The sequence below is a fragment of the Pseudorasbora parva genome, chromosome 4 (genome assembly GCF_024679245.1).
Source record: "Pseudorasbora parva isolate DD20220531a chromosome 4, ASM2467924v1, whole genome shotgun sequence".
Taxonomy (NCBI): Eukaryota; Metazoa; Chordata; class Actinopteri; order Cypriniformes; family Gobionidae; genus Pseudorasbora; species Pseudorasbora parva.
The window spans coordinates 55,858,521-55,930,609 of NC_090175.1; the positions used below are offsets into that span (position 1 = coordinate 55,858,521).

The 72,089-nt window shown below is 38.4% G+C and overlaps 2 protein-coding genes across 2 annotated transcripts; both read right to left on the reverse strand.

Moving 5' to 3' along the window:
- Positions 1 to 17,188: 17,188 nt before the first annotated feature.
- Positions 17,189 to 27,416, reverse strand: LOC137073604 (sodium/potassium-transporting ATPase subunit alpha-1-like). Its single transcript, XM_067442272.1, has 22 exons — positions 27,212 to 27,416; positions 23,510 to 23,629; positions 23,355 to 23,414; positions 23,061 to 23,264; positions 22,846 to 22,959; positions 22,629 to 22,763; positions 22,431 to 22,548; positions 22,085 to 22,353; positions 21,679 to 21,987; positions 21,164 to 21,298; positions 20,891 to 21,089; positions 20,628 to 20,803; positions 20,410 to 20,546; positions 20,180 to 20,330; positions 19,688 to 19,856; positions 19,451 to 19,605; positions 19,237 to 19,360; positions 19,004 to 19,149; positions 18,790 to 18,920; positions 18,606 to 18,707; positions 17,814 to 17,905; positions 17,189 to 17,434 (listed from the first exon to the last, which is right to left on the reverse strand). Exons 1-22 carry the CDS (start codon positions 27,221 to 27,223, stop codon positions 17,406 to 17,408), a joined length of 3,087 nt encoding a protein of 1,028 aa, XP_067298373.1. The 5' UTR covers positions 27,224 to 27,416; the 3' UTR covers positions 17,189 to 17,405.
- Positions 27,417 to 32,372: 4,956 nt separating this feature from the next.
- On the reverse strand, positions 32,373 to 41,577 carry LOC137073606 (sodium/potassium-transporting ATPase subunit alpha-1). Its single transcript, XM_067442273.1, has 22 exons — positions 41,452 to 41,577; positions 41,203 to 41,322; positions 41,037 to 41,096; positions 40,190 to 40,393; positions 39,988 to 40,101; positions 39,771 to 39,905; positions 39,069 to 39,186; positions 37,454 to 37,722; positions 37,071 to 37,379; positions 36,798 to 36,932; positions 36,525 to 36,717; positions 36,266 to 36,441; positions 35,836 to 35,972; positions 35,598 to 35,748; positions 35,336 to 35,504; positions 35,096 to 35,250; positions 34,151 to 34,274; positions 33,519 to 33,664; positions 33,071 to 33,201; positions 32,887 to 32,988; positions 32,699 to 32,790; positions 32,373 to 32,511 (listed from the first exon to the last, which is right to left on the reverse strand). Exons 1-22 carry the CDS (start codon positions 41,461 to 41,463, stop codon positions 32,483 to 32,485), a joined length of 3,081 nt encoding a protein of 1,026 aa, XP_067298374.1. The 5' UTR covers positions 41,464 to 41,577; the 3' UTR covers positions 32,373 to 32,482.
- Positions 41,578 to 72,089: the final 30,512 nt, after the last annotated feature.

A 72,089-nucleotide genomic window follows, 5' to 3' on the forward strand; every position in this document is an offset into this window, starting at 1 on the left:
TAACCTCTGGAGCCATATGGATTACTTTTTATGATGGACGGATGGATGGATGGATGGATGGATGCACTTTTTTTAGGCTTCAAATAACAAGGTACTATTCACTCCAATAATAAAGCTTGGAAGAGGCCAGGACATTTTTAATGTAACTCTGATTGTGTTCGGCTAAAAGAAGAATGTCATACACACCTACGATGTCTTGAGGGTGAGTAAAGCATGGGTCATTTTCATTTTTGCTATTAATTTGCTATTTTATGTGTTATTTTAGGTTGAACTACTTTAAGAAGTTCTTCTGTGCTCTGAAAATGTCAGGACTCGGGTTTGACCATTGCTTTTCCTGCTCTCTCATTTGTTTAGCTGTATTTTTCCATTGCACCACAGCTGTGCTGTATTCTTAATCAGCACTACTGCACACCACTCTCTCACCTGTCTCTCATTTACGGTTCCCGCTCTTGATTTCGGAGGCAGCTGTGCTGCATCATAATCAGGGCTCTTGCACACTTCTCACCTGTTTCTCCTGTCGTTTAATTTCTCACACTCTTTAGCTTCTTCTCTTATCTGCCTTCTCTGCCAGAGTGTTTTGACTGCTTTTCTGTCATGCTCTAGCCTCTTAGATGTTAAATCTATTTTTGCCCTTTCAAGTTTTGACAATTTTTTCTTTTCCAAAGCATTTCTAAATTCAGTTCATATCCCCAACAAATGAAATGTCTAGCTAAAATAACGAAAGTGGTAAAAATAAATAAAACATAAAAATAAAAATTTGAGTTACCATGCAAATTCAAACATTTCGCTCTTCTCCATATGCGTCAACCTGGCACGCGTAAAAGTCGATCATTCTTTACAGATGACGGTTTTGGTTTGTTTGGAGAGAAGACGAGACGGGGTTCTTTATTAAATTCATAAAAAACAATAGGATTACAGTAATACTGGATTCTAAACACAGAAATGCTACATTATCATGAAGACCTTGAAGCAGATCTGACACACACACAAACACACACACACACCTCATATCCGTGCCGCTTAAGTAACCTACGGGGCTTTTCTTGTCATTAATGCTTGGACATTGGACACGTCTCCTTCCAATAAAAATAATGGCTAGTGTGGTGGATGGGATATACAAACCTACCAAGTGCTATCATTTTGGAATGACCTATCGCGAGAGGAAAATAATATGTTTTAGTCGCATAACTGCAGCTATGGAAACAATGTCATTTCGCAATAGTTTTTTATCGACATTTAAGAAATATCGCAAAAGTTTTTCGCAAATCCTTAATGGAAACGCAGCTTGTGACAGTTCTTGGGCTGTTCCCTGCCCTGCACCTTGCTGTGTCATTTTGTTGGCCCTGAACCTACCTGTCCCTCGATCACTCTCCTGGCTTGCCCTCTTGCATTACTGCCTCACTGGACTGTCTACCTGTTGCTGACTTCTGCCTGTTCTTGGATTGTGTCTACAGCTTTTTCCCCTGACGTGGCAGCTCGGCTGCCCAGTTAAATATTGTTTCCTTTTACTTTGCTTTTTGTCCTAATAAATATTTTGAACTGATCTGCTCTTGGGTTCTGTTCTTCCATCCAGCCCTCACAGAAAAGACCTATTAAAACATCCCCATCCCTTAAACATTGTGTTCTGGTTGTATAATTCCCTCATTCTCACACAGACCTGTGTGCTGTCCTCATGGCCTGCTGTTCCTGTGGCGGCGCTGGATGGGAACATTGATCGCATTGACCACACAATCACCTTTCATTTCCGAGGGATTGAATGATTGGAGGTGCTGTTGCAGTGGAAACGGGGGAGCTCATCTCCCAGATTACAAAAATATGTTAATAACAATCCCATTAAATATTCTAAGAAAGTGTTTTTTCTTGGTTATTTGAATGGAACATTTCATTTTATCATTTTGCATGCATCATGGAAATGTTAAAAAAAAACGTGGCAACCTAAAACAAATGTTACACTAGAATGTTTCATGAACAATGTAAAAATAAAATTAAAATAAACACCAGATCACTTTGAACGAACATTCAACTAACATGTACGTGGTGAAGTGAATACTACAGAAAAAAAAAACAAATGTAATTTCTACATGAAAAAGTTAGTTCAGGCAAGACCAAAACAAAAGCAAAGGTAGTACTCAATTCAAGTTAGTAGAAATTAAAGCATAAATATATACGTTATAAAATCAAGTACAACCTACTCAACTTCTCAGATACTGGTGTTCCCATCATGCACTGGGGCATGGATAATTAATAAGGTTAATTTTAATTTTTTCACAGTATTCACACTGTTTCATCATTGCTTTTGTTGTTAGGTTTAGTAACTTGCCTTTTTATGCACTGTAAAAAATTATTTAAAAAATAAGTTATCTGGTTGTCTTAAAATGTTGAGTTCATTTATATTAAAAATGTGAGTTAATACAATGAACATTTTTGAGAATCAACAACTTTTATTAAAATTTAATGTTTGTGATTTTGTAAGCATATTTTTTTTATTTGGATGACGCAGCCAAATTGTGCTATTTTCATGATTTATTACTTTTTTTATGTGGTTCAGATTCAATAATATTTTGAGTTTCTATTTATTAAATTAATTTCCTTCATTGTATCAACTAACATTTTTCATTTCAATAAACTAAAAATTTTAAGGCAACCAGGTTACTTACTTTTTTAAGTTAAACCAACAATTTTTTTTTTTTTTTTTACAGTGTGGAGTTCATTTTCTACTCAAAATGACACATTCATACTCAATAATGATCCAAATGGGTTAATGTATAAAACCCATCAAGGTGGGTAAAAATAACACAGCATGTGTTCTGTCCAATATTTACCTAGCGCTGGGTTGCCAAATAACCCCCCCCCAAAAAAAAATTTAACCCAGTTTTTAGTGTAAACTTGTTCAAAGACTATCTTTGATCAATCTGATAAAATGTTGCAAAAAAATTAATAATCATATGCTAAACACATCCGATTAAAGGGAGAGAATAAAGCCATCGGATGCTTTATCCTGTTTGTGTGTTATTTCAAACATTTCTCCTTGGTTTCTTCCCAGACCAAATGGTGAAGAAACTTCTCAAGACAAAGTAGATACCTAAATAAAGCCTAACCGAGAACTTCAGCCTCTTGAGTAATGAAGCCGCGCAATAAAACCTTCCTCTGGGAGAATCCTGCCGTCATTAATCCGGCATCTGTATCACTCCACACTATATTGTAATGGCAGGGTGGCAGGCTTTCGGCTCGTCTGGGATCCGTCTGGTTTTGCCTTCAGGCAGAGATGAAAGACACATTCGGCAGCATAAGGGAAGATGTTTATTTGTTTAGTTGCGTATATGATATTCTATTATAGGCGGTGGTGGGATATGCACCATGTATTTCACAGAAAAACTGATTACGGTGGTACAGCAGCAGCTGCTCTTGCGTCTGGATTGCATCATGATCATTTCAAACTTCTCATTTTTATATTTGCAGCGACTGGTAATTTTCTAGGACGCACATCAGGTGCTTTGGTCGTGAAGGAAACGCATTTGCATGCAATATGGAAACACATACAAGAGGATAAGCAATATCTATTTTATAAATAAAACCATTTTAAGACATGGTTAGCTGTCATTAATAAAACATCATGTGAGATTGTGGGAGGAGAAAATGAGCTTGTGGATGGAGAGCAGCTGCCGTTGTATCATGGGAAACTGTACACCGCATGTTATTGACAATGACATCCATCAAGGATAATACTAATAATAATATGAACAGGAGAATGACCGCTCCCCAGCAACAAATGAAATTAAACAGAATTCAAGGGAGTGTAACACCAGCTTCACCATATATTTTCATGTAATGCCTCTTTTTTTGCCAGATGTAAAGTCTCTAATGTCCCCAGAGTGTGACGTTTTAGCTCAAAATACCCCACAGATCAGGTTTTATAGCATGTTAAAACTGTGTTTTAAAATGAAAAAATTTGTGTCCCTTTAAATGCAAATGAGCTGCTGCTCCCGCCCCATTCAGGAAGAGCTTGTGTTAGCAGCTCCGATTACCTAATGCAGACACTGAAAATGTCCGACCTATTCAGCCTTTTATGTTCAAACCGGCGTCGGATAATAATGGAGAGACTCAAGAAGAGACAACATGTAGAATGAGACAGGACATTTTTGAATGGTTAGTTTAGGAATTTATGAGTTAGCTATCTTCAAGTCATTGATTAGCATATTCTGTCATGATTAATCTCTGTTGTAAAATGCCCAGAGTCGGAGAACACCTGCTGATGAAGAGAGAAAGGGGAATGTGCATCTCAAAATGTTCCCGGGTGTGGGTTTTTGTAACTTTTAGGGTTAGTAATGTCACCTCTGAAGAAGTTTGTTGTAGTCCTTACCAGCCATTTTTTTGTAGTCCTTAAAAAGTGATTTCTGTAAAGGAAAATATCTCCCTTTGCTTTGAACTTTGAACGCCATAATTTTGCAGATGTTGTTTATGCTCAAACAGTGACACTACACTAAAGTAAAAAAAAGTCAAATCATAATCAACCACACCTTTAAGATGCGTTTTGATCGACCGGATCACAAGTAGACAAGGGAGACACATTCCGGTCTACACCTAGTGTTTTAATGTTTCCATCTCTTTTGTCCACTTTCAACCCCTTTTGTCCTGATTTTTTTGGGGGGAGGGTACATAAATGTATGTCTTTTTCAGATCTTTTGATCTAATGGGTAAAATAAGTTCACGCAATTTACATAGGAATGGAGATGGTGGAAAAACACATGGAGAGCATCAGTTTTCTTTATACTCTGACAGCCACAAGGCCATTAAAGGTGTGTGTTATAAATCAGGAATGGTGAGAGAACATTGTGCTTGGGACATTTTTTCATCTTAAAACCAAACTTGAGTCTTCGTCTGCTTCCCATAATGTTTTTTTTTACCATTAGGTCAGTCGGCGGAGAGTAGGGGGTCTTTTAGTAGCTGTTTAAACGCATTTGACCACATGAGTTTACACTATGAAAGCTATCCGGTTGAATTGCAAACCTCTGGAAGTGGACGGAAGTGGACAAGCTCAACACGCTTTAGACCTCATTTACACCTGTATTTAATGTTGTCCACTTGTAATCCGACTGACCAAAATGCATTTCATGCATAACTCTTTCCCCATCACTGACGTAATTTTCCCTGTTTTCACTGTTTTCTCAAAACACATGCGAAGAAGAAGCAGAAACAAGCAATATCATATGTGAGCAGATGCGCATAAAAAATAACGCAATCATCAACATTAAACAGCATATAAATCAAAACTGCCTAAAGTTACTGAATGAAATATATCGACCCAGGACAATGTTGCTTTTTTAATAAAACTTACACATTCAAGTGTTGATAAAAAAGGAATGAATAAAGCAGAATAAAACTGTTTTTTTTTTGTTTAAAAGCAGAGGCACTGCTCTTTCTTTTGATATGTTGCATGTTCAGATATTCATACAACAAAATATTCTGGGTGGCATGAACTTTTTGTGCAAATTATATATATATATATATAAACTATGGCAACTTATTTCTTCTTCTTTTTTACGAGAGGTAAGAGTTAATACCAGGTGTAAACAGGGCCTGAGATGCAAATGTGAATATTAATTTAAACAATCCGAATTAGATTTACAAAACAGATTGTGTTTTTTTTTTCTTTTTCTGTCCAGATTTTCAAAAACCCTCCTGGATAAATATGCAAAAAATCTAACTTTTGCTGGCAGTCTGACCATAACCTAAAACATCAATATAATGCATTTACATAAGAACAATTGAACAACAGCGCGGCGAACCCAATGCACTTTCAGTGTGAAGTGTCAGTTTTGCAAAACCTTTTGGCCAGTTCAATGAACAGAACTGACTCAAAAGAACAATTCATTAGTGAATAATTCAGTGGCATTGCTGTTTCTTAGTAGTGTGTGTATTTGTTTAATCACAGTTTTAATGACACTTCTGGCGAACACATTCACATCCAGGAACATCCATCTCAGTTACCCTCTAGTCATTGTATGTATGGGTGGGTGGGTGGTTAACTTTGAATTGCATAACTGCAAAAGACATCTGTTGTACAGAAGCGGGATGACAGTGTATAATACATGGGTTGGTATAATGATAGTACATTCTCATAATGTTGACACAACATTTGCATGACAGCAGCGGCGAAAGCCCATGAAATATGGTGTAGTGTTTAGGGAGGGGCGTTGATGAAACCGAAGAGCATTATCCCAGATTGTTCCATTTCCAGCCGGAACACGTGATGGTTCCTGGCACATGCACAACAGCAAAACCAAATGCAAAATTATGAGTAATGATCCATAACTTAATAAACCAACTGATGACAAACAACAACATTTAAAGAAAAGCATTAAAATTCACAGCTGGTGAAATACAGAATTACGTCTGTCTAATCGGACACAATAAACAGGATTTAATAGAACTTGACAAAATCCCTCCGGCAGGATGATCTTATTAACCAGAGCTATTCATTCACACTTCTTTGTCTTTCTTTTCTGTTCCCAAGGCAATGAGTATAATCACCTCCTTTTGAATAGCTACTGCTGAAAAGAACATTACATTTCAAATTTCACACTTTCCGATATATTATGGAAGGAAATTATATTTCTATTAATTCAAGGATCTTTGTGAATCCGTAACTCAAAGGGTTGGGCAGGCACACGTTCCAGGCACCTCGACCCAATATTGTTGGTGTGACATGATGGATTTGTGGGCGGGTTTTGACAGGAATGGTCCGGTGCGCGCTGGTACCGGCTCCTGCAGAGATGCCAGGCTTAATGCCAGGGACTTACACGCAGCCATAGGGCAGGGAACACAAAATCAGAGCGCATATGCTCTGGCATGGCAAATCTGGGGTTTAGAGGACTATTAGGATGCAGTAAAGCCGTGGCTTTTAGTGCTGCTGCACTTTTTAGTCTTGTTAGCTTGAATGGAATTTAAATGCATTGAGGTAAACATTCAGTGCTTAAACTATTTCTACTTTTAAATGATTACTTTTTTTTATTTGAGCAAGGATGCACTGATGAAAAGTGACAGTAAAAATGTATAATGTTAAAATACATGATGTTTTCAATATTGATAATGTGTCTTGAGCAAATAATGTGAAGGATCATGAGACCCTGAAGACTGATGATAAATTCAGCTCTGATCACAGGAATAAAATATATTCTAAAATATATTCACATATAAAAAAAAACGCTGCTTTAAATTGTAATGATATTTTACCTTTGTTTGTGTATTTTAACCAAATAAATGCAGCCTTGGTGAGCAGAAGAGACTTCTTTCAAAAGCACTGAAAAATCGTAATTATTCCAAACTGAATGAAAAATAAAAACTACTAGAAGCACATGTGTGTGTGTGTGGTCTCGTGTGGGCTGCTCATTTGCTCGATTCGAATCATACCCGACCTACAGAGCTGAAGCCCTACAAGCTTCCCCGGGGGGATGAACGGCCTAAAAATAGCCGCTCTGTGGAATGTGAAAATGTTTCTCCACTCCAGTCTCATGGTTTGGCCAAGATATTCCCAACACCTTGTCATATGTTGGGCAGCAGATGGTGTGTGGGATAATTACTGAATAGAAACCGAAGGGTTATTCTCAAAGGCACGATCAAAGGCGACGGATGTGTGTCGCACATCAGCTACAAGAAAAAAGATTCACTGAACAGTAATCAATATATGAGAGAGAAAAAAATATACAAAAAGATTTTGTCAAGGATTTTGTTTACATGATTCTCAGTGTTTGTTTGTTTTTTTGTGGCAAATTCATGGACACCAATGAGGTGTCAATTTAACCCTAACATAAAATAAAAGTATTTAACTAAACACCAACATAACATAGTTCCTAGCAACCACCTAGAAATGTTTACCCGCCTAGCAATACCACTTAGCAATGCCCATTCATCTACCCAAAACAGCGCATAGCAAACACATAGCAACACCCTAGAAACCACTCAAAACACAATGGAAACCCCTTAGCAATTTACAACCGCCTAGCAACATCATAGAAACCACCCAAAACATCATAACAAACCCCTACACTGTAAAAAAAAGGCAAGTTTTGAACTTTTGCAGTACAATCTTCTTGGATGTTTAAGTTATTTCAACTTAAATTATGTTAAACTGACTTTAAAAAATGAGTTATATCTTGTATAACTAATAAAAAAAGTTTAACATTTCTTAACTTATTTTAATGAGTTAAAACAATGAACATATCATTTTTTACAGTGTAGCAACACACTTGAAACCACTCAAAACAACATAAAAACCCCTTAGCAATGTACAACCACTTAGCAACATTCTAGAAACCACCCAAAACATCATAAAAAAAACCTAGCAACACCCTGGAAACCACTCAAAACACCATAGAAACCCCTTAGCAATGTACAACCGCCTAGCAACACCTTAGAAACCACTCAAAACACCATAGAAAACCCATAGCAATGTACAACCGCCTAGCAACATCATAGAAACCACTCAAAACATCACAACTAACACCTATCAACACCCGAGAAACCACTCAAAAGACCATAGAAACCCCTTAGCAATGTACAACCGCCTAACAACACCTTAGAAACCACTCAAAACACCATAAAAACCCCTCAGCAATGTACAACCGCTTAGCAACATTATAGAAACCACCCAAAACATCATAACAAAAACCTAACAACACCCTGGAAACCACTCAAAACACCATAGAAACCCCTTAGCAATGTACAACCGCCTAGCAATACCCTAGAAACCACTCAAAACACCATAGAAACCTCATAGCAATGTACAACTGCCTAGCAACATCATAGAAACCACTCAAAACATCACAACAAACACCTATCAACACCTGAGAAACCACTCAAAACAACATAGAAACCCCTTAGCAATGTACAATCGCCTAGCAACACCTTAGAAACCACTCAAAACACCATAGAAACCCCTTAGCAATGTACAATCGCCTAGCATTATCAACAACTCAAAACATCATAACAAGCATATCAATCACCTAGCAATGCCCAACCGCTACCAATCAATATCGCAGATACCACTCATGCTAACATAGTAACTGCATAGCAACCACAAAAAACATCCAATCCTCTTGTCTTCTCACAGAACCTCCCATAAAACCATACACAATACAATGGCCTCACGTGACTGTATTCTCCTCCATTCTAAACTAATATTCCTGAAGCTCCACGTGAACAACTCAGTTTGTCAGAGCTGAACATGGCATCTGTTTGGTATCTGGAGCTCTAAGCGTCTGCCTTCTGTTTGTCAGTGAGAAATGAACATCACAGCATATAGCCGCGGGGGACACGTATACCTGCCTACTGCATCGCTCCTCTGCCATTATCAGCCAATATTCACATGCAGCCATCTTTCACCGTCTCTCTTTATTTGTGTGTGTGTGTTTGAAGCGTTTGTGGTGTGTTTTTGTAAGAGCTCGGGCTGTTTGTGTCTTCTGACATGTATGCGGTTCATGGATCAGTAAGGCTAGGGATATTTTAATAAAATATCAGTGCCACACATTGCCTCATGTATTATTCATTTGCACTGATCCTCTGCACAGCAGAATCGTTCCCTATGCTCTGACAACACCAGAAACAGAGATGATTCATTTCTCTATTCAATCGTTTTCAGTGTGCATTTCCATGACCAATCATTCTCATGTCGGCTTGATCAATTAACAGATCCCACATGCCGTTTTACTTTTTGATTTGGTTTAGATTAATGAATCTGGGGACTGTGTGAAAACTGGTCACCAGGTGTTTCAGAACGGAGCAATAATCAAATACACAGACTGTTATCCCATAGCTTGTGTTTTACATTAAAGGTGCACTATGCAACTTTCCGTCCACTGGAGGGCGCCTATTCAAAACAAAGGTGTAGTTTGATGACGCCAAGTGTGAGCGCAGTATCTTGGGACATGTGGTCTTCACCTCACAGCCGGTGGAAAATAGGACTCGGGCAGAAATCATGTTCATGTATGCGGTTATTAACGTTACTGTAGTGAAGCAGAGCAGGACCGAGTGTTGTGGAGCTGAGCACGGCCGCTGGAGCGATTGTTACACAAACACACGGCTCACGAGCACCGGGACTTTTATTATGACGGGATGGGACACATTCGCCGGGCACTCGCACTTCCTCGTTTCCGGTCATGATTATGAGGTAATGCAGCTCTGTTTATCATATTAGATACATATAAGTGTGTTTAAAATTATGTTATGACGTTCCTCTCTGCGTTCGCTCGGCGCTGCTGTGACATGTTCCCACTGCTAAGAGAAAAGCGCTTCTGCAGAATAAAACTAAGGGTTTTAAAATAGCAATTTTTTCACAATTTACAAATAGTTGGAATCATTTGGGATATTGTAGGTACTCAACTGAACAAAATATATAACACAGGCCTAGTGGTTTTTGGATATTTTACTGCAAAAATACTACATAGTGCACCTTTAATCTCCAGAGACTTATTGGGAAGTTCTGTTTTTACATTTGTTTTGTGTAGTTTCCACTCCAAAAGAAACCCAGAGAAAAAAATGTAATGCTTTGAGGTTGATCTTTCATAACTCTGAAAGAGTTAGTTCAAACAAAAATGAAAATTCTGTCATTAATTATCTTACCCTCATGCTGTTTGACACCCATAGGCCTCCGTTCATCTTCGGAACACAAATGAAGATATTTTTGTTGAAATATTTAATGCTGTGGGGTTGAGCAGGCCTCCATTGGCCATAATTTCCTCTCTTAGGACCCATAAAGGCACTAAAGACGTCGTTACAAAGCCCATCTCACTACAGCGGCTCTATTTTATGAAGAGACGAGAAGAGTTTGTGTGTGCAAAAAAACTTAATAAGGACTTAGTGAAGGCAACTTCAAAACGCATCTTCCTGAAGTCTCGAACCGTTATGAATCAGTGAATCGATTCATGATTTGGATCAGGTGTTAAACTGCCAAACTGCTGAAGTCACGTGACTTTGGCAATCCGAATCGCTGAATCGATTCACTGATTCATAACTGTTCGAATCTTTATTTTGAAATCGGCCATCACTATATAAGTCTTTATTTAGTTGTTTTTTTGCACACAAAAACTCTTCTTGCCTCTTCATAAAATGATTGTAGAGCCGCTGTAGTGAGATGGGCATTGTAACGACGTCTTTAGTGCTTTTATGGGTCTTAAGAGAGGAAATGACATTGGTGTCAATGGAGGGGATTTCAAATGACATGACATTTTTGGGTGAACTAACCCTTTAATGATGATTGATATTCCTTTAAGTGTGAATTACACCTCAGATGTTTCCTCCAAAATACCGTAGGAGATAAAATAGACACAAATGGGGTATTTTTTTCATTCTTACAATGTAACATGGACCATTTTCATGCCGAATCTATTGATCTATTTCAGTACTGATTTGTGCTCTGGTTCTCTGGGTTTATTGCCCACCTTCATTTCAAAGGGTCATGAGTTTTAAACTATAGTCTGAAGCAAAGAGTGGAGACCATCAATCCTGGCTTAAACTAGCCCCTGAGCCTGACTTCTTTTATCACCCAGAATAAATAATTGTGATGATCCTGTTTAGGCCTTGCAATAGTCTAGATTTTCTGATGTGAAAATCTGGAAGCAGTATTTCATTCATGGAGCAGACCTGCAAACTCCAGACTGGACAACATTTCAAATAATCAGCAAAAATATAAATGTTTTAAAAGTTTTAAAGTTTAAAGAGAGTTTTTATCTTGCAATTAATTTTTTCTCAGCATTCCAAGTTACATTGTCCGAATTGTGTTATTTAATGTCAGAATTACATGTTGTGAAGTCAGAATTAAAGGTGCAGTGTGTAGTAAATATGAGGATCTCTTGACAGCAATGCCGTATGATATATCGTTATGTTTTTTATTATCTTTGAATGAGCCGTTTCTACACACACCACAGGTCCCTTACAGTTAAGTCGCCATTTTGCGTCGTCATGTTTCTACAGTGTCCCTAAAGGGACAAACTTCTCTACCGAGTGCTAGCTACTCCCTGTTATCTCAGACTACGATATTTTTGTCCTGTGTTGGCCACCGTAGCTTCTCTATGTACTTAGAAAGGGAGGGGTGAGCCTTAGATGGTTGTAATTCACAATCTCACCACTAGATGTCGTTAAAATTCACACACAGCACCTTTAAGAACTAAAGCCTGGCTTTTTTTCCTTAGACTTTTTTTATTCGACTTTATAACTCACAATTCTACGGAAAGTAGTCAGAATTGCGAGTTTATATCCCACTATTATGTCTTAATATCTTGCAGTTCGGACAATATAAAATGAGAAAAAAAGACTAAAAAGTTGCAACTATCCTGTAAATTATTTTTTTCCATGGTTCCATACCTTCAAAAAAACTCACATGAGTTTCCTATTTCAATGTCAGAAAAAAACGATTTCTGAATGATGAAAGCAACGAGTTTGCAGGAATGAGAGAAGCCAATCCCAGAATGCACTTTAACAAGCTCTGTTGAAAAAAAAGAAGATTCACGATGAAATAATTTATTGGATTTTTTTATAATAGGGGACCTATTATGCAAAATAACACTTTTATATGATGTTTGATTATAAGTGTGTGTCAGCATGTTTGCCATTTACCCTTAGTCAGAATATCCGAAGCACGAGCTGTAAGGCTCCGCCCTCTTCTAAAAGGGGGCGGGGATACGCAGCTCATTTGCATTTAAAGATACACAAACGAAAACAGCACGTTTTCCTTCCCCTCAAAAATGGGCTTTTACAACATGATCTGTGTTTGAGCTGAAACTTCACACACACATTCTGCGGACACCTGAGACATATTACATCTTGTAAAATATCCCCTTTAATATGTGTTTATATTTTATGCTTAATTGAATATTATTAATGTATGACAAATTCTGCTTTGTATGAAAAGTGCTATTTGTGAGTGTTTCATATCAATCATGTGAGGTCTCATTTACGGTAGGATGCTGTCTATAGAAACTAGTTTTTTTTAAATGCTTCTCTGCCCCCAGTAGCCACTGGAAACGGTCCTAAAATCACATTTCATTCTCAATTGCGGGATGAAACCCGACTCCAAGAGAGCCTTGAGAGGGTTCTCAGAAAATGCACTTGAACAAATTACAAAGACTGAGCCATCACGCTTTTGATTTGCCTCAGCGGGTCCTTTAGTGGGAGAAATTAGAAAAGTAAATGTGCTTGTGAATCAATTATTCAAATGTCTTAATAAAGAAAACTGGTTCCGGATTTGCAGCCTGAGTTTTTGTCTAGAAGTCCAGATCATATCTGGTTCTTGACCGTTTTTGTGAGATTTAGCCATTTTTATTGGCTACTTAATGATTTAATATGTGTGTATTTTGTGCAGTAATAAAGCAACGCTGATGTGAGCAGAGGAAGCACTCTTAAGTGCATGTGTGTGTTTGTTTGGAGTTAAATTGCCTCCTTCACATGAAAGAAAGAGCTCATTGGAAATTCAAATGGGATGTGTGGGCTTGGCAATTAGCACTGGAGCAAGACCGCGCTAATTAAATCAAGACTCTTTCCTCCTCAATGACAGGAAGAGCCTAAAGCTGCAGCTCTTTTTTTTGTAAGGTTTACCTTCAATATTGTGAACTTGCCTTATGATATTGTAAGCGTTTTTCACTCTCTGAATCCCATCATTGATGTCTCCTCTCCCCGAGCACAAGAGATGGTTTGTGGGGATGTTGATTAAACGCCTCTTTCCTAACACACGTGGCTCTTTTGGGACAGATGACTGATCGTTTCAATAGAGGCTTTGCCTAGGCCAGGCTCAGAAAGTATGATGAAGTGCTGCAGCTGCATGCTCGGGATGAGTTTGTCTGCTTCACTTGATCAGAGAGAAAGTTCCATTGATCTTGTTTTAAGTCCTGTTGCGACCGACACTCATTTCCTTGAGGATGCATGTTAAGTGTTAACATGCTTGACGAATAGAAAGTGATCTTGAAAACAACGCTGTGCTGATGTGTGTTTTTTATTGTCACGGCAACACTTTTATCGTTTTTTCCATATGCACTTGGTGGAAAAATCCCAGACGTACAATGAAGGAAACCAGAACCAAGACTCTCACTTGGACTGATTTTGTGACTTTTTCAATGTTTAGATGGGAAGATATTTATGAAGGTCTTTATGGCGTATTCATCCAGATAAATCTGTTTTGTGGTGTTGTTTACTGACAGTCCCAGGTTCGCAGACACGCTCCATTAACACTCCCGGCAGAAGTTAGTGGGGAATGCGCATTAGCAAAGTGACTGTGCACTAGTCTCCAGGGCCTTTATTTATTGTCTACACACACACACACACACACACACTCACAAATGTGCATGCACACACACACACAGCAATGGCTCCAAGACGCATGATAAAAAGTCTGCTTTATTGGTTTCATCATAACAGTCTTCATTCTCATACAGTCACATTTAGGTTCTGCATATACAACATGTTTCCATAGGATAAAACAAGCTCCATTTTTTGTGTATTTCATTAGATGTGTGTCCAGAACTGATATCATGTGCACATGCGTGTCCGAGGGGGCATCAAACACTAACGCTGGCGTCTCTGTTGCTTTGAGAAGAGTTTATTTGCAGGCTCTCCTAAACGGTTTGCACTCCCTAACACATCGGGGAACAACCTAGTTTTTAAATGCATAGTCATGTGACACTCATGCAAAAATCATGCAGCAACACAACATGAACAAACATAGTTTGTACAAACAAAATTCTCTCCTTGCCTTTATGCAATGGATTCGTTCTTGTTTCTTTTGTGGCGAGTCAAATCTGCATTGACCTCTCCCTGACCTTCTATATGCCATAGAATACTTCACTATACACCACCACTGATTGATTGGAAAAATAGGAATGTTTCAATAACAGAAAGCGTGAGGTTGAATAGGAAGGTAAATCAGGGAAAACATTAACGACATTTCATCATGTAGCCTACAAATGGCTGGTCCGTTGAGATATTACACTTAATGCAATGCACCGTTATGCGAATGCTGTATTTTTGCAATAATTGAGAATCATTGCACAAATATTGGTCCTAAAATTAGGACTTTCTTTATGCAAGCTATCATTTCTTTTGATGTTGAGCTTAAAGTCCAGATCATTTCATGCCATTCACTCTTTTAGCGACTCAACGGAGTGAACAGCATTATTAAAACCGCCCTTGTGCCTCAACTCAGACTTTGTACATTGCGCAATCCTTGGAAAAGTTGAATGAAAAGGTCAAACGGCTTGTTATAACCTGGCGTCTCAGGAAAAAGCACAAACTGAGCTCTCCTCAGAGGGTGGAGCGGATACTTCGAAACACACAGAACGCGTACTATTGAGTTTAATGGCACAGCTTGCATAATTTTGTGAAACGGCAGTGGAATGAACTGCGAGTTAATTGCGGGTAATTAAACTATTAACCGGCATCCTATGAACCCAAGTAAAACACGTGAAAGGGAAATGCAGTTTCAACAGCCTCGTTTGAGAGATAGAAAAGAGCTTTTACAAGCAGTGCATGATCACTCAACAGATAAAGACGGAAATAGATTCACGCTCATCCAGGCTTGAACTAAACAATCCTGTCTCATCTAGGCCTACACCCGAACGCATTTTCCTAGCCAAATATCCCTGGGATACAGAGATGCACCTCAGGGAGATCGAGCTGTTAAGCTGGAGCCATCGGCCACAGAGAATGAACACCCAAAAAAAAACAATAAAACAAAAAAAGAGAGAGAATAAGACTAAATTATTCAAGATAGAAGTGTTTAAAAATACGACTGGTTTGACCAGCATTTACTCATCTACTTGATCGGTTCTTTAGTATTGAGCTAATAAATCCAATCCAATCAATCCATGCATCTCTAAAAATAAATAAATAAATAAATAGAACTTAATGATGCGTTTAACTGATTTTCAACGTAAATTATTGAATGCATTACTTGCATAAACTACTTAAATGATGCAACATGCAGAATAGACTTTTACATGAGAGAATAATAGGGATAATTATGATATTCACAATGCATATATATTTTTTTATTGTAGTGCATGACCAGATCTATTTAGTATGGAAGCTTGTTTCCGTAAGGAGAATAACATTTTTAAAAAAGCTTTAATAAAATACTTTTTTATTAATCGCAATTGCATGTTATAAAGTCAGAACCACATTATATAAACTCGTAATTTGACTTTATTTCTCTTAATTGCTAAATTATCTAAATTCTGACTGATTTGAGTCAAAATTGTGTGATATTGTCGCAATTGTGAAAAATAGTCATAATTTCTGACTTTTTTCCGTCCAACTGCTAGTTTATAACTCGAAATTATGAGATATATATATATATATATCTCCATATAGGTATACCAATATAGGTATAAAAAAAAAAAGTTACAAATATCTTTCAAAAGGTTTTATCCTGTGGAAACAAGCTTCCAAAAACAGATTCTCAATATATCGTTTATCAGACTTTTAATTTTGTTGGTGTTATTATTCATTTATAATGAAGACAAAAAAACCCTGAATTGGGTCATTTCTCTCCCCTTTTTCTACCCTTCTCTATTGATCCTGACTCAGTCACAACACTTTGACTGAAACCTCGTTGGACGTGTTTTCGTGCCAGACCTCAGAAGAGTGGGCGGAGAGAAGTGGATCTCCGGTCAGCCCCAGGCACGAGACCTGAATTACTCCTTCCAAACCCGTTTAAAACCCACCCACTCCCATTGAGAAGGATATTGCACTGTAAAATGTTATTTCTCAGCAACTGAGGCTGTTGAAATGGACAGGAGGTTTGCAGAGACAAGGCAAGAGGGCTTTTTTTGTTTGTTTCCCTCCATTTTTAACACTCGTGCACATACTTATGCAAAAAAATAAAAATAAAAATAATTTACCATGGTAACCACACCATCATTTTTCACTAAAGCTACTATAATTTGGTTATTGGGTTTCTTTCATTGCTTAAATGACACTCCATACTTTTTTTTTTGCTTTCACAGCAGTAACAATAAATGAATCAATAATGATATTTTGGTTGTAACTATGGTTATCATGGTACATTTTTAAAAGAGTTACATATAAAAGGTAAAGCACCAAAAGTACCAGACAAACGGGGCATTCTGGGCATGCACTCAAGCTCTGAGCATCTTTCCAAATAAAAACACAACTTATAAATGAAAAACAAGGAAATGACACAAAATGTGGGACCTGACTGCAAGTTTATTTTTATATTACACTTTTAAAAACATGTATAAAATTGGTCCGGCTTTGGAAACAAGGCACGCAATGTCTTGGTTCACGATCTCAGTGTTTGTATCAAGCATTCCCTATATAAAAACATCCAAATTACGGAGGGATAAAATTCCGAGCAGCGAGACAACCATGCAAATAAACTTGTGTGATGCAGACTGGATGCTTTAATAATAGGTCTCCCTCTCCACCCAACCTACGACAAAAACATACAATTCAAATTAGTTTATACAGGATAACTGCATGCATGTGAACTCTAATCTCTTTATCCTGTTCATTGTAAATGCCAATCAACTTTAATTAACTGAACTGAAAAACATTAGTACTTTACTAAAACCTAGAGAGCTATTTATAAAGAAAGCATTTCAAGCCAGACACTGGCTTTCGCCACATATGTTCTTCACTGGGACAACAGTCCCAGAATGCATTGCAATATGAAAAAAATCCATCCGAGATGGCAGATGGAGTCAACAGAAATCTTTAAATGATTAAAAATACTCAGTAGGTTTTTGGAAAAAAAGATTGACCTCATTATTTAAATAAGAATGTGTTGGTGCGATGAAATATTCTCTTACCTCCTGGGCTGCGTCGGATGATAAGTTTTCGGATTTCATCATAAATAAAGATGAGGAGTGAGTAGGGGAAGGCGCAGAACCACCAGTTTGGTCTGGAGAAAAAAAGAAATGTACCAAAATTACAATCACACCGGGTTTATATGCATTACTTTAGCAAGGCATTCCCTCAATAAACTCTCTCAACAAAATACATTTTCCCCTTAAAATCTATTTAGCATTGAGTGTTAGTTTTGAGACTTACACAGAAAATATTTAAATATATTCTAAATATTAAGTAAATTAATGCAACAAAGTCACTATGGCATAAATAGAATGTGTGTTGCAACTATCGTGATGCAAAGAAAAAAAAAAACACAAAACTATTAATTAGGGATGCTTGATATATCGGCATCAGCCAATATATGTTAATTTTTAATGTTATTGGCCTGATAAGATAAACTGATGAATAATGTATTATTTTCTTCAGCTGAGACACTTCAGATGTGCACTGTTCACCATGATGAAAAAAGGAAAGTAAAATTAAAATTACATAAAATATAATGAGAATATTATAATTGTATGTTTAGGATATGAACTTCAATGTGGAGATGTTGATGTTCAATGTTTTTCTGATCTGGCTTTAAAAAAAATATATAAAATTTGTATTTAGATTATTGGCTTTCAAATCAGTTAGGGTTATCGGTAAAAATGTAATATCAGTGCATCCCTACTGTTACATAAAAACCAATAGCATTATGAACGATTTGCACCGAAATATGTTGAACTTGTTTCTTATAATGACTCAAGCCTTACTTCAATGGGTACATTCTGAGGGCAACGTCCATGCCTGGGCAATAGGACAGGAAAGCTGCAAGAGCTGTTTCTTCAAACAGTCCAAAGATGAGAATCTTATTCCTGCAAAGAACAGCATCCATTTAAGACTTTACATCCATTTTGAACAATTCAAACTAGGATGAGTTATTGGCCGTATTCTTACTTCATTCCTTGCTGGAAGACTGAGTTTCTTCTGGTCTTGCAGATGATCAAATCAGCCCACTGTACTATTACAATACTGGTGAAGAAGGCCGTGTGGCATGTGAACTCCACAATCTTTCTTTGCTCGTATGTCTAAGATGGCCAAGAACATGAGTTTCAGATGAGACCGTGGAAAAACAGAATGATTGAACCACTGGAAGGTTGTAAACACTCACCCATTGCTGGCCATAACTGTCCTCCAGGTCGTTGACTTGTTTGTCGTCCCACAACACTCGAATGCCCAGCAGTGTTGATGGAAGGAAGCCATTTTCAGCCAAGATGACAAAATACGTGAAGAACCCTGCCAGAGCTTGAATCATACCTGTGGAGGAAGCAGAAAACAGGAGATTCAATCATGCAATTATTAACATAACTGCATTGAAGAGAAAAGGGACTCCACAAGACTTACCGATCTGACCGTAGGCTATGCTAATGAGTCTCTCATTCACAAGTTTGTCTGTCTTGGGGTTTCTTGGTTGACGCTTCATGATGTCACTCTCAGCAGCTTCATAGGCCAATGAGATGGCAGGAACCTTGTAGATTAGAAGACAATACAATTTACGCAAGAACATGATTTGGCTGACCAATCGAAGAGATGATTACTAGTCAAGTGTGGTGCTTACCATGTCCGTTCCCAGGTCAATGCAGAGAATGGTGACCGTACCCAAAGGAAGAGGAATGTTGGCAATGATGAAGAAGAGGAAGGGGGTGATCTCAGGGATGTTACTGGTCAGTGTGTAGGCAATGGACTTCTTCAAGTTGTCAAAGATCAGACGACCTAAAGTGGAAGACTTAGTTGAGTAATCCTCAAAGAAACCCATATAATTCCTCATTCAATTAAGTTCCCAATAACATCATACCTTCTTCTACTCCAGTGACAATTGAGGCAAAGTTATCGTCCAAAAGGATCATGTCAGCAGCCTGTTTAGATACATCAGATCCAGCAATACCCATTGCCACACCAATGTCAGCCTTCTTCAGAGCAGGAGAATCATTGACACCATCACCGGTTACAGCTACAATGGCACCCTGTGGACAAACACAAATTAAAATAAGACCATGCCACAACACACCCAAGTTCTCCTATATTACAAGCAAACCAACTATGAATGCAATAAACCATTTTGTCAATAGCTTGGTTTCTACCGCAGTTGTGTCATGATTGGTGGCTGAGCAAACTTCTTGATTCTCAAGGCTTTATATTAAACTTAAATTATGTTCAGTGTGTGCAGAAGTTACTTGACACTGGAAACTGATCACGTTGTACTAGCCAGGTCAAGTATTTACCTCTCATCCTATTTAAAACAACCTGGTGAAGCTTTGATTGATCCAGGATCGTAAAGACGACTAACCTGTCTCTGGCAGCCTTCAACGATAATCAGCTTCTGCTGAGGAGATGTTCTGGCAAACACAATTTCTGTGTGGAACTTCAAGATGTCATCTAACTGCTCAGGGGAAAGATCCTTCAGATCACCACCATGGATAACACAAGCCTTGGCATCCCTTCAAAGAACATTAAAATACATTAGAATCCAAACGCAATAGACAAAAACCTTCAAATGAAAAAGGAGGAGCACACTACCTGGGGTTGACCTCATTAATAGGAATGTTCAAGCGAGCAGCAATGTCTTCAACGGTCTCGTTGCCCTCAGAGATGATACCCACTCCCTTGGCAATGGCTTTGGCTGTGATTGGATGATCACCAGTAACCATGATAACCTAGAAGAGCGATTTTGAATTAAATCAAGTTTCTGGTTGTGTCTTCAAGACAAGCAGTTATTTGCAATGCCTATGACATACCTTAATTCCAGCACTCCTACATTTGCCCACAGCATCTGGTACAGCAGCACGTGGAGGATCAATCATGGACATAAGGCCAATGAAGCACAGGTTCTCAGTGGGGAAGTTCACCTCCTCTGTATCGAACTGGAAGTCCTCAGGAAACTGTTCATCAGGAAGGTTGAAGTGACAGAATCCTGTGGAGAATCAACACGTTGAAGGAATGCATAGAATGGACATGCATAGTTTAGAAACACCATTGAAGAGATGCAGTACTCCATTACCCAGTACTCTTTCTCCAAGACCACCAAGCTCTAAGTATGCATTCTGGAAGGCATCCTTCATCTCATCATCAAGTGGCTGCTCCTTTCCTTGGATCAAAATAGAGGTGCACCTGTCCAGGATCCTCTCAGGAGCGCCTTTCATTACCAGCAGATGATTGGTTTCAGTTTTATTGCTATTGATGTTCTTATGGATGGAGAGCTGAAAAAAAGTAAAGGCGAGGTTAGACATCTTAAATTCATCCAAAATCTTGCCCAATCAGGAGATGGTTTTACCTGGTATTTGTTGGTAGAGTTAAATGGGATCTCTGCAATCTTGTTGTATTTTTCTCTCATCTCTTTCACTGATCCACAGCAGAGCTCAATACACTTCAGCAGGGCAGACTCGGAGGCGTCACCAGCTACGTCTCTCTGTGAGAGGAAACCGGAAAGCATGAGAACAAGGAACAGTTTGAAAATGGAGACCAACAAACAGTCTTGCATGTTACAAAAGTCTGCTTTGATGTTCCAGCAAATGCAATCCATGCAGTTTATTTTGAGGTAACAGTCCAATATATTAGTCCCATTACAAAACAAGTCAGAATTGAAGGGCGTTTACAGGGAAACACCGTGTTCCAGTCAAAAGCTCAAGGAGCTAAAACAATCCCTGGAGGCAAACAGGAGAACTAAGCACAAGCAGACAAACAAGGCTAGCAAATAGTAAAAAACTCCAATGGTGTCAGTAACATGCAAAACTACTTTGTTAGACTGGAATATCTTTTGACAGACCTTCACAAAGTATCAACACAGACCTTAAGAATTGGGATATTTTCTTGCTCGGCAAGGAAGACGGCACGGTTGCACAGACCAGCGACACGTGCGAGGGCGGCCCAAGTTGCAGAACTCCTGTCAAAGGAGGTTCCACTCTGGTTCTCTGTGGTGTCTGCTTCATGAATCTGGTTGTCAAACCACATGTGAGCGACGGTCATTCGGTTCTGGGTCAAAGTTCCAGTCTTGTCAGAGCAGATGGTGGAGGTCGAGCCAAGAGTCTCCACAGCTTCCAGATTCTTCACCAGGCAGTTTTTCTTTGCCATTCGTTTGGCAGTCAGAGTTAGACACACCTGGAAATAGCAATGAGAGTTGTCTCTATTTGATATTACATTAATCCAAACTGTTATTGTTCTGCAATTATACAACTGCAATTATTCTGGCACTTACAGTTACAGTAGCCAAAAGACCCTCTGGCACATTAGCGACAATGATACCAATAAGGAAGATGACAGCTTCCAGCCAAGAGTATCCAAGGATCAAGGAGAGAACAAAGAAGGACACGCCCAGGAAGACAGCTACACCAGTGATGATGTGGATGAAGTGCTCAATTTCAATAGAAATGGGAGTGCGACCAACTTCAAGACCAGAAGCAAGAGTGGCGATACGACCCATGACGGTGCGGTCACCTGTGTTGATGACAATCCCTCTTGCAGTACCTATAAGCAAAACAAATGCCTTAAAAATAGCCAATTTTAACATTCACAAATTTGCAAAAGGCTTCATGTTTGTGTACCTTCAACACAGTTGGTAGAGAAGAATGCAATGTTCCTGGTCTCAAGTGGATTATCGTTGGAAAAGTCAGGAGTACGACTCTGGGGCTCAGATTCTCCAGTGAGGGAAGAGTTGTCCACCTGTAAGGGACAAGATAATTTGTAAATACTTGTAGAGATGGAGCGTGCCAATGGAGAAGACATTTATAATGGTACTTTACTTTGCATCCATGAGCGGAAATGATGCGCAGATCAGCAGGAATTCTGTCACCACCTTTGACTTCCACAAGATCCCCAATCACAACTTCTTCAGCATTGATATTATTCTTCTCACCATCACGGATAACCAAGGCTTGCTGTGTGACAAAGTGGAAATTCCCTTAATATCACTAAAGAAAATAAAACGATCTTTGTAATATGAAAGGGGTTTGTCAGTACCTGAGGGACAAGGTTCTTGAAAGAATCCATGATCTTGGAGCTCTTGGCCTCTTGATAGTATGAGAAGCATCCAGTGATCATCACAACAGCAGAGAGCACAATACCCAAATACAACTGCACAGGACAACAGAGGAGACATTAGGGATTCTGCTAGAACAACATTGTGATGATAAAAGGCATACCCTTAAGAAACACAAACAGGGTTTTCGCCTTACGTTATCATTGGCAGGTTCCTCCTCTGAGGCCGCCTGGATGCCGTAGGCAAGAAAACAAAGGACGGCTCCAATCCACAGGAGAGTTGAGAATCCTCCAAAGAGCTGCTTGCAGAACTTGACCCATTCTGGGGTTGTTGGAGGTGGAGTCAAAGCATTGGGTCCATCCCGTTCCAAGATCTCCTTAGCACGAGCGCCTGACAATCCCTGCAGGAAGAGATAAGTTAGACAATGAAGATCAAGACAAGAGGGCTTTATGCCATTACACTTCCGTATCCAGCGCTGAATCCGACTTACCCTGGTTAAATCAGTGCCATATTTCCTATTGAGTTCATCCAGGGAAAGTTTGTGATCATCCTACAACAGCGCAAAAAAATAACATTTTACCATCTTGTCAAAGACTTCTGTATTCGTTTTGCCAACACGTGTTTTGAATGAATAAACTGACTTACCAAGTCAACCTCTTTTTTGAGTTCATCCATGTCTTTGTCCTTCTCTTTTTTGCCCTTGGGCTTTGTCTTTTTGCCCCCCTGCTCAGAGGTGGCCGCCAGCTCATATTGTTCTCGACCTTCCTGTGGTGGAGCAAGCAAAAACAACCATTAAACCTCCTGTGCAAAGTCTAACAATAGTATTGTTCTTAAGAGGGATGCAGTTCACAACTGTAAAGTTATTATTTTTTTAAGTGTAAGGCTAAATTTTAACTGCTAACATTTATTGATGGTGTTGTTAAAATGACTTTTAAATGCACAAGAAACTGGTATAATCCCATTTATGCATGCAAGAGATGCATGTAAAATATTGGCAAGAGGTAACCTAGTGCAGATTACACAATCTCAATGGATAATGTGTAGTAATTAACTTTTAACTTGAAGGGCAATTAACCAAGTGACCTCTACTTTGGTTAAGCAACCGTTCTTATCACAACTTCATTCTGTGAATACAATAGGTGACCTATTGTCTAAGCAAGCACGAGCTGTTAAATGAATGGCTAAAGCATATGATTGCTAGGTTGCATCTGAACCAAGTTGATCAGTAATCAACAGGTTTTTAGTTTGTCATTTACTACAACCTAGTTTCTTGTGACAGCCAACAGCTTTGGTGACTTCGTATCATCTTACAAAGATATTTATCTCAGCATGATGAAAGTCGTTTTGGCAGTTCCTGATATAAATCTGCAAGTACATCGGACTGGATCTTTTTTCTGCATGTGAAAGCAACAGCTGATGGAAGTGGCCACAAACAAAGAACTCAACAGCTGTAGTGCTCGACTGAACATGACAGCTTACTTCAGCGCTCTTTCTCGTCTGCTTATGCCTAGTCATCAGGTTTAATATGCATATGAGCTCCTTTCACGTGTGTGGAAAATGTCAAAAGGTTGTAAGAAAGTGAGCCAGAGGGTGGAAGATTAATCAGCCGTGGCAGAACCCAGTCATAAATGGTCACATTTGCAAGAGAATGATCTGGATGCTACCATGTTAACATTCTTCCAAGAATTTTTTGTACCTTGCACATGAGCCAAAATCGGTTCGCTCATGCATATCAGTTCTATCATACTGGGACTTTGCCCTGTTGCCATTGGAAACAGCCACACCTCTAGACCCGTGAATGGGTTAAGTCACGTGTCAGACCCAACACTCTTTGTTTCAGAAGTGGCGAATGAACAGAGGGTGAAAAGAAAACATGGTGTACAAACTCCTCCACACCAGTCACAGGGAAATTAGTGCTAAACTACAGGTTTTCATAAGCTCATTTCAGTTTAAGAGCATGGGTAGAAAGTGAACAAAAACGCTCAGTGGGGTCCAAGAGTTTGCACTTTATTGCCTGATCTGACATTAAAGATTATATTATCAGCATGAGGTAAATTATGAAAAAAAATGCATAAAAGTCATCTCGACTTTGAATGAATGCAAGGTCACATGGTCAATGACACATCTAACTAGTCGCCTAAAAATATTATATAGGCATGTAAAGCCGCAACGCGTAGGTGTATCTGTCACCAATTTTTAAATGTTTAATCCATGAAAAAATAAAGGCTTTTTAACTTTTTCAACACACCCATCTAATGGCTTGGACTACTTTGGCTTCTTAACTTAATTATCCCACATAACCAAAGAGCACCGAGATTTTACACCCTGTGCAGCACTTCTTGCATTCCTTGCTTTTAAAAATATTAATATTTTAAAAATTCTAAAAGACACAAATCACAGATTTTAAATGTGCGGCGAGACTTTTGGACCACCACTGCATTTTAAAAAATGTCAAAAATAAACATCTATGCATTCTGGAAAGTTATTTCTTTCTCCGTTCCACATGGAGGTTAATGCATTTTACTATCTCACGGTACCAAAAAAGGTAAGGGGGCCCTCAGACCGCCTGTCAGGGTCTGCAGCCTCTGTCAGATGGGATTGTCAATGACAAAAGGTCTCACTAACACATAGTGACTGATGAATGGAAAGAATGTTAAACCCTTCGGAGACGGAGTGACAGTCTTAGCTTACGTACACACACTCAGGGGAGCGAGTGCACACAGCTGTGGTCAACACCTGATGCCGACCCTAAAACACACTTTATATTATTAACATTTATGTATGAAACGATACTTCACAGTACAGTTTAAATACCATGCATATGGTAACATGGATACCAACATGGCAAGCAAATATATAAATTTACATTATTATTTCAATATGACCCACATCCCAAAATGGACTAATTTCATTTCTGTCTCTTGCACACAAACACAACTGCAACCCTGTGTCTGCAGAGACGAGACATCTGCCCCGTTGCGGTGGGATTTAATGGGGCTGGGGGCGTAGCTCAATGCACCAAACCCAGATGAAACATACGGATGGCTGTTTGCTCTCCATCACATGAAGCACTCTGGGAATGAATGCATAATTTACATTTACACTGGTGCTCACAGCCTCGCATTAGGGAGTGGTATTCAACTCTTATGTAATGCAACTGCATACTGGAATCATATTAGAGGAGTTAATGACCCCTACACAGGAAGCAAATCATAAGACAATTACTAAATGTGAAAGGAGAAGATGAAAGTTTAGCATATCGTGATGTTTTACAGCGTCCGAATATAATTGAATCTGGATTGCAGGACACCAAAAACGTGTTTTTGAAGCAACTTCGTTTATTTTAAGTGAAGCATTGGTTGAACCTACTCAGCCTTCTACAACTAAGATATACAGATGACAAACAGAAGCGATGATAACTAGTCCTCTAACACGAGTCAACTTTATTTTGTCAGGCTACACCCTAAATATGACATTACTGTACGGTCAAAGACATAACGAACGCCATTACATTTTCTTTAGTTCAAATGGTGCATTTGACATTTAGCTCGTGGTATATATGAGTTAACTGATTATCTTGTGGCATGAATAGTCATTTTATGGTTAAAAACGAAACATTGAGATCTTCCGAATGGGGAGAGTTTGAAACAGTTTTATTTTAAATAAAATGTGGATATATTTTAGACTTTAAAGAGGATGTTTAGACTCTTAAATGGATGTATGTCAAGACCGTGTATCTACAATGCACAATGTATCCACAGGTCGAACGCCAAACATGAGCGCGTCGTTCCATTTCGAGGTTTACGCGGTAAAATTGTTACAATGTGTCTCAGTCAGAAACACGTTGTCCGGCCAACATGGAAATCTCGCACGAGTTAAAGAGCTGAAGATTTTTCAAAGAGCCGCTGAACATCAAGGTTACAATTGTGACATACATGATTAGTTCTGCGCTGTAAAAGTCACGAGACTGACCGCACTTCGACAAACATGCCGTGTAATATCGCGGCCATGTAGGAGGAAGTTTGTCTGCTACATTCCTGAAATCTTTGTACTGAACCAAGAACGTCTTAACCCCTTGCTGGACTCTATTTTAAAGCCACATGCCTCAAACCTGTTGCTTCATGCGAGAATACCGACTTTATATGGTTTAGATAAAGCCTTGCGCGCATTTCATTCATTTAAACGAACTAATTTGAATATTCGAACTGCGGAAGTCTCGCGCTCTGGGAAGCCATTTGGAACTCTTTACCAAAACATTCGAATTTTCCTGTTACTTTGAAACAACCTGTTTGATCATGGAAATTCCGAGACAGCCTTCAAAGCATTAAAAGACAAAAACACACTTACTCCTCGTCCCATTTTGCTTCTTTTGATTAAAAACCACCACCTGGGTTTCCCCCCCAAAAAATCCAAGTTTTCTTTAAAAACAACAAATTAAAAGTCCCCAAGTCCTTTTTTTTCTGGGCTTTTTTCCCTTGGTCACCGCTGGACGTGTCGTTCAACCCGGACACGCATCCAAGCCGCGTTACAGTCTGAACATTCAATGCTTATATATATCGTGGGGTTTTTCTCTGTGACGTCTGCCCGGATTGTCATGGTAACGCGGAGGAAAGGGGCGTGGTCTGCATGGGGAGGCTAGATCTGGGCTGGGGGATTGTGTCAGACTTTCACCTCTGAACTTTGATCACGTTAAATAAAATAGCAGTGAATCTCTTCTCCATATCAGAGTGACGATACACTCGTTTGATCTTATCTTTATGAAAGAAGCTCCTTAAAATCTCTGGAAAGTTACTATTCTGTCTGAAAATCCAGTTTGAGAACTTAGCTCTTACATATAACATGCTTTCTAGCTGGCCATTAACTGGCTCACTAGCTGGTTTCCTTCATGTCTGAAATGGTCTACCAGCTTGAACCAAACCAGTTTAACAACGATTTTCCATCTTTTTAGTTATATTATGGTTGCATGAGCCTTTTAGTAACCTGGTTAAAATTAGTTTGAAAAGTATTAAACTTATTAAAATGGACTTTTACTTGCGGTATGTGCTTAGAAAAGCAAACATAATCAGTCTAAAAATCATGACTTGCTTGGTTTTTCATTGTCTTATAACCTACATACCAGTGCAATAAAAAATTAAAAAGCTTGTGTTCACTGTCAATAATGAAAGTGTTGCAGTTACTAATTTATAAGGATTAGGATGCCATACACTAATTCGAGCCCTTGATATTTGATCATATTTCATGGTCATTATGTTCTTCTTTATGTTTTTCAGGATTATCTTCATTAGAGGGATTATGCTCATTAAACACGTGTATTGTGTGTGTTAATGATGGAAATTGACCAGCTGAGACAGCGCCTGTTGGAGACTGCATCTTCAAAGTATAAGGGAGCTAAAAATATCTTGAATTTTATTTACAAGCTGTGGGCTCTAGCCTATAAATGTGTTGTCATGGAAACTATCATGTCACCCCCTAATTTTAGACTCGAAGCATGCCCTCTAGTGGCAGTAGTGAATTCTCCCGCGCCTGATCACGTGCTGGGCCTTTGTTTGCTTTCTGAAATGTCAATTAATAAAGCATATTTTAATTCGTGTTGCTTAGTTTAGGCTTACTTTTGCTTTTTTTTAGATAGATTGGTATTTATCTGAGCTTTAATGTTTAGGAAATGTGTTGATATGTCTGTCAGCTTGAGATAAATCACTAATAAGTCCAATGACGTCATCACCACAAGTGTTTTATAGCTGATAAAATGTTGCTGCAATTTATATTGTTCTATTGTAAACTAATTAGTTACTACAGACTGCCTCTACAGTTGGTGTTTAGTCAATAAATACTGATTAATATGAATTAATCAAAGTGATTAAAGCCGTTCTTCTGTCAGCAATGTGATTTTTCAGGTTTTGCATGTTATGTCTATGTGAGGATCAATATTTGATTGTTGATTACACTGATTTGTTCAACCTTAATTAAAAACAATGTTTATTTATAGGCGTTGTTGGTTCCATGAACCTTTAACATCCATTGAATCACTAAAGGTTCTTTAAAGTGGCAAAAAGGGCTATTTAGATGAATAAAATGTGACCTTGGACCACAAAACCAGTCGTGCGTCTCACGGGTATATTTGTGGCAATAGCCAACAATGCATTGTATGGGTCAAAATTATCAATATTTATTTTATGACAAATATCATTAGGATATTAAGATCATGGTATTTTGTAAATGTTCTACCATAAATATATATATAAAATGTACCATCATTACACTGTAAAAAATTGTGGTTGTTTTTTGTTGGTTTAACTTAAAAAAGTAAGTAACCTGGTTGCCTTAAAATTTTAAGTTCATTGAAATTAAAAATTTGAGTTGATACAATGAAGGAACTTTGTTTAATAAATAGAAACTCAAAATATTATTGTATCTGAATCTGAAAAAAAATGTGATAAATCATGAAAATAGCACTATTTGGCATGTTTCACTGCGTCATCAGAAATAAAACACACACAATTACCCAATATGCTTACAAAATCTTTTAATAATATTTTAATAAAGGTTGTCGAATCTCAAAAAATGTTCATTGTATTAACTCAAAATTTTAATTTCAATGAACTCAAAATTAAGGCAACCAGGTTACTTATTTTCTAAATAATTTTTTACATTGTAGTAATATGCATTACTAAGGACTTCATTTGGAGTCAATTTTTAAGGCAATTTTTAATATTTAGATTTTTTTTGCACCCTCAGATTCCAGATTTTTAAATATTGTCCTATCCTAACAAACCATACATCAATTAGGAACGCTAATTTATTCCGCTTTCAGATGTAAAACCTCAATAAAAAAAAGACCATTTTGACTTGTTTTGTGGTCCAGCGTCACAAATGTTGTGCTGTACACTTAAACAATAAAGGTCCCAAAAGTGCAGTGATGCCATAGAACAATTATTTTTGGTTCCCCAAAGAACCTTTTTCAAAATAATATCGAAATAAATAAAATTATTGTGACTTTAATTCTCCATAATTATTATTTTTTCTCACAGTTGCGAGAACCAATAAGGATTACTCTTAAATCTATATTAAATCAAAGTTTATCTGATAACTCTGTTGCACTAAACTTTAAACTTTGTTTAAGTATAAGCAGGTTTACATTTAAAGCATCATTTTTATACTGGATTTATCTTTATCTTATATTTAATCAATGTATTTATATTTAAATTAGATTCACTTTAATCTTGTTGCACTAAAATAAAGTGCACCTACAATTAAAATATTTGGCTGATTGAACAAGACAGGAACAGTGGGTGTGTCGTTAGGTCTCAGAGAGGTTTTTATTACCAATAAAAAATAAAATAAAATAAAAAAGGAATTGAGGGAGTTGTGGTGGTCCATAAGCTTACGCATATCAACATCAGACCATCAGACCATCACTCAAAGTCATTGTGCATAATTTAATCTTTATTGGTGCAACCCACCCTATCTTGTAATTATGACTTTTTTGTGTGACTAGTGCTCTGTAGAGAAGTTTGTCCCTTTAGGACTACTGTAGAAACATGGCAGCGCAAAATGGCAACTTTAAGGGGACCCGCAGTGTGTGTAGATAGAAACGGCTCATTATAAGGTAATAAATAATAACAGTTCATTATATAAGGTCTTAATACATCACTGAAAACATAGTTATGTATATTGCATTAATGTCAATAGGGCCTCATAAATACTACACACTGCACCTTTAAGAATTTCGAATTTACATCTTTTAATTCAGATTGTTTTTCTGCAGCACGCCATGTTTTTTTTTTTTGCATTTAGTAATTTATTTGTGATGTGGGCTTTTAAAATGTGTTATTAATATGTTAAACGATGAAAAAATAATTAAAAAAATAAAAAACTTACGAGCAGAGTGTGACGTCATATTGTGATCGTTGAAGTGTGCGTAGAAAATATCGTCTGCTCACTCCAAGTCTCGGGTAAGGTAGGCAGGTTGATTTTCAGTTCATTTTTTATTTCCTGTCGCTGTGCAGACTCTTTAACTGTATATGAGAGTGTAAAACAGCTCAGTAACCCGTATTATATGATACTCGTATTACCTATGGCTTAGTATGGCAGTTGTCATTACCTTGCATTCAGACAAAACGGGAAATGAACAGCTCATGATGCTGCTCATCAATTCTGTTGTTTGATATGGCCTTTGGTAGAGATTTCAGCTTTAAAAAGCTAATTTAAACAGCCTTACGTCGTGTCAAATAAAAACTAAACTCGACTGGAGAAGCAATATCAGCTTTAAAAAGCTAATTTAAACAGCCTTACGTCGTGTCAAATAAAAACTAAACTGACTGGAGAAACAATATCAATCAAAAATCATAGCCAATCAGAAGAGTGTGTGGGCGGGCTCTCTGCAAGCTTGCGTTCGCAACGAATTACATTATTAATTGTTATTTATATATCAAATGAAAAGTGAACAATTAAGCTTCCAATTGATGTATGGTTTGTCAGGATAGGGCAATATTTAGGCGAGATACAACTATTTGAATATCTGGAATGTGAGAGTGAAAAATAATCTAAATATTGAGAAAATCTCCTTTAAAGTTTAGCAATGTATATTAATACTGCTAATATTTGATATATATATATATATATATATATATATATATATATATATATATATATATATATATATATATATATACACACATACACATATATATATTTTTTATCTATTTAAGGTAGAACATTTACAAAATATTTTTATGGAACATGATCTTTATTTAATATACTAATGATTTTGGGACTAAAGAAAAAGTTATAATTTTGACCCAAACAATGTTTTGTTGGCTGTTGCCACAAATATACCAGTGAGACTTATGACGGGTTTTGTGGTCCAGGATCACAAATATATTTTCTTCCATCTCATTTTTTTTTTCCTTAGAGTCTTTATTTTTTAGAGTGTAAGAAAAAAATTATTTTAATCTTTTAACAACTGTCGACTGAAAGGTTTTTTGGGGAACCGAACATGGTTCTTAGTAAGGATGTCCAATCCTGCTCCTGAAGGGCTACCGTCCTGCAGATTTCAGTTCCAACCCTGTTCCAACAGGCCTGTCTGTAATTATCGAGCACTGAACTCAATGATTATCTGGTTCAGGCATGTTTAATTCAGGTTGAAGCTAAAATCTGCAGGGTGGTAGCCCTTCAGGACCGGTTGGACACCCCGAACTTTGATGGGCAACATGGTCACTAAGATGAGAAAAAACAGGTGTGCTTAAGCGTTCTGTCCATTTGGGTCTTATCTTGTGACATCCGTGTTGCATTCATATTTAAGCATTCGAACTGAAACAGATTTCGTTGTGATCTCAGTCTCGGTTTGGTGCACGCCAGAGTTCAGATAACAGCGTTCACACTTATTCGAATGAACCGCACTAACAGAGCAATCGCACCAGGGTTCGTTTTAATCCAACATGCCAAGTGTGAACACACCTTAAATCAACACTTCATATGCACATTGAAGACACAAAAAACAAACTCAATCTAATGTCACAGGGTTTTTTATTGATTGAAAATGACCGGATTCTGTATCATTTTGAAAATATCAAAATGAATGTCTTCTTGTGTATGTTTGCGACATAAAGTCTTCTTGTTTCAGTAGTATGTTTCTTTTTCCACCCAGCCTGAAAAAAACAGCACAGATATTAGTGCCAGTTAATTCTTAATCTCTCAAAGCACTGAAGAACAACAAAATGTGAGGAAAGTTATCAGAAATCTCATTCAAAATCCAGCTTTCCTCTTGGAAAACAGATACGTTAGCTTTAAATTTAAAATGAAAGCAAACATATCAATGTCGAAGTCTGTTATTACCTCCTGGGCTCCGCCTAAGGATATATCTTCTAGCTTCATCATAGACGAAGATAAGCAGTGAGTATGGGAAGGCACAGAACCACCAACATGGTCTAAATCATAATAACAATGTTAGTTGGTTTATTGGTTTCCAAGACAGCTATATATTATAAAATTAAAGAATCAGATTTTTTTTTTTTTAAACCTACTTGAGAGGATACATTCTCAAAGCAACGTCCATGCCTGGGCAGTAGGACAAGAAAGCTGCCAGAGCAGTTTCCTCAAACAGACCAAAGATGAGGATTTTGTTTCTATGAAAGAAAAGTGGTGGGCATTATGACATGGCCTTTCATATGACAAGTTTATGGCTGAACCATATGGTTGTTTACATACCTCATTCCCTGCTGTACAATGGAATTCCTTCTGGTTTTACAGATGATCAGATCAGCCCACTGCACAATCACAATGCTGGCAAAGAATGCCGTGTGACATGTGAACTCCACAACCTTTCTGCGCTCATACGTCTGGAGATTTAAACAGATGAGCAATATTAACATGATTGATACTTCATATTTGCAGACATCCCACCTGTCCCGGAAGCTCCGGGAGTCTCCCGCATATTGATTGCCTGCAAATTATAAATAAGATCCCTGAAATCACAGAGAGAGAAGCCCTGTTTCCACCTGGCATTAAGATGCGTTTTTGGTGATGTGATCACAAATGGTCAGCCAAGGAATATTACCATGCATTTCAAATGCCATCTCCTGGAGTTTTTGCAGGCGGGGATGTCTGCATTTGTTGTAATATAGAAGCTGTTGGTTTATAGAGTTGCGCCACCTACCCATTGCTGGCCATAGCTGTCTTCTAGGTCATTAAGATACTTATCGTCCCATTTCACTCGAATTCCTATTAAATCAGAGGGCAGGAATCCGTTCTCGGCAAGAATCACAAAGTAGGCGAAGAACCCGGCAACTGCTTGCATCATACCTAGAGGTAAGTATGATGACATTGAAATTAAAGGTAAGAGGGCCATCTGCCATCTATCTGCCAATAGATTACTGCAATTAAACACAAATGTGCAAATGTTTGTTTTATTTGTATGTATTTAATAGTTAGCATTTATTTTTCAAGTTGTAGTGCATTCCATTAAAAAAGAAAAGAAAACAGTAGATGGAGCTGTTCATAATTAAATATTTACGAAGTTTTGGTTTTGTATTCGTCCCACCCGTCATCCACTGTGATTGGACTTTATTTCACTACATAAAAGTGATGTATGCCGCGTTTTAACCAAAGTTGAACATTCTTCAACTCTTGGTGACCAGTAAAAAAGTAAATAGACTCTGGTGGTTTAAAAAACGTGGCACTCCCAATGAAAACAATTGGAAAAATACCCACTAACCTCTGGGAAAAAAGCTTTGGTGGACACATAACCTAACGGTAATGAACATCTGATTAGAATAACCATGCTCTTACCGATTTGTCCATAGGCCATACTGATTAGCCTCTCATTCACTAGTTTATCTGTTTTAGCGTTTCTGGGTTGTCTCTTCATGATGTCACTTTCAGCAGTTTCATAGGCCAATGAGATGGCAGGAACCTGTGGAAACAATTCAAAAAACAATCAAATTAAATGTTAGTGCAATGACATTTACAATGTGTTTTTCTATGCATATTTTTCATGTATAGAAGTGACAGCACACTTTTCCTGGTTGAGATGCTATTCATTGGCATCACTATATAATTATCTGATCCAAAGATATGTATATTGTTTTTTCTTTTTTCTTTTCTTTTTTTTTTTTTTTTTAAGATGATGGAAACCATGATCCAAAGAATCAGAAAAAAATTAAAATAAAACGTTGACACAAAAATGTGTCAAACGTTGAGCTGTAGCTCTATGGGGTCTAAGGGGCCAACCATAAAGTTGTTCAAATTGATGTTCAAGTCACATTTTATTAATATACCACATTATGCAATACAGTGCATTTCTCAAAATCATTGTAAGCCTAATTATAGAACCATTGGCACCAATGGTCTTTACGATCAAATGAGCTCACACTGCTTTTGAGAAACACAGCCTAGATTGTTTACAGTGATAAACAGGAAAATAATCATAAATGATGCTAAGATATTTTAATTCTGGTGTAAAGCAGCTCTAGACAATAGTGTCATTGTTTAGCAGAAGTCGATTCAGTTCAGTTCAGCTTTGCAGAAAACAGATATGTCATCATCCATCTCAGGTCAGCTCTCATCCAAATGGTCAATCACTTTACAAAATGTCAATGCACTTTACCATATGGCTAAAACTTCTAACCCAAAGAAAAAGACTATACAACAGTAGTCCATGTACCTTCAATGCTTGACCCCTGCTTATCCTACTGGACAATATTCTATACAAATCACATGCCTCCCTTCACCTACCATGTCAGTGCCCAAGTCAATGCAGAGAATGGTGACTGTGCCCAAAGGTAGAGGAATATTAGCAATGATGAACAAGAGGAAAGGTGAGATCTCTGGGATGTTACTGGTCAGCGTGTATGCAATGGACTTCTTCAAGTTGTCAAAGATCAGGCGGCCTAAAGTGGAAGACACATTTGAGAAATAAGTCTTAAAGTAACCCATATAATTCCTCAGTCAAATAAGTTCCAAATAACATCATACCTTCTTCTACTCCAGTGACGATTGAGGCAAAGTTGTCGTCCAGAAGGATCATGTCAGCAGCCTGTTTGGATACGTCAGATCCAGCAATACCCATAGCCACACCAATGTCGGCCTTCTTCAGAGCAGGAGAATCATTGACACCATCACCGGTTACGGCTACAATGGCACCCTGATGAGAGAAATAAATGCATTGAAATGATCCTAACTGGGTAAAATCAACTATTACCAAAAGGATTGGATAGATAGTACTCTCTAGCAGTACCTGTCGCTGACACCCTTCGACAATGATCAGCTTTTGTTGGGGAGAAGTTCTAGCAAACACAATTTCTGTATGATGTTGGAGGATCTCATCCATCTCTTCTTCACTCATATTCTTCAGTTCTCCGCCATGGATAACACAGGCCTTGGCATCTCTAAAGGTACACTTTGTATTAGCAGACATCCAAAGCAAATTCAAAACTTGTTGTCCATAAAGTTTTTGTTTGAGACAGTGAGTTTACCTTGGGTTAACTTCTCCAACGGGGATATTCAAGCGAGCAGCAATATCTTCCACAGTCTCATTGCCTTCAGAGATGATACCAACACCCTTTGCAATAGCTTTAGCTGTAATTGGATGGTCGCCAGTAACCATGATAACCTGTAATAGAACATTCTGAATTATCATTTGATTAACTGAATCAAAAGTCAATGCAACAAGTATGAACAAAATTGAATATGCTGCAACAAAGGTGCAACATATTCAAACAGTAGATCTTGAACCAAGAACAACTTCTTGATTCAAGAACCATTACAATAGCCTTAGCTGTAATTGGATGCTCACAAGAAACCTGTGATAGAAGATATAATTGCTTGATCATACGATACATTTAATGTAATACAGGTACAAATTCTAAATCAAGCTGTCAGTCTTGAATCAAGGTGAAGCAACACCTTGATTCCAGCACTCCTGCACTTGCCAACAGCATCTGGTACAGCTGCTCGAGGAGGATCAATCATGGATATAAGGCCAACAAAACACAGGTTCTCAGTGGGGAAGTTCACTTCGTCAGTATCAAACGCAAAACCCTCAGGAAACTGGTCGTCGGGGAGGCAAAAGTGGCAGAAACCTTTGAGAAAGAACACAATCATTAGTGTGCAGTCATAGATTTCACGGCAATAAAACTTGAACAACTTCTTAAGACGGCTTTACCCAGCACTCTTTCTCCAAGACCTCCGAGTTCAACATAAGCATTTTGGAAAGCATCTTTCAGTTCATCATCCAAGGGCTGCTCTTTTCCTTGAATCAAAATGGAGGAGCATCGATCCAAGATTCTCTCAGGTGCTCCTTTCATTACCATCAGGTGCTTAGACTCTAGGGAATTGGGATTCTTGTGGATTGAAAGCTAAAAAAAAAAACAGATTAGGTGTTGTTAGGACGACCAATCTAATCTGTGAATCTCCAAAGAATAATCAACAAAAATACCTGATATTTGTTAGTGGAGTTGAAAGGGATTTCAGCAACTTTCGTGAACTTCTCTCTCATTTCAGTGACTGAACCACAGCACAGCTCAATACACTTCAAGAGGGCAGACTCTGAGGCATCACCAGCTGTTTCTCTCTGCAAAAGATTGATTTAGTTATTTTACTAATAGTGTCTTCACAAACATATCTACTGCTGGAGTCACTCTAATAGTAAATCATCTAGACATTTCTCTAAATATCCTAAAGTAATAAAAATTGTGAAACTCAAGCAAACCTTAAGGATTGGGAGATGGCTCTGATCGGCAAGGAAGACGGCACGGTTGCACAAGCCAGCAACACGTGCAAGAGCAGACCAAGTAGCAGAGCTCTTGTCAAAGGAGGCTCCACTCTGGTTCTCTGTGGTGTCTGCTTCATGAATCTGGTTGTCAAACCACATGTGAGCGACGGTCATTCGGTTCTGGGTCAAAGTACCAGTCTTGTCAGAGCAGATGGTTGAGGTCGAGCCAAGAGTCTCCACGGCTTCCAGATTCTTCACCAGGCAGTTCTTCTTTGCCATTCGTTTGGCAGTCAGAGTTAAACACACCTACATGAAGGTACAAGTTAAGTAATCATTTTTGGCTCAAGTTTTCTAGAAGTGTACTTTGCACTCTGACTTACAGTTACAGTGGCAAGGAGACCTTCAGGCACATTAGCGACAATGATTCCAATCAGAAAGATGACAGCTTCCAACCAACCATATCCAAGAATCAGAGAAAGAACGAAGAAGGACACGCCCAGGAAGACAGCTACACCAGTAATAATGTGGATAAAATGCTCAATCTCTTTAGCAATAGGTGTTTTTCCACCTTCCAGGCTTGAGGCAAGAGTGGCGATGCGACCCATGACGGTACGGTCACCGGTGTTGATGACAATCCCTCTGGCAGTACCTATTGAAAATTGTAACATTTAATTACATAATTAGGGTTCAAGCGTATAGCCCTAAAATTATTGTTAAGAATTTCCAAGGATCAGCATTCTCCCCTAAAAGTGACTGGACAGACCAAACCGAAACTTTGTGGGATGGTAGTATTCAGGCTGTCTACAATGTCACCAATGCTTGCCCCTAACTGCCTGATGGTGGCGCTACAGCGATCAAAAATACGTAATGGCTCATAACTCCTAAAACGTACATTGTAGGCGCAAGAGTCTGAAATCATTGGAATCATTGGCATTTGTGAACTAGTCCCATGTTTTTTTCCCTATCGAAACCCCTGCAGAAAGGTTATCTGACTGTCAATAATTATTTAAAAAAAAGTAGAAATTTCGATTCACATCTGGGGCCACTTGTTTTAAAATGGACATCCCTCTTAAACAGAATGAGATCATTTCGCCAAACTTGATACAGCTATGTATGGGCTCGGTCTGTGGTCATGTGAAAATGGATGTGACAACTAGCCAATTGGTGGCGCTATTTAAAAAAAAAAATGCTTAAACTACGCACCAGTCAGTCTGATTGACTTGAAAATCGGCATGCATGTCTTTGTCCAAGGTGGGCGGTTGTCTATGAAGACATTCATACATATCGAAAAATACGGCTGGCTTTGGCCAATGAAGTTCAACCAGCTGTCAGACAAGGTTAACAGAGGCCGATCTGAATTAAATTCGCTGGGCCTGTTTGACTCATGGCCCTAGAGACCTATGAGAAATTCAAAAGAAATTGTTCACCCAGGGGCACCTTTGAGGTTTTTCACGTGCGTAAAAGATTGTATATCACGATATTTTTCACTCAGGCCGACGACATTCATTGTGTATGGTAAAACTCATTCTGAGCAACTTTGCCTCTAGGACCAGCGCTGTCAATCAAAGCATTCGTTAAATATTGGAGATTATTCCAAGAACAGACTTTCGCAAAACTATTCCTAGGTTTTGGTCTTAACCTCGATACCTGTTAAAAATCTTAAAACATAAAAATGCATGTTTGCACTGTAAATGGTCTTTTCCATCTATGATCTAAGTCAGTGGTTTTCAAACCTGTCCTGGAGGACCCCAAGCCCTGCACATTTTGTATGTCTCCCATATTTGGCACACCCACTTTAGGTCTTGCAGTCTCTACTAATGAGCTCATGTTTTATTTAGCAGGCAAGTGGTTACATGCCTGCTAAATAAAACAATAACTTTGTGCGAATGTGCTTAAATGCCATAAAGTGTTTGAACCCTAATGGCTGCTTGCAGCTATATTTCTATACAACAATTTTTGGTTATCCAGCAAATTTCAGCTATCTTATCATTGTACCTTCAACGCAGTTGGTAGAGAAGAACGCAATGTTTCTGGTTTCCAGGGGATTTTCATTGGAGAAGTCAGGAGCACGAGTCTGGGGCTCAGATTCACCAGTGAGTGAAGAGTTGTCCACCTGGAAAAAAAGGAAGGAAGATTACCATTAATTCCATGTTGATCCAGACTTGTTAATGCTGGTTAGTACTGGTTTACCTCTTTAAAACATTGGCCTACAAGGTTTTGGCACCCCTGGTTGACTTGCATAATAACTAGGGATGCAAAATATATTACCACCACCATATCAGTATGTTTACTATTAATGTTAGCGTTATCGCAAAAAATGTGGCCGATATATTAAAGCCGATAAGTAATGGATTATTTATTTCAGATGAGACCCTTCAGATGAGAACTGTTCACCATGATGGTTTTGATTTGCTTGAAATATGATTGAAATCACTTCAAAAAAGGAAAATACAGTTCAGTGCAACATATGCGTTTGGGACATGGCTTTTAATGGTAAGACTTTTGTTTTTATAATCAGGTTTTTGATTAATCAGCCAATAAATCAGTTATCAAATATAAAGAGGTTATCTGTATAGGCCAAAATGTTCATATTCGTGCATCCCTAATAGTAACCCTAGTTAGACAAAGACAACGTAACATAACCATGCCATTCTTTTCAACAGTTCTTTTGCCATTCTGATGAGCTTTAGGTCTTACCTTGCATCCATGTGCAGAGATGATACGAAGATCAGCTGGGATTCGGTCTCCACCTTTGACCTCCACAAGATCACCAGCGACTACCTCCTCAGCATTGATGTTTTTTTTCTCTCCATCACGCACAACCAGGGCTTGCTACAAAACCAGAATGTATCAAAATGACTTGTTTTGTGTAAGAGCTACAATGTTTATCAGAATAACCTTTGAATTTCAGTACCTGAGGAACAAGGTTCTTAAAAGATTCCATGATCTTAGAGCTCTTGGCTTCTTGGTAGTATGAGAAGCATCCCGTGATTATGACAACAGCAGCAAGCACAATTCCCAGGTAAAGCTGCAAAAAGGATAATGTGATGCACTGTTTGTTGACATATTAACTATATATACATGACTAAGAGAAGACCATTTTTGCTCCATCGTACATTGTCATTTGCGGGTTCATCTTCAGAGGCAGCCTGGATTCCATATGCCAGGAAGCAAAGGATCGCACCAATCCACAGCAGCGTTGAGAACCCACCGAAGAGTTGTTTGCAGAACTTGATCCATTCTGGAGTCGTAGGAGGTGGAGTCAGGGCATTCGGCCCGTCACGTGCTAAGATCTCCTTTGCACGGGAAGAAGACAAGCCCTGCCAAAAATGATTCAAAAATATTAAGTCAACAAGTTGCAGGGTGAGAAAAGCTCAAAACAGTGGCTGTGGATGTCAGACATCCAAGAGGCTTTTATTTAAAAAAGAAAAGAAAGAAGAACATAAATATGAGACTGCAGGAGATATTCTGGGATAACTGAAAGGGGCATGGTGTCCTTGAGGTGTTGGAGTGTAGTGAAGGTCAGGGTAGGGCAAGGGGTTTGGTCCAGGTGGGGGTGGAGCTAAGGGACAAACGCCACCCACTACCCTATATCCGGGTTTGCTTCAAGACAGCTAGCAATAATTGACTAGAATATTATGCAGATTCATAGCTTACATAAATAAGTTGCAAGTGCTTATGATTAGAAGTTTTCCATGACGATCTACTGTTTCCAATACATACAATCTAATGTATTCAACACATAATAATCTACTGTTTTGCTTTGAACTTGCCCAATGTGATCTGGTTTACAGATGTCATATATCATTTTTGTTTTGAGTAAAAGTGCTTTGATTTGACTGACAAGCATACATTTCAATGATTTTTATTCAGGTTACCAGATGTTCTGGTAATAACAAGAATCATTAATTTAATCAGTTATTTTTGATGCATAACATTCCCCAAAAGTCTCACTAAACTTACTCTATTCAGGTCAGTGCCGTATTTGCGGTGAAGCTCATCCAGCGTCAACTTGTGGTCATCCTGTGGGGAAAAAAAGCCTTGAAATCTCGAAGTTCCTCCAATTATGATTTTACGGAGCTGTTAATGCAATGTGTATTTTCTCAATACTTTTACTGTATATACACACCAGATCCACTTCTTTTTTAAGATCGTCCATGTCCCTCTGTTTTTTCTTCCCTTTCTCCTTCTTTCCCATTTTGGCTCCATCCTCTGAAGTTGCCGCCAATTTGTACTTATCATTCCCCGTCTATCAAAAATAGCAATAATTAACATTAGCAATAAACACATTGTTAATTTAAAAAAAGCAGAGCAAAAAATAAAATAAATACACAAAAAATGGAGAAACAATAGCAAATTTATGATGTGGTCCACTCACGCCAAGCCCCATTTTCCTTGTTTATTCCAAATCTAAATCTTCTGTATTTTGGATGTCCTAGTTCCTCTGATAGCCTCTCCGGAGACAAAAAGCTCCTGTGTGTCCAAGCTAGGTTCACAAAATTTATACCCTACCAACTCACCTGTTTCAAGGAGGAGTTTTAAGAAGATTAGGGAGGAGTTTGGCTGCTGTCATCTGGCTTTAACATTTATTCAACCTTCATCCACACAGGTAGGTCATGTCATTGACACTAATAGAAACTAGCTTACTCAATATCTTATTATTAGACATTATATGTGGTAGATTACAGAGAACCGTTTACTAGTATTTAAAACCCTTCCTTGTGCACTGATTTGTCTTCAACATTAATCATTTATTTGTTAATACTCATGCACCACCTTATTTTTATGGCTTTTGGCCACTTCTCCATTTCAAAGGTAAGTAATGAATGACTGTGTGAATTGTGTCCTTTGGCATTCAACACCCAGTAATAAATCTGATATAAATCAAACTATGTTTTGCACACGGCCACAGACGTATCTCAAGAATTCTGAATGTGAGTTTTGCATGTGCTTTGTCCGTGTTTTGTAAACGGCTTGCTGTCTTTTCTCTGTCAACAGTGGATTAAGTTTAGTCCATATTTATGCTTTTCAACAGCTTGGCACCACTTAAATGTCTGTGAGCATGGTCTGCACATTTCCTTTTGAGTTTACATCCATTTGTTTGGTAAATAGTCCAGGAAAACCAGGAGCAGCTGTTAATGACAGCATGCTTTAGGAAGAAGAGGATGAAGTCTGCAGATATTCAAGGTTGTGGGAAAGTCAACAGTGACGATCAGCCTCCCAATTCAAGCAAAAATCAATTTTTGTGGTTACATTTTAAGACTTTTTTTCCTCATAAAGGTCTGGCACTCATTAACTTGCGATCATGACTTTAAAATAGCTACCTAACCTGTTTTAAGGAAGCAGTCCGGTCCATGAAAGGAAACATTATATACTAAAGTAGGCGGCCTGTGACTTAGCAGAGCGACCGCCCTTGTGTTACTCAGAATTCAGGCGAATAATAGAGAATATATTACTTTGCAAGAAACAAGTGCACTAGTCTTTGCAAATGTCCTGAATCAAATAAGGTAACAGCTAATAATATACCCTTGAACAGTGAAAACTATCATTTAGCCAAACAGTTCCAGTGCTTCATGCCATAATTGGTCTGTCTGATACAGGGATTATTCACAAAATGAAAGGACAATGTGTTGAAGTGGCTTGTTCTGTGTTGGGGGAAGGGCTCATACTGTATCTATCTGACATGCGATTACAGCAGGCACTCATGGACGTGAGCAGAAATGGCAAACAAGCCTCATTGCTTGGTGTTCTTGAAGGAGGAAAATGCCATCTAATGCCATCATGTCTGGCCCATACAAACTTGTAATATGATAGTACATTTATTACTTAAAGTGCCCCATTATGCTATTTTAAAGTTTCCTAATTTAGTTTTGGAGGTCTCCAACAAGAGGTTTACATTCATCAAAGGTAATTTTTTTCCCCATTTCATTTTCTCATAGTATACATTGCACATCACCACATTGTTCAATTATTCTCAAACGAGTCGATGGGTCTTTCTAAATCCCTTCTTTCTCTGAGCCTACTCTGCTCTGATTGGTCAGATGGCCTAGTCTGTTGTGATTGGTCTACCACTACCACACATTTTGGAAACAAACGCCCATTAACCATAACTGAACTCCAGCTCCATGCAGTTTTTAAGGTGGTTCAAGTTTTCCTTGGTGTCTACGCTTGCAATAATGGATGGACAACATGCTAATGTTTCATCTTGATGTCAAAACTAAATAGCTTATCACTCGTTTGAAAAACGATTAGTTTAATTGACTCAGAGTCAACTCTTACTTTTCAGAGACAATAACTTTTTACACGGTGCACTTTCGGATTTAAAACTTTTCAGAATGTCTTCATTCACTTATAACTATGTTACACACTACATGAAAGGTAATTTTCAAAAATTCATAAGAGGGGCTCTTTAACAAATGAAAAATGCATCATGTTATTTGATTATTATGGAATTTGAGGGATGCAAAGCGGAAGATGTTGGTCAACATAATATACTATAATTATTGTGTTGCAGAATAAGCCACAAAGATGATACATTTCAATTTATTGGTGGGGGGTCGTTTAGTGCGGTGGAAATTGCGTTCCCATTGTAACAAAGGAGTAATGGGAAAATAAGACCAAGGAAAACAGGAACTAAAGAACTGATGGTAGTAACACGAAACTTGACAGGATCAATGCAAGTATGACATGAAATTGTTAAAACACAGTCCATCAGCATTGTTGTACTCGGACTTGGACTCGGTCTCGAGATCATATTTTAAAGGTCTTGATCTTGTCATGGAATTGTGTGCATTTGGACATTTTGACTCTCTGAACTCTGCCTCAACTCGGACTCAACCCTCTCTGGACTTGGGACTCGGTCTTGACTCGGACTCAACCCTCCCTGGACTAGGTCTTGTCTCGGAGTCAACCCTCTCTGAACTCGGTCTTGATTCAGACTCAACCCTCTCTGGACTCGGTCTTGACTCGGACTCGACCCTCTCTGAACTCAGTCTCGACTAGGACTCAACTCTCTCTGAACTCGAGCTTGACTCGGACTCAACCCTCTCTGAACCCGAGCTTGACTCGGACTCAACCCTCTCTGAACCCGAGCTTGACTCGGACTCAACCCTCTCTGAACTCGGTCTTGACTCAAACTCAACCCTCTCTGAACTCGGTCTTGACTCGGACTCAACCCTCTCTGAACTCGGTCTTGATTCAGACTCGACCCTCTCTGAACCCGAGCTTGACTCGGACTCAACCCTTTCTGAACCCGAGCTTGACTCGGACTCAACCCTCTCTGAACTCGGTCTTGACTCAAACTCAACCCTCTCTGAACTCGGTCTTCACTCGGACTCAACCCTCTCTGAACTCGGTCTTGACTCAAACTCAACCCTCTCTGAACTCGGTCTTGACTCGGACTCAACCCTCTCTGGACTCGGTCTTCACTCAGACTCGACCCTCTCTGAACTCAGTCTCGACTAGGACTCAACCCTCTCTGAACCCGAGCTTGACTCGGACTCAACCCTCTCTGAACTCAGTCTTGACTCGAACTCAACCCTCTCTGGACTCGGTCTGGACTCGGACTCAACCCTCTCTGAACTCGGTCTTGACTCGAACTCAACCCTCTCTGGACTCGGTCTTGACTCGGACTCAACCCTCTCTGGACTAGGTCTTGACTCGGACTCAATCCTCTCTGAGCTCGGTCTCGACTCGAACTCAACCCTCTCTGGACTCGGTCTTGACTCGGACTCGACCCTCTCTGGACTCTGTCTTGACTCGAACTCAACCCTCTCTGGACTCGGTCTTGACTCGGACTCAACCCTCTCTGGACTCGGTCTTGACTCGAACTCAATCCTCTCTGGACTAGGTCTTGACTCGGACTCGACCCTCTCTGGACTCGGTCTTGACTCGGACTCGACCCTCTCTGGACTCGGTCTTGACTCGGACTCGACCCTCTCTGGACTCGGTCTTAACTCGAACTCAACCCTCTCTGGACTCTGTCTTGACTCGGACTCAACCCTCTCTGAACTCGGTCTCGACTCGAACTCAACCCTCTCTGGACTAGGTCTTGACTCGGACTCAACCCTCTCTGAACTCGGTCTCGACTCGAACTCAACCCTCTCTGGACTAGGTCTTGACTCGGACTCAACCCTCTCTGAGCTCGGTCTCGACTCGAACTCAACCCTCTCTGGACTCGGTCTTGACTCGGACTCGACCCTCTCTGGACTTAGTCTTGACTCGGACTCGACCCTCTATAGACTGAAAAGTCCTCTTAAAAGTCCTCGTCCGTGCTCCTAACAAATTTGACATTATGACCTCTTTTAAGGGTTAAGATGCTTTCTGAATTACTTTTTAATTCTTTGCTAGGATATTTTAGTTAATTTTAAGAGTAAACGCCCACATTTCTAAGAAATTGCTTAGAATTTTGTCACTAGGAGCTACTCTTTGCATTAAGATTCTTTATGAATACAGGCCCTGGTCTTCAGGGTCTCTGGTTATTGCAAGATGACAGAAGTTTACAGTGAATTGAGCTGAATTTATCATCCTTACTCCAGTCTTTAGTGTCAAATGATCCTTCACAAATCATTCTCATATGAGGATATGATGATCAACACACATTTATGATTATTATCAGTGTTGAAAATAGTTGTGCTGCTTTATATTTTTGTGGGGAAAATATTTTATTGTTAAGGATTTGATCAATAGAAAGTTCAAAAGAACAGCATATATTTGAAATAGAATCTGTTGTAACATTATTAAGGTCTTTACTGCCTCTTTTGATAAATTTAAAGCACTCTTGCTGATAAAAGTGTTTGGGCTTCCATGTTTTATAAGGGCATTCCATAGACTTAATGGTTTTTATACTATACAAACTGTGGGGACATTTTGTCCTCATAACAAAGAGCTTACCTGAAACACACACACACACACGTCACGCCAAATAGAGAGAGAGTCCAGTCTTTCTGCCGTTGGTGTATTTCCACACTATGGATGTCAGTGCTGTAAGTGTCCTCTTCTGCTCATCAGTGTGTAATAAGCACTGTGGAGTGTCTCTCTCTCAGGCACGCAGCTGTGAGCGCGGAGGGAAATGTCAGCCGCAGACACACAGAGAGAGAGAGAATAATAAACATGACAACTGTGAAAGAAGGCAGTGTCTCTGTCTCGCAAAGCTTTCAGTGAAACACACTGCAGAGAGCTGTGGAGGCTGGATGTCACTTCTAGTGTGTCCCCACACTTCAGTATAAGTCTATTCATTCTCAATAATACAGGCCAAAAATTAAAACTCATTTACTCGCCCTCAGGTCAGTCCAAACCTAGGATGAATTCAGGCTGAATAGGACAACTTTTCCTAGTCATCTCAATGGCAAAAAGTGTCAAAATCAACATGAATTCCCCAATATGATGTTCTGTCTACTGAAGGATATTTTGAAGGAAAATTTAACTTGATTGACATTCTCTTGGTCTTATGAAGGCATATTTTAGTTTTGTGCTAAACAGACTGAACTGAAAAAATGGATTTATCAATGTGAAGTGATCTCTTTTTTCCAGAGCTGTATATATATCATGGAAAACTGATATTCTGCACAAAAACAAGAAAAAAAGTAAAAAAAAAAAAAAAAAAAGTTATTTTGTGTTCTATGGAAGGAAAAGGAAATCATAAGGGTTTGAAATAACAAGAGAATAAAGGCCTTTTGACCCAAATATACCACAATATGAGTATATAACAGTGTATAAACATATATATATATATATATATATATATATATATATATATATATATATATATATATATATATATATATATATATATATATATGAAACAGTGCTTCATGTAATTTGATGGAAGTCGAGAGATGCACACCACTATATGATAAATAATATAATAAACTATATCCATTTTTTTTTGACGTCCCGCTTACATCATCTTTTAAAAGCGACTCGTATCCGATATTTGCATTCACACTGGCGAATTCACACTTAACCGGAAAAGGAAGTAAAACGGCGCAATATGCAATGGACGCAGACAAAAGGATTATACTTTGGTCTGCACTTTTCCACATCTTTAAAGGTCAGCAAAGCATTTCTCTCATAAGGCAGAGAGAAAGAGAAGAGCCCTTGACAGGGTTGCCAGGTTTTCACAACAAAACCTTACCAAATGCAACTCAAAACTGAGTTAACGTAGCCCAATTCTGTAGGAAAACCGCGGACTTGGCAACACTTGATCGCAGTTCGTGTCCACCTGAGTTGACGTCATTCGCTTCTGTATCTTTTTTAATGATGTACGACTCACATCTACTGGGGAATATCGGATTGGACAGCTTACATGGCAGACACAAATGCACATATCTGATTCAAATCGGATTTATTACCATATATGAGTGAGGCCTGAATCCGATCTGAGGATATTGCAATCCATGTGTTTTTTTACCGCTTACACGTTCACATGTCATATCCGATCTGTGCCACATGAGAGGGAACAATTGGAATTGGGTCACTTGAACCGTGCAGTCTAAACGGTGCCTAGCAGTCTCCGTCTCTGTTTAGACAAGCGACCGTAAACTATTTAACTCTGCTTTGTGCCTAATGACTTGTTTAGGTTATGTCACGTCACTTTTATTTTTGCATGATGAGTAATGATGACAGATTTGTGGTTTTTGGGGGTGAGCTACTCCTTTAAAACCTCCATTGTCACCTGTAATCACACACCGCCCTCTGGGAGTCTTTGGGGCCCTTGAGGAAACTCAGCACATGATGTCCTCTGGCTGTGCTCCGTCCCCGGAGACCCGAATCGCTCATTTAAGGCTCATGTGAGAGAGCATTGTTCCCTCTGCGAGCCGTGGAGCCCGTAGCTTTACCTAAGATCTGTCTCCAGGGTTCGGGTTACCAGACCTCACCCCCCACCTCCGGCTGCCCACTTTGTCCCTGAGCAGAATTTTCCACTCGTCTTTTTTAGGGAAGACACCTACATTCATCCGCTGCACTTCTCATCCTCTCATTATACACTCGCCTGTAGCAAAAAATAGACAGTAATTGTGAGGGATTGCAAACACAGAACAGGAGAGAGTAACTTATCCTCAGAAGAGTCAAACAAATCATTTTTTGTGAGGAGGATAGTTTTTATCTGGTAGCATAAACATGCATTAAACATATGTTGCACAAGGCCTAATTACATCTGGCGCTTTGCTGCAAACAAACATATTTTCGATAATTATGTCCTTTACACAACGCAATTCAAATGTCTTGTGACTTTGGGCTAAAAATAAGCCCAAAAACGTTAAGATACTCCAAAAGTTTGGGAAAGAAATTAACACTTTTATTCAGCATTAAATGTATCAAAATTAAAGAGATTTAAAATGTTACAAAATTGCATTATATGAGAATGATTAGTGAAGGATCATGTGACACTGAAGACTGGAGTAATGATGATAAATTCAGCTTTGATCACAGGAATAAATCACACTTTACTATATATTCACATAGAGAGCAGATGATTTACAATAGAGGAATATTTCACTATTTTACTGTATTTATGATCAAATAAAAGCAGCCTTGATGAGCAGAAAAGACTTTTAAAAGCATAGTGCAACATTATAAGGCAAAAACTGTCCAAAGGTGCTTGAAAAAGAAAATGCATGTACAAGAAAGAAAGCTGAATCAACTTATAGCAAATAAGTTAAAAAATAAATGAGTGTTAATATGTTACCATTTGTATTATTTGCTCGTTCTGTCATTAAACACTGAAATATTTGAATAGTCAGCTCGTTTATCTGCAGCACCCATAACGCTTCGCTCGTGAACCTTGAACAGTTTTGCCCTCGAGACGTCTTTGCTTACCTATAAACAGCAGAGGAAAGCCGAAACGCACAAAAGAGTAACACGAATGTCTAAATGCAAAATGGACAGTGAGAGTAAAGAGCTGGCATGGGTTGACACAACAAACGCAAAATGTCACTCTAGCACTCTACCGAAACCACTGTGAAACATCGTCCCATATGGGCTTGAGGAACATCTAGCTCTGATACACTTCATTTCACTTTAGACATTATATAAGTAACTCTACAAGTACATGTCAACTTGTCAACCCGAACTAACAGTCTACTGATACTCTAATGACTGCTATAGTTGGCATGTTGTTGAATAGTTAAAGTGAACCATTGAATGAAGCGGTTATAGCATTAGACCTGCGCTACGTTAATGATTGATCTCATCCAGAACTTCTTGACTCGTCTAAGTGTTCAGCAAACCTCACATATTGGTTTAGACACCTGACTGGATCTTAAACCCATGAAGTGACCGTTTACAGAACACAATGACCATAAACATGAACATCAGTTTGATAATAATAATAATTCATTACATTTATATAGCACTTTTCTAGACACCCAAAGCACTTTACATATAGAAGGGGGGGGGGGGGGGGATCTCCTAAGCCACCACCAATGTGCAGCAGCACCTGGATGATGCGACGGCAGCCATATTGCGCAAGAACACTCACCACACACCAGCTGATTGGTGGAGAGGAGACCGAGTGATGAAGCCAATCAGGATATGGGGATTATTAGGAGGCCATGATGGACAGGGGCCAATGGGCAAATTTGGCCAGGATGCCGGGGTTACACCCCTACTCTTTATCGAAGGACATCCTGGGATTTTTAATGACCACAGAGAGTCGGGACCTCGGTTTAACGTCTTATCCGAAGGACGGTGCTCTTTGACAGTACAGTGTCCCCATCACTATACTGGGGCGTTAGGACCCACACACACCACAGTTTCACACGGCAACATGTACAGGACATCAGACTACACGTGAATGAACTCAAAACTTCACCCAACAAACCAAAGAATATGTCCAAACTGATCAGAAGTGACAGGCAGTTAGAATGTTACAAAAGATTCTATTATAGAATAAATGGTACAAATTATTCAAAAGTGACAATTAGAATGTTACAAATGATTCTATTTCAAATAAGTGCTGCTCTTTTGAGCATTCTATTCATCAAAGCATCTTGGGGGAAAAAAAAGGTCTCACGGTTTCCACAAAAATATTAACTGTTTTTAATATTGATAAAATTCATAAATGTTCATTAAGCATCAGCTCCTCATGTGAGATTAGTGAAGGATCATGTGACACTGAAGACTGGAGTAATGATGATAAATTCAGCTTTGATCACAGGAATAAATCACACTTTACTATATATTCACACAGAGAACAGATGATTTACACTGGAGGAATATTTCACTATTTACTGTATTTATGATCAAATAAATGCAGCCTCGGGGAGCAGAAGAGACTTAAAAAACATTATACTAGATTTGAATGGTACTGTACGCACACACAAACACACAGGTTTGTTTCACTTTATTAGTGAGGACATTACATAGACTTCCATTGATTTTATATCAGGTTAATGATGCTTTCTATCCCCTAACCCAACCCCTATCCCTAAACCTACCCATCACAGAAACATGTGCAGAACAACAGATTTAAATAAAAACATGTTTTGGCTGATTTATAAGCCTTTTTAACTAGTGAGGATCAGTCCAATGTCCTCCCTAGTGAGTCATTTTCATATTTTACTATATAAGTGAGGACATTTGTGTCCTCACAAGTATTGCCAAACAAGGAACACACACACACACACACACACACACACACACACACGGACATGACTCAAAATGGTTAAATGTTCTTGAAAAGAAATGGTCACACTTGTGTTCTAGAGGATGGATACCCGACCCGAGCCCGACGGGTTCCGACGGTACCCGACGGGTCGGGCCGGGTTCGGACAGATATTTAGAAATGACGTTCGGGTTCGGGTCGGGCTCGGTCACGTCAGCGCGAAAAGGCATTGAACCTTTTAAATTTAAAACTGCTTATTATGCAAGTAGCCAATGGGCCTGTTTAACTTGATGCAATGGTTTGTTTTTGTGATTAAAATACATGCATTATATAACCCTAACATCCGTCTTCCTGCATGCGGAAATTTGTTTATGTCGCCGTGACAACAACTCGCAACACGTGCGTGCATATTGCCCGCGGCATCCTCATCATTCCAGTGAGCGCAACTTCAGCGCTGCTGGCAGCAGGACAGCCTTGAAGCCATCCGCAGTTGATGCAATCCTTTTTCTACATAAAACCTCGATTAGCCTAAACTTTGATGGATAGATTATGTAAATAGATCCCATGTTGCAGTTTAGGAACCACAGTTTGAGAAAATTGGTAAGATGACTTTCATTTCAATAAGCATTTAAATTGTGTTACGTTAATGTTTTGTTCTGTTAGCTTGGGCCATTTTTAGCAGACCTTTGTTCATTTAATTTCAGTTGGCTATTTGATTGGCTCTGTGTAACGTTTGATGCCCCGTGTGCGCGCTGATGCGCTCGTCTGTAAACATTTCAGAATGCCTTCCTTACAGTTGCTTAATAAAAGCGGGATTTCCACACAAACAAACGTGCGTGTCATTAGTATATGAGGGGAAAAAATAGATTTTAACTGTCGGGCTCGGGTCGGGCTCGGACATAAATATTTGAATGCCTGTCGGGCTCGGGTCGGGTTCGGTTACTGCTCTGTCGGACGCGGGTCGGGCTCGGACAGAAAAATGCAGCCCGATCCGCACTCTATTGTGTTCGTAGTCAAAAATGAAAGTATTAGAAATGATTGGAAGGTGACGTTCATCTAGTGGAAGCGTTTGGTACTGCAGCCAAACAAAATGACTGAAAGCTAATATTTTGAGATATCAAACTCAAATTTGGAGCACAGCTTATTTACGTTTATGGCTTTGAATTTCTCAAAGTTTTAGAGTAAAACATGTTTTGTAAAATATATAAATTTACATTTGTATTTTTGGGCATTTTTATAGCGATAAACATAAAATTAGATAACTTTTAAAAGTTCACTTTTTAAACGGTTTCACTTCAGCAATAATAAAGTGTCTTATTTGAAAAGAGACCAAACCGAAATCTTCAAAGCATTCAAGATTTATTATTTCATTCTCAGGTCTATGCCCAAAAAGTTAATAAATGGATGTACCATAAATCCCCTAAAACATAAAAAAAAAAAAAACTTATTGAACTAAAAAATGTAAAAAAAAATTAAAAAAAGAAGAAGATTTTCATGCCACTGCAAGAGCCACAAAGAGCTTACAAAGCCTCAACAGGATGTATATTTAACATACTATTACAAATTTGTTTAATCTGTAAGCGTTTTATATTATTCATATTTATATTATTCATTATTTCAGCCTTCTATCATATGCTTTAGCCTAATTTATGACCCTCATTATGCTTCGCTCTTGAGCAGTTCTGCCCTCGAGACATCTTTGCTTACCCATAAACAGCAGAGGAAACAGAATTACAAAAGAAGAAAGAACACAAATGTATAAACTCAAAACATGCAGTGAAAGTATTATTACGCTGCGGGTTCACACAGGATCGTGGTAGACTCAACTGTCAAACAGACGTTTTAACCCTAAATAGTGCTAAAAATGTAGTAGCAGATGGTGTCTTTCAAGAGGTTTCTGATGCTGAAAGACGCTTTTTGACACTAGATGCTGCAAAACGAAATACCATAGAAAGCCTTTATTGAGTTTTCAGAGTCGGTCAGGACAGCCTCGGCTACCGAATGCTCTCAGAATAACACAGACTGAAAGTCTGACCACTTCATAAGATTCAAAAGATGGATTTATTCGCTAGACAGGCATTCCTGCTTTACAAACTGCTCATTTTTCTCAAAAATAGCATGCCCAGTCAGCATGGCAGATTTACATTTGGAACAAAGGTAGCGGCTAAAAACGGCTTCATTCATAAACTCTGAGAGAAATATTACTGAACTTGGCAACGGCTGAAACAAGTTGCCTTACAAAATATATCCTAAAAACATCTGGCTATTCCCTTTAGGTTATTTGAAAACGTTATGTTCTCAGGATAAAGAAATGGCAACTGGGTTGCTTTGAGCAAACATTTAACCCAACTGCTGGGTTAAAACAACGCAGTTGCTGGGTTTGCCCTATGCAGACGTCATTGTCACGCCAGTTACACTTTTTCCACAAGTTGTATACAGAAGGCGGTCTGGCAGAAGATATTTTACTTTATAACATGTGAAATATGGATATTTTTCTTCACTTCAGAAGGCTTTTATTAACCCCTGGAGTCGTGTGGAGCACTTTTATAATGGATGGAGGCACTTTTTTGGGCTTCAAATTTTGGGCTGCAATTATAAAGCTTGGAAGAGCCAGGACATTTTTTAACATAACTCTAATTGTGCTTGTTTGAAAGAAGAATGTCATACACACCTATATGAGTTGAGGGAGAGTAAATCATGGAGTAATTTTCATTTTTGGGTGAACTTTCCCCTTAAAGACCAGATTCAAACAATTTGACCTGTGGCATGCTGCAGACTGTCTTTACATTAGCGCTTTCACTTATGACTACAGTAGATTGCGTTGTTTTTCTGACCCCATGCTGCGCGCGCACCTACGATGTTTACAAGGGGGAAGAGCGTTTGCTCGGGCTGGGCCGGTGATCCTCGTTACTCAATGACTTACTGAGGGAGCAAGTGAGTAAAGCGAAGGAGAACTGTAATGTATGGCGGAATAACACTTCTGAGAGTACTTCGACTCGGCGCAGTAAAAAGTCCCGGCTGAAAAATCCTCCCTCAAATCTCCCCGTCCCGCTCTCATTTCCATCAATAGGGGGAGATGTAAGGGAGGATTTTTCAGCCGAGACTTTTTACTGCGCCGAGGCGAAGTACTCTCAGAAGTGCTATTCCGCCATACATTATAGTTCTCCTTTTTAATTTGCCTAGAAAAGCGTCACGTTTTATTTTGTGTGATCATACTTGATTGTTCAACTATTGGTGTAACTGTATTTTAATAGGGAAAACGTGGAGGTGTTTGGTCGCTTCTAACTTGATCTCTGTTTGGTACCATAGTGAATGAACTGGGCTTAGTGGGCTAAGCTAAATGCTATCAGATCGTCACCGCGCGTCAGAGAGATTAATGCTGCGTTCACACCGCACGCAAATAAATCGCGCTTTTCGCCTGAAGTTGGACGCGTGAACATTTTGAATCCGCTTAATTCTCGAGTGACATTCACTACAAAACAGACGCGAATTCTCGTCATGGGAGGGGGTCCTGCCAGACAGCGGCAGTCGGCAGAAGGACTATCCGAGTTAAGGCTGCTCTCACCGGGGTTGATGAGCGCTGAGCTCCGGTGATCGCCTGGGTCTCACACCTCCGAAAACACCAGATCAAATTATTAAATAGGAGCTCTCTTAATAAATAAATCACATATTTGAGCTTTAAACAACTACACTCTCGCCTGAAAAACTACATTTTGTGACACCAATAACAGTAGTATTTTAAATTACTCTGGCCTCGGGGTTTCCCATCCGTCACTTCACCACGTGACAGCAGTAAGCAGGCTCCTCATTGGTTAACGCGGGACGAATATCCGGCAAAGTTCAGATTTTTCAACTTGAGCGATTTGCGTGATTCGCGTGATCCTTGCCGCCTCATTCGCACGAATCACGCCGCAGAATGTTTATTCGCGTCTCTGCATTGACTTAACATGTAAATCACTCGCGTGCGGTGTGAACGCAGCATAAGAGCACGCACTCGAGAGAGGTGTGTATCAACTCGTCTTAGTTAAGGGAATAACATAGTTTAATTTGAACAAGCGGTGAAGTATCCCTTTAAACTGTAAACTTGTCCCTCAAGCCCTGATTGGTCGATTAGAATGTTTTTCCAGAATCAGCACAGATGCACTTGGTGAAATGATCACCGTGTCCATGAGTGTCTTTGCCAAAAAGTGCCTGTTTGTCCCTGACGTCACGAGCTTTACACATGCCGAGGCGAGGCGGAGAACAAACACAGGCGAAGAGTTTCATCAGATGAAGACTACAGCAAACAAAAGACCCAACCGCTCAGCCATTCTTCTGCTTACACTCGCCTGTGTGTTTGGACTACAGAAGCATTGTCTATTATCCCATAGGAAAGAAAAATGACAACTGAGATCTTTTTAATAATATCTCAGCTGTTTCTCTAAGAGAGCTGTTATAAATAATGTCTCAATAATACACACAATCTACTACAGGTTTTACAGGAGCTGAGACAAAATAATACAATAAAAAAATAGATACATAAATACAAATTATTTAAAATAAACAAATAAATAAAATAATAAAATAATTAATCAAGGTATAAATGTCTGTTTTATTTCACTTAGTATGATTAAGATATTATTATAGTTTAATTAATATTTAATAAATATAATACAAATAGTTTCTATTTTTAGATTTCCTATTTTCATTTTAATTAATGTTTTATTAATTTTGTATTACAGCATTTTTGTAATATTTTTTTTGTGTTTTTTGTTATTAAATTAATTAATGAATTAATTATCAAGACCATCTGATTTCAGCGGCTATCCATATTCAATTTGTTTATGTTATATTTATTTTTATAACATACTTTTATTAGAAATAAATGCAGTCTATAATAGAGTGCATTATAAATACATTTTGGGAGAAACAGAGACAAAAATAAATAAATAAATAAATAATAATAATAATAATAATAATAATAATAATAATAATAATAACAGAATTTTCCAAGATAAACATATCTGAGCTGCTATTTACCTTATGTTTATTTTTATTTTAAAAAACATATAATGTTATTATGATTTCATCAGTCATCAGTCTGAGACAATATAAATAAATAAATAAATAAATAAATAAATAAATAAATAAATAAATAAATAATAACAGCAACAAACTAATGTTCCTTTGGCACTTTATCAACTCAAAAAGCAACATAAAGCACAATATCTACACAATTTTTCACCTGTGTGTGTGTGTGTGTGTGTGTGTGTGATGGGTAGGTTTAGGGACAGGGGCAGTGTAAGGGGATAGAAAATACGGTTTGTACGGTATAAAAACCATTACGCCTATGGAGAGTCCCTGTAAACCACATAGACCAATGTGTGTGTGTGTGTGTGTGTGTGTGTGTGTGTGTGTGTGTGTGTGTGTGTGTGTGTGTGTGTGTGTGTGTGTGTGTGTGTGTGTGTGTGTGTGTGTGTGTGTGTGTGTGTGTGTGTCTGTGTGTGTGTGTGTGTGTGTGTGTGTGTGTGTGTGTGTGTGTGTGTGTGTGTGTGTGTGTGTGTGTGTGTGTGCGTGTAACCCCTCTGTTCCGGCACACTCACGTTCTCTCTCTTCTTTTGTGCATGTTTATTCACTCCTCTCATTCCCGTTTGTGCCGGAGGGGGTTCAGAGCGTGCCCCTTGCATCCGTTTGACAGACGGGAGAGTTGTCATCGCACAATGTCATTTCCAAACAGCTAAAGTTAGGGGAAGGCCAGCGATGCATTAACGGTTTCAGAAGATAATCTCTGACACATTCCAGGACACACATTCACCTCCAAACAGATGGCCATCTTATTAACGGGAAAAACCACACTGGGAGAACGCTGACCCGGACAATCCAGATATAACTTTAGATCTGAGACTGATACTGCATCCAGTAATGTGACGTCCTGTTTGGAATGGGAAGAAAATAATAGGGCAGTATTATCTAAATCATGCTAGTAGCATGTTAAATCATGCTAGCAAAACATGGTAATTCAAGTACTTCAAATTCGAGTACTAAATCATGCTAGCAAAATGTTAGCTATGTTAAATAATGCTAGCAACATGATAAATAATGATAACAACATGATAAATCATGCTAGCAATGTGTTTAATTATGCTAACAATATGCTATTTCATGTTAACAAAAAAAAACAAATCATAATGTTAACAACATGCTAAATCATGCTAGCATAATGCTAAATCATCTTAGCAAAATGGCAACAACTGCTAACAACATGCTTTGCAATTATAATTGATAAATTTAGCAAAAAGTTAAATAAGGCTAGCAACATGCTAGCAAATCATGTTAACAACATGTTAAATAATGCTATGTGTTAAAACATTTGATCAACATGTTAACAATGTGTTGTTAAATCATGCTAGCAAACATGCTCATTCATGTTAGAAATTTAGAAGAAAATGATATTTGATCCAATAGGAATTGATTTTTTCTGCTCATTGTAAAAAAAAAAATTAAGTTGCTGCCTTAGATTTTCAAGTACAATCAACGTAAATGACATTAAAATGACTTTAAAAATCAGTTGAATCTTGTACAGGTTATAAGAAAGTCGAACATGCATGGCTTAGCTAATGCGTTAAAGGTGCACTATGTAGTATTTTTGCAGTAAAATATCCAAAAACCACTAGGCCAGTGTTATATATTTTGTTCAGTTGGGCACTTACAATATCCCAAATGTTTCCAACTATTTGTAAATTGTGAGAAAATTGCTATTTTAACCAATGACCGGGCCGTGTCAGCATAGCGTTTGAGCGAGTCGCCTGTCAATCGCGTCATATCTGCGCTACCCTCGGTTTCGGCTTTTATTTGGCAGGAGCGCTTTACTCTTAGCAGTGTGAACAAGTGAACGCACGGAGTAACATCATAATATCGTTTTAAACACACTTAAATGTATCTAATATGATAAACAGAGCTGCTTTACCTCATAATCATAACCAGAAGAGCGGATCAGTGCAGACGCCCGGCGACTGTGTCCCGGCCCGTCATAATAAAAGTCCCAGTATTTGCGAGGCGGGCATTTGTTTAACAATCTCTCCAGCAGCTGTACTCAGGTCCATAACACTCGGTCCTGCTCTGCTTTAGACTACAGTAACGTTAATAACCGCATGCATGAAACGTGATTTCTGCCCGAGTCCTATTTTCCACCGGCTGTGATGAGAAGACCACATCTCCCAAGATGCTGCGCTCACACTTTGCGTCATCAAACTACGCATTTGTTTTGAATAGGCGCCCTCCAGTGGACGGAAAGCTGCATAGTGCACCTTTAAAGCAATGTCAAAACATATGTTGCCATAACAACATCATGAAGGTTTTATTACACATCAGTTTTATTTTTTACTAATCATGAGATATAGTTTATATTAAATGTGCCCTAGAATGAAAAACTGAAGCCCCGTTTCCACCAAAATTACCCGGAACAATTTGTACCAGGAACTGTTTTACAGGAACTTTTCTCCCCCCAGACCTGCAGCTGTCTGCGTTTCGACCGCGATCTAAAGTTCCGAGAAGATTAGGCAAATTAATTCGGTGATAGGACTGCGCGCGACTGTTCCTCCAAGTCAGTGAAGGACATGTCTTACTGCAGTAATCATTTTTGTGTGTACCAATTGAAAGATGGACTATTTACATGAGACGTTATCTAAACCGATCTGGTGTTTACATGTGATAACTTTCAATCGCAATCATTTTGTCACATGCAGTTTGTCTGCCGCACCAAAAATGTCAACGCTGTTTTCTCCAGTAGCTGGAGTGTGTTTACTGTAGCCATAGCAACTCTTAACGGCCACCAGGACTAATACAGTATCATTTATAGCTATTTATTTGTTGTAAAGTGTAATAATCATCTCAGAAAAAAAAAATTCTGTCAGGCGCAGTTAAAGCAAAAACTGCCTGGGGCAATATACGCTGTGTCATTATTCCAACATTATCTTCATAACTTACGAAATAAAAAGTTTACCCCTCCCAAAAATTTACTTTCCTCTTTTGTCAACATGAGCGCGGCGCGCGCTGTCACGTCATGTAAGGACGCACACTTAATAGTAATCGGTCAGGTCGTTTACATGGTGAAAAAAAATGAATAACGAGTATGGAAGAGATTCAAGCTGTGCTGCTTTTGCTGGTTATGTATAGGTTTACTAAAGAGGTAATTAACAACGACAGAAAAGAGCACTAATATGAAGATTCAGCAGCATGCAGCATATTCAGAAAGCTAGATTTAAAATGACAATGTATATTATTATCAGCTATTACGGACATTGCACGTGAGATGGCTGAGACGAACGCGCGCCATCAGACAGAGCGCAAGACTGGTATTTACTGAACGAGACCGAACCTCACAAGACTTTTAAAAATGCCCGTTGAAATAAAATGCTGCTTGATCTAAACCAATCAGCATGTTCAGCGCCCAAGTCCCGCCCTCGAAAGTTCCTGAAAAAGTTCCTTTGAAAAAGTACTACCTCGCAGGGCCGTTTGGAGGGGGAAATATTTACCCGGAACTTCATTTAGACCCTGGTTCCTGCGGTCTAAACACACGAAGTACCACCCAAAGTTCCTTGTTCCTGGGTAAAGTTCCTGCGGTGGAAACGGGGCTTGAATTAACCTTGCCATAGTGAAAGAGATAAGAGTTCAGCACATGGACATCACATACTGTGAGTCTCAAACACCATCTCCTCCTTCATATGTAAATCTCATGAATCCATAACGCAACAGAAAAAAAAGTGATTCTCAACATAAACCCAACCGTGACGCAAGCGTTGGGGATCATTTATATGCACACCCCCAACATTTGCATCTGTCCAAACATGTTCATTGTCAGGCCGAACTGACGGTAACTGGGACTGCAGGGTAAGAAGACACTGGAGGATAACAAACACGCCAACTCTCATGACACACGTCATGTTCAGGCGGTGCAGGAGACGTGAGGACTTTATGTCAACAGTCATAGTTGAGGTTTATTATAATCCGATACCACAACAATATATTTCAAGATCGTTCGTTTGTTCGGCCCATTTCAAGCAAGCTTCGCTCAGCGTCTAAAACTGAAGAAAGGGGCAACTACTCCTGCAAGCACTAAGTCGCGATTTATCCACTTATTGACCGTTTAAACAATTTCTGATTAAATTGAAAGTTTCTTAGAGAGACCGCATTGTCTAGATAACACAAGATGCTTACAGTAACAATAGGAAACACCAAGTACCATTCCAAACTAAATAGTGTGTCTAATGACAAAGGGTAATATTATTTTGTATTACAAAATACAACCGTAGACTTTGGTTAAAGATCGTTCACTCGATCCTTCTAGCAAACGTCACCTTTTCCACTATATAAGTTAAAGGGGGGGTGAAATGCTGTTTCATGCATACTGATCTTTTTACACTGTTAAAGACTTGGAATCCCATACTAAACATAGACAAAGTTTCAAAAGTTAAGGTGGACGTTTGATGGGAGTATTTCTTTGTCAAAAATACTACTTCCGGTTAGTCATAAGTTTCGGCAAGTTTTTTGAGATCATGCGTCCCCTTTGACGTTAATGGGGGCGGAATTTCCTTGTATGGGCCTTACGGACAATTCTACCGGAAGCGCGTGAGAGAGAGAGAGGGAGAGAGAGAGAGGGAGAGAGAGAGAGGGAGAGAGCGAAAGTAACAGGCTACGCCCATCAAAGCGGGGCTTGTAGGATGCTGGACAGGTGACAATTACACATAGCACATAACAATGTCACCAAAAAAGTGGGTTTTTGGTTGCCAGACCAAGACAGTCCTGCACAGATTCGCCAAAAACCCCGCGTTAAGGCAACAGTGGATGTAATTTGCTTTTCCGGATCAGCAACTGAGTTGCGCGAATGTTTATATCTGTTCGCTGCATTTCGGTGCCGACTGTTTTATAAACAAGGCCCAGCTCGACGCCGAATTTTCCCGATCGCCTAATGCTGAATGATGGAGCAGTCCCAACGTTAGAAGGGTGAGTGAGACTGCTTTTAGTCCGCTTACTGTCTACACAAACCACGCGTAAACACACAAACACACGTGCACAACTGCACTTCCCACATGTACACCTTCAAAGACAAAAATACGACGATATAATTCAAGTATAAATATGTAAACAACACAAGCCGCTAAGCATATTATATAGTTAGTGTATAACTTGTAACTTACCACATACAGACGTCCTGCTCTAGTCGTCTTTGCTGCTGCTCCTGTTCAACTGCAGCCTCTGGGTCTGATTCCGGATCATAGATGTATGGCTGTATCTGATTAAAAGCCATATTTTTATTTTGAATAAAGTTTTTTTCCGCTGTTAGGGATGACGCTCGACTCAACACACAGCGCGCTGCTGCACACGTCATTATTTAGCTCCGCTCACACGACACGCCCCCACCCGCTCGGCTTTTTTCGGAAAGACTCGGAACAGCGCATCTTTCTTATATAATTATTAAAAAAATAAAAACTTTTCGGAGATATGCAGGATGCAATGCTACTCTATAGGTACTCAAGATTGACATGACACTGACTGAAACTGAGTGTTTCACCCCCCCTTTAAAACGGCAGTCATTTGATAAGGCATTCATTTTGTAAAAATATAAGTTATATATATTTTTAAGAACTGAAGTATGGTGTTTCCTATGATGTTTTTGCCTATTTGTGTTTCAGATTAGGCTACATCACAGTCACTGTGTAACGTTAGCCTACATGTGACTAACGTCATTTAAACATGCAATATCGTTGATGAAAAGAGACATGTCTAAAATGTAGACTGAATGACACTTTAAGCAGAACATCTCAAATGGAGATTGATACAATGCAGCTTACTTGTTTATTGGTGTTTTCAGATTATCCGCGCGTGAGAGAGCTCGTGTGCATATGGTTGCCAGATTGGACATGTTTAGGTAAACGCGGATAGTATACGAGTTTCTTTTCACAGGAAAGCTCTGTTTGGGGTGGTTAAATTACTGAAATCTGGCAACCACACAAACGCGAGCTCTTTCTCGTGCGCGGATGATCTGAAAACCCCAAATAAACAAGTAAGCTGCATTTTATCAATCTCCATTTGAGATGTTCTGCTTAAAGTGTCATTCAGTCGATCTGTTTTCTGTCAGAGCGGTCAGGACTCTGAAATGAGTTGTTGAAATAAGCCAATCAGAGCAGAGCTCAACATTAATATTCATGACCCTTCCAAATAAGGCAAAAACAGAGCATTACATCCTAGGGACAATTTATAGGGTTGTAAATGGACCTGTAAAACTGTATCTGGACAATTGTTTCCCTTAAATAAGCCTCTATGTAGATATCAGAGAAAAATTTAACATAGTGTTTCAAATCAAATCATTCTAGGGCACCGTTAATATACAGATCATAGATTTTACTAGTATTTTTTTTTTTAAATAGTTTAGTTAAAGTTTTTATTATTTGTTGTTAAATACGTCTTTCATTTATATAATTTTATTTCAGTTAAACTAAAAGAAAATGATAGATATTGCATGGGCAACTATAGCTGGAAAGAACAATATTTTATTTTCTAATTTTATTTAAAGTAACAAAAATGTTTTGTAAAAATAAGTTATTTTTTTAAAATAATAACTATAACTATAATAACCCAATGCACACACCGATGCCACGAATAGCATGACTAAGTGTCTTTGCATATTATGCAACATGAAAATGATTGAATGGTGAAAAGGAGGATTTCCATACCACAAAGAAGCCGGACGGGAGTGTGCAAAAGTAATGGCAAAATCGCCATTTCATCATATTCATTATGAGCCGTTCAATCACTTTCTCCTGCAGAACATAAATGATATTGATGATCAAATAAAGAATAATGAGTTCATGGGGACTTTAAAGACTCTACAGTTTCAATATAAGACATTAAGGAGCACTTTGCCAGGATGGGCCGTGCCTTTGTTCGACTGATAATCCAGGTGTGTGTGTGTGTGATGAGATTATGGCTGAATTTATTGTGAATGATCAAATACTGCTGGAGTGAGTGTTAAAGGGTCATGAAACCCCCCTGCTGCAGCGGTGTTTTTTCACACCTTCGATTTGAAAAAGCTTGTTAAAAGGGGAGTGGTCGACTGTGAAAAGGTGGGATGGTATTGTGTGGAAAGAGGGAATGTTTGCATAAATAGGGGAGTGTCAGTAGGTGCATTAAGATTAGCGATCCCATTAGCAGCAGTTACAGCGGTTCTGAGACATGTTCTTGGTTCACGTTGGCATTGTTTACCACAGTGAGATTAAATGAGGGATGAGTACAGCGAATGAGAGAGCTATGAGTGGCATGCAGCAGAGATCGCAAATCATTCAGCTCTTCAAACCAGCATAATTCAGTGAGAAATGAAAATAAATGTTATTCTGCATGACGAAATATTTTGCAAACGTGATAAAACTATATTTGTCCAAATATGCACGCTGTTTGGCAAGATGAACAACGCGCCGACGTGATAAGAGAACGTGAACCACCCAACATGCGATGTGATAAGAGATGTGTAATTCTGGATCGGGGTAAAAGCGAAGGGGTTTGAGGCTTCATAGTCTCGACCGCGCATTGCCGTGACGATCCGCGCTGTCTATCACTCGGCAGCTAAATCTATATTTGTCCAAATATGCAGCACACTGTTTCAGTAAGAGCCCGAACACATGCGGTTTAGTGCATGGCTGTGACGACAAATAAAACGGAGAGGACGTGGCTTTTGTTCATTAGCCTACAAATTACAGATGGGTTATTTTGCACTCCTGACATAGATAGTCAACGCTTGCAGGTTCGGCGTGCGATTCCTCAAGTGAATTTTACTTTACCGAGCCTTTGTAGCAAAGGCTTCCACAGACGGCGCCGGTTACAGCTCGCTCGGCGCCCTTACGTTACTTCGTATCAGCACAACGCCTAGCTTTCCTCCGTGACTTTTCCGCACACCGCTTCCAAAACTTCCCCACCATATCTCTACAATAATGATGGAAGACGAGCCTGACAGAAGTGACTGTCTCATGCATATTTACTAAATTATCTTGTATGCACACTACAGCGCAGGGATTGGACTGAATGAGCTTTATGTCATGAATATATATCGAGAATCGCTCGGAGCGGTCGACGTCAGCATGTGCCCAGCAGCCCATACTTGGGCCGAAAAGGCCGTGCCGACGTCAGCATTTGTGACGTTGCTCCGACTAAGCTTTTCAAACCGGAACACAGAAATCGCTCTGAAAAGTGCAAAAATAACTATTTTCACATTTGCATACCATTAATGAGTACCCTTAGTGTTTTCAATGATGTGCAGCCTATACATATCTGTTTACATCTCAAAAAAAGTGTTTTGGGGTTTCATGACCCTTTAATACTCATAATACCATGTTAACAGACACTCCTGCAGTCATCAGAGAGAAACACACACTGGATTCACACACAGTAATACTGATCACGAACGCATTAATATGTGCCTAAACCCCCTCAGTAAAGGAAGATCATATGACGCACTAAAATACACACGGATGAGTGAACAAGAGGAGGATGGGCAGAAAGAGGAGTCTAAATATAGCAAAAAACACAATGATTGTAAGTGTGCATTCATGTTTTGGGTATGAAAGATTTGTAAAGAGTCTCTTCTCCTCACAGAGGCTGCATTTATTTGATCAAAAATACAGTAGAAATTGTAAATATTATTACTTTTTAAAACAGTCGTTCTCTGTGTGAATATATAGTGTGTTAAATCATGTTATCAGATGCTAATCATGTTAGCAAAATGCTAGCAATGTGTTAATCATGTAAGGAGTGTGTTAAATCATGTAAAGAGTGTGTTAAATCATGATAGCAATATGTTAACAATCATGCTAGCAAAATGCCAAATTATGTTATGTTATCATCTTAGCAACATGTTGAATAATGCTAGGACTTTGTTTAAACATGTTAACAAAATGTTACATCATGGTAGCAACATAATAGCAATGTGATGCTAGTAACATTCTAAATCATGCTAACAATTTGCTACAGCACCTTAACAATATTAAATCATGCTAGGAGTGTGTTAAATCATGTTACCAACATGCTAATCATGTTTGCAAAATGCTAGCAATGGGTTAAATCATCTTAGCAACATGGCAAATCATGTAAGGAGTGTTAAAACATGTTAACAAAATGCTAAACATGCTAGCAACACAATAACAATGTGTTAAATTATGCTAGTAACATTTTGAATCATGCTAACGATGCGTTGAATCATCTTAGCAACATGGCAAATCATGCAAGGTGTGTGTTAAATCATGTTGTCAAAATGCTAATCATGATAGCAAAATGTTAAAATTGTGTTAAATCATGCTAACAACATGCTAAATCATGATAGCAATTTGCTACGTAATTTTAGCAAACACGTTAAATGATTCTAGGAATGTGCTAAAACATGTTAACAAGTGGTAAATCACAGCGAGCAACATAATACCAATGTGCTTAATCATGCTAACAACATGGTAATTATAGCAATGTCTTAAATAATGTTAGCAACATACTAAATTGTGCTAGCAACATGCTAGCAATGTGTTAACTTTTTATAGCAAAGTGTTACATAATACTAGCAATATCCTAAATCATGCTAGCAATGTGACAAATCATGTTAGCAACATGCTAGCAATGAGCTAAATCAAGCTCGCCAAATGCTAAAATATGCTAAAAAAAATGCTAAATAATGCCAGCAATATGCTAGCAATGTGCTAAATCTTTCCAGCAATGTGTTCATATTATGATCTTTGACTGTTGATGGCAGACTTTAGCGTCATAAAGAAAGCCCCATGGTTTCATATCCATTTAGTTGTTTTTCCAATTAACTATTTTTCCTTCCTGGTTATGATTCCGACGAGAACATTTGAGTGTTTTTTTATTTAAGAGTTAGAGTGGAGAGCCATCAAGATTACACCACATTGTGCAAAAGACTGGAGAGAGAGAGAGAGAGAGAGAGAGAGAGAGAGAGAGAGAGAGAGAGAGAGAGAGAGAGACCCCCCGACACTTTGCCCCCCAACACTCCTGCCAACCTGCTGTTGCTAGGCAACCCGTGTGCATGCCTGAGATCATTGCGCACAATCCATGAGGCTCAAATGTCTTTTCAAATTAAAGGAGTGCATTCGGAGCATTGTTTTCCTCGAGAGGATGGCGACTGTAAAGGGCGGTAGAGAGAAAATTGAACAGCTTGCTGCTAAAAGAAGTTCATATTGAACTTTTCCTCGCTGCACTGCCTTATACCGTCGTTCCAAACATGCTAATGCTCATAGATTAGATACGCATGGAGGGCCTGGATCTCCTGTCTTGTGTTCGGGGGCCGGGGGACATTCCTAATACAGTGGACACAGTCCAGTGGCTAATACATTACCTCAGTTATAACAGGATTCCACGCTCACTTCGGAAAAATGTGCCTGTGGCGATCAATGTTTATGCAAAATGACATAACATCGCTTCTTGCACATTTAGCAACAGGTTCAAAGTGAAAATGTGAGATGCTCTAAATATCGCCCCCTACACCCTCATTCACTATTCCCTACATTACTACTGGAGGGAGTGAATGAACAGGAGTGAGTGCATTCGGACACTGGCCCACTGAAACCCTCCATGAACTTCAAGTTCATTATTTTATGATGTATACTTAAAGGGTTACTTCAGTGATTTAGGATTACGCTTTGTATTTAAACTGGGTATTTAAAGGAGGGGGGGGGGGGTGAAACACTCAGTTTCAATCACTCATGTCAGTCTTGAGTACCTATAGAGTAGTATTGCATCCTTCATATCTCCGAAAAGTCTTTAGTTTTATTATATTTATAAAAGAGATATAGGCTGTACCGAGTCTTTCCGGAAAAAAACGAGTGCCTGGAGGCGTATCGAGTGGGCGGAGCTAAAGAATGACGAGCGCAAAGCGGTGACGTCCTCAAGCGTGGAGAAACCCATCGCTATCTCAGCTAATACAGATATGATCCAGAATCAGATCCAGAGGCTGAAATAAATTGAACAGGAGAAACAGCAGCAGCAGGACGTCCGTCTCTGTGGTATGGACTGTATTTAGTGGCCTGTCAACATTTGTGTGTTTACTCGCAGTTTATGAGGACATGATTCGGTTTATGGACTATTGTATGCGACTAAACCTTAGCAGTAGCAAGCAAAACGGTTTTGCACGTCAGACTAGTGTAACGTTATACAGAGAACAGCAATGGAGTAACCGTTAGCGCATTTGACTGACGAAGCACGCGATCGTGTCGTTTACTGATGTTTACTCACGCGACGATAGCCGACAGCACAGACATTTGAAGCAGTTTTACTCACCGGCTGCTTCCAAAGCAGGACCGAACCTTTATCGCTGGGGCCGCTCCGTCAAAAACACACTTCTTTGGTATGATTTGGTGAAGTCCTGACAGCAGTGAACGGTGGAGATCCACTTTGAGACGCGACTGAAGCGATGTTGTGAAGCTTTTCGTCATTTCTGCGTTCAAATCGCTTCAAATGCAGCGCTGCCTTCCCAGAATGCTGTGCTAAATCGCTGAAGTAACCCTTTAAGTAAAGTTCAAGTATATTTTTAAGTGTACTTTATGTAGTATGTATATTAATATCAATGTGTAATTGTAGTAAACTTGTACTATTTCAATATTGCTTGGGACTAAATTGGCACACTTTAGTATATAAAATAATATGTTTAAGTGTACTATAAGCGTAACAATAGTAGTTCACAACTACGTTTCTCATTTGTGCTGCATCTGTACTACTAGTGAACTTAGAAGTATACTAGTGGTTTACTATTTACTATTTTAAAGTTACGTTTCTCTTCATGGGTTTGACATTTCATTCAGTCACATTACACCGTAAAAAACAAATCTACTCAATCTCCAAGTGAACATTTTCTAGTGACTGGTCACATCTAAATTTTTCAGTTGGTCAAATTGAATTTCTGTGAATTGATGCAATTTAATTCACAGAAATTACATTTGGCCAACTGAAAAATTTAGATGTGACCAGTCACTAGAACATTTTCAATTGGGGCCTGAATTTTTTTTTTTTACTGTGTAGGCAGTTTTGATTTATATGCTGTTTAATGTTGATGATTGTGTTATTTTACATTTTCATAAGTAATAATCTATCACTTGTTTCTGGTTCTTCTTCTCCTGTGTTTTGATCCTGAGATTCTGCACTTTTTCAGAAGATGTTTAATGTAAGTTTAATAAGACTGTATGTAAAAAAGAGTATATTTAATCGTCTACTCAATCAAAAGATTAAACACAATTACAAGGTAAGTATACTCTGAATACTTAATTATACTTTTAAGTATATGTCGATCAAAAGTTTGTGTATAGGTGTAGATCAAATATATATAGACTTTTTTAGCAGTACAAGTCAAGTATACTTAAGTGCAATTTTTAAGTATATTTCTAAGAAGTACATAAAAAGTAGACTGAAAGTATACTTTCTTTTTTAGTTTAAAATAAGTATACTAATAGAGCACTTGAATAAACATATTTTTCGTAAAGGCCTTGAAAAATTCATGTTTATTTTAACATGCTTCTGAGAGGTTTGTTCAAATCATAACCCTAACTATGAGAAGTATATGTGATGCCTCAGCAAACACCGCTTATTATGTTCATCATTCTCAGCTGTTTTATATATATATATATATATATATATATATATATATATATATATATATATATATATATATATATATATATATATATATATATGTGTGTGTTAAAAGTGAAAAATGCATCATAATAATAAGTTGTGCCACTTTTACTTAATGCACTTTTGTTAGTCATTTTCTGTTCACTCGTTCTCACACTCACTGTTCAGTGCTGCTGTCCTGCAGCTGTTCTCACTGCATATTTTTATCTGTAAAGATAGCATGAAATAACTCTGGTGGCAAAAAATAGACATTTTACAATCAGCCGAGTCTGGTTTACATTAAAGACCAAAATCAAAGCTCAGACTCAGACTCAAATATCAAAACTCAGAGTGGTTTTAGTTCATGCATTAAAGCTACATGTGTGATATTTCCCCCCATCTAGCGGTGTAAAGGTTTATGACCATCCAGTGAATATTAGTTTCTGTTCCTCTCAATTCTGATTTCGTTTTAACTCCTACAGTGGCAAATTTAGTCCAAGATTAACATGGCAATCCCCCTCTTCACATTCAACACGGTGCCATCCAGTGTTAAACCGCGAAAGGCGAAGCTTGAATTTACGGGTATGTCCCTCTTTGGCTACTGTACTTTCAAGATGGAGCGGCAACATGGCGACCGGCATTCGAACCCCTCACCCGTATGTATTTTCAATGGCATATTATAAACTTACGAGAATACTTTATTACTTGAAAGAAGTAAATATACATTAATGAGCACATATTTTTGAAAGAACTAAGTGTTTTTAGCTAAGAATAAACTAAAAAAGTTACACAGTGTAGCTTTAAGCTTGTCTATATGGTATTGCACTGACTTCTAAAGAATGAACAAAATATTGATGCACTCAGAATATTATATTCAGATGTTTGCTTAATTAACAAAACAGCTGGAATGTAAAACATAAAAAAGGATGCACGATATATTGGCACCATATCGGTATCAGCCAATATATGTTCATTTTTAATTGGTCCGATAAGAAAAATCGGTTACCAGCTTCAAATATAAAGAAGTATCGGTCAAAATCTTCATAACGGTGCATCCCTATAAAAAAGATCTTAATATTATTATTATTTTTTAATAATTGTAATAATTGGCCCCGGAACAAAATTGGTCAAAATAATATAAAAAGTATATGAAATGAAAAATTATATAAACATTTTGATTTGGATTTGTCTGCCAATATATATATAAGTTATCAGCTTTCAAATATTAAGAATTATCGGTTATCGGTATCAGCCAAAATTATATGAAATTGATGCATCCCTATAAAAAAGGATGAATACGTTTCTCATATCTCTCCACAATCTTTCTTATCACATAATAAGATCAATAACACTCAAATCAATATTTCATATGACCGGCTATAGCTGTACAGTATCACAGCTGTGTGAATGAGAATAGTGCTGGATATTTGGAGAGCGGGTTGATTTGAAGACCTTCTGTCAGAAGAGCGATGCTTAAGGTCAGTCGTGTCGTGTCTGTGAAGCGGACAAGAGCTCAGTGAGACCCGACGGCACACACGTGCTTCATCAACTGTCAGTCAAAATGATGCTATGAGAGCCGAGAAGACCCGGACGCTTTAAAACAGACCAGTATTCAGTTTGAAAAGATGGATACTGAGACAAAATCCCACCAGAGCAGCTGCTCTCCCCATGGCAGGGTTGCCAGGTCTACGCAACAAAAACCCTCCTAATTTCTAATCAAAACTAGTCCAATTACCACCAAAAGAGTGGGACTGGAAACATAACCGGAGTGTAAAAGCATCCCAATGCTGCGGGAAAATCGTGGGCTTGGCAACACATTCGTTACTTTATCTGTGTCAAGGAAATTGAAGATTTTCTGTCAGTTTATGGCTGCTGCTTCATAATTTACAAGCCTGTCCTACTTATTGTTGTGGAACCACTAAGCGGGAAGATTTCAGGTCTGCAATATAATTAACCTCAAAACCAAGACACTATAAGGCACTATATTTTACCTAATAAAAATTAAGCTTATTTTTAGGACCCCAAAATACTTCTTCCAATGACAAATCTTACACTCTAAATAATGCTGGGTTAAAAACAACTCAAGTTGGGTTGAAAATGGACAATTGGGTTGTTTGAATGAGTCCATTCACTGGGTTCAAACAACCCAATTTCTGGGTTTGTCCATTTTCACCCCAACTTGGGTTGTCTTTAACCTAGCATTATTTTAGAGTGCATATTCATGCAAAAATAGGAGATGCATTACTTCTAAGCTGAATTCTCCTACACAAACATTCAGTCAAACTGCAGTTGACCTCGGTCAGAATAATCATTGTGTTTTACTGGAACACTCTCAATGGGGTTACATAACACAAACATGTTTAATTTCAGCTCATGTGCATGTGAGAACACGGATTAAAACCTTACAGTGCTGCTCACCTGGAACTAACAAACACTTCTGGAACACGCAGTATCTTAATGCATTTAATACAACACATATCTCTCCGTGACTAAAAATATCTCCCTCTGAAGATCCTGACCTGAAAGATCAAACACAGCTGGAGAACGTTAGATGAGCTAAATGTCTTGGCCAACTGTAAAAATAATTCTGAGCAGGAATGAAAAAATGGGGACAAAACATTATACATTTAACATTTCCAGAAAATAAACACTTGATTCCACAACAACATAAAAAAGGGAATTGTGGCTTATTTATTATAATTGTGAAATGATCTCACAGTTGCAAATCTGTATTATTTTTAACTTAAACTATTAAAAGTAGTTTCCGTTAACTGAAATAAAGCTGAAATTTAAACATTAAAAAAACGTAGATGAAAAGTAGAAATATTGGCTGGAAAATTACGCAAATGAAAATAAACCTGAAACCTGAAAACATAAAAAATACAAGCGAATTCACAATACCAATATAGTGTATAAATAATACTAAAACAACATTGATGTAAATGTATTTATTTCTCACATATGTGATTTTATTTATTGTTTTATTCATTATTTATTAGGGTTTCCATCAGGGAATCACCATCATTGTCATGAACATTGTTCATGTTTAATGTTATCGACAATTAAAAATGTATTATTTCCTTCAGCTGAGACACTTCAGATGTGCAATTTATCGGTTGTCGACTTTTAAACATAATTATCATTATTGGTCAAAATGTTAATATCTCAAAATTATATTACAATTATATAAAATCTAAAATTATATAAAACATTTTATTTAGATTTATCAGCCGATGTATCGGTTATCGGCTTTCAAATATAAAGAATTATTGTTATTGGTTTCAGCCAAAATTTTAATATCAGTGCATCCCTATAAAAAGGATCTCAAATTTATATGCTTTATTATTTAGATTTAATGGCCAATATATCGGTAATTAGGTTACAAATATATAGAATTATCATATCGGCCAAAATGTGTATATCGGTGCATCCCTATAAAAAAAAGATCTCAAAAATATTATTATTTAGATTTAATGGCCAATATATCGGTAATTAGGTTACAAATATATAGAATTATCATATCGGCCAAAATATTCATATCTCAAAATTATATTACAATTATATAAAATCTAAAATTACACTCTAAAAAATTCTGAGTAAAAAACAACCCAATGTAGGGTCAAATATAACTCAGCAATTGGGTTGTTTTAACCCAGCAATTGGGTTGTTTTAGGCAAATATTTAACCCAACCATGGGTTAAAACAACCCAATCGTTGGGTTATTCCATATTTGACCCAACATTGGGTTAAAACAACCCAGCATTTTTTAGAGTGTATATAAA

Coding starts and splice junctions, on each gene's coding strand:
- LOC137073606 (XM_067442273.1), bottom strand. Junction 37,723..39,068: donor CTCTACCAACTGCGTTGAAG/GTACAATGATAA, acceptor AATTTTCAATAG/GTACTGCCAGAGGGATTGTC. Junction 33,665..34,150: donor TATGGCCTATGGACAAATCG/GTAAGAGCATGG, acceptor ACTTACCTCTAG/GTATGATGCAAGCAGTTGCC.
- LOC137073604 (XM_067442272.1), bottom strand. Junction 20,804..20,890: donor TCTTGGAGAAAGAGTACTGG/GTAATGGAGTAC, acceptor GATTCTCCACAG/GATTCTGTCACTTCAACCTT. Junction 18,921..19,003: donor ACAGTTATGGCCAGCAATGG/GTGAGTGTTTAC, acceptor TGGCCATCTTAG/ACATACGAGCAAAGAAAGAT.